This window comes from Metarhizium album (genome assembly GCF_000804445.1).
Source record: "Metarhizium album ARSEF 1941 chromosome Unknown scaffold_4, whole genome shotgun sequence".
In the NCBI taxonomy this organism is placed as follows: Eukaryota; Fungi; Ascomycota; class Sordariomycetes; order Hypocreales; family Clavicipitaceae; genus Metarhizium; species Metarhizium album.
Genome location: NW_024467578.1, coordinates 1,249,658 through 1,312,857, shown reverse-complemented (window position 1 = coordinate 1,312,857; position 63,200 = coordinate 1,249,658). Strand labels below are relative to the sequence as shown.

At 54.9% G+C, this 63,200-nt stretch overlaps 20 protein-coding genes across 20 annotated transcripts; 8 read left to right on the top strand and 12 right to left on the bottom strand.

The window, feature by feature from the left end:
* Nucleotides 1-2,571: 2,571 nt before the first annotated feature.
* MAM_02675 (uncharacterized protein) lies at nt 2,572-4,432 on the bottom strand (the record flags this gene model as incomplete). Its single annotated transcript, XM_040821474.1, has 4 exons — nt 2,572-3,552; nt 3,614-4,040; nt 4,098-4,254; nt 4,393-4,432. The coding sequence occupies 4 exons, from the start codon at nt 4,430-4,432 to the stop codon at nt 2,572-2,574; spliced, it is 1,605 nt and encodes a 534-aa protein (XP_040680888.1).
* A 3,086-nt stretch (nt 4,433-7,518) lies between these two features.
* On the bottom strand, nt 7,519-14,839 carry MAM_02674 (tho2 protein; the record flags this gene model as incomplete). Its single annotated transcript, XM_040821473.1, has 3 exons — nt 7,519-9,889; nt 9,946-10,031; nt 10,085-14,839. The coding sequence occupies 3 exons, from the start codon at nt 14,837-14,839 to the stop codon at nt 7,519-7,521; spliced, it is 7,212 nt and encodes a 2,403-aa protein (XP_040680887.1).
* Nucleotides 14,840-15,740: 901 nt separating this feature from the next.
* Nucleotides 15,741-17,461, top strand: MAM_02673 (homoserine-O-acetyltransferase; the record flags this gene model as incomplete). The annotated part of the gene is made up of 3 exons (XM_040821472.1): nt 15,741-15,786; nt 15,931-16,321; nt 16,432-17,461. The coding sequence occupies 3 exons, from the start codon at nt 15,741-15,743 to the stop codon at nt 17,459-17,461; spliced, it is 1,467 nt and encodes a 488-aa protein (XP_040680886.1).
* A 705-nt stretch (nt 17,462-18,166) lies between these two features.
* On the top strand, nt 18,167-19,090 carry MAM_02672 (uncharacterized protein; the record flags this gene model as incomplete). The annotated part of the gene is made up of 3 exons (XM_040821471.1): nt 18,167-18,533; nt 18,740-18,773; nt 18,934-19,090. 3 exons carry the CDS (start codon nt 18,167-18,169, stop codon nt 19,088-19,090), a joined length of 558 nt encoding a protein of 185 aa, XP_040680885.1.
* A 4,539-nt stretch (nt 19,091-23,629) lies between these two features.
* Nucleotides 23,630-26,047, top strand: MAM_02671 (phosphate permease; the record flags this gene model as incomplete). The annotated part of the gene is made up of 6 exons (XM_040821470.1): nt 23,630-23,792; nt 23,869-24,100; nt 24,151-24,283; nt 24,350-24,399; nt 24,448-24,934; nt 24,986-26,047. 6 exons carry the CDS (start codon nt 23,630-23,632, stop codon nt 26,045-26,047), a joined length of 2,127 nt encoding a protein of 708 aa, XP_040680884.1.
* Nucleotides 26,048-26,735: 688 nt separating this feature from the next.
* On the bottom strand, nt 26,736-28,376 carry MAM_02670 (uncharacterized protein; the record flags this gene model as incomplete). Its single annotated transcript, XM_040821469.1, has 1 exon — nt 26,736-28,376. One exon carries the CDS (start codon nt 28,374-28,376, stop codon nt 26,736-26,738), a length of 1,641 nt encoding a protein of 546 aa, XP_040680883.1.
* Nucleotides 28,377-29,635: 1,259 nt separating this feature from the next.
* Nucleotides 29,636-30,541, bottom strand: MAM_02669 (HD domain protein; the record flags this gene model as incomplete). Its single annotated transcript, XM_040821468.1, has 3 exons — nt 29,636-30,212; nt 30,264-30,441; nt 30,493-30,541. The coding sequence occupies 3 exons, from the start codon at nt 30,539-30,541 to the stop codon at nt 29,636-29,638; spliced, it is 804 nt and encodes a 267-aa protein (XP_040680882.1).
* Nucleotides 30,542-32,320: 1,779 nt separating this feature from the next.
* MAM_02668 (Rhodanese-like protein) lies at nt 32,321-33,077 on the bottom strand (the record flags this gene model as incomplete). Its single annotated transcript, XM_040821467.1, has 2 exons — nt 32,321-32,646; nt 32,747-33,077. 2 exons carry the CDS (start codon nt 33,075-33,077, stop codon nt 32,321-32,323), a joined length of 657 nt encoding a protein of 218 aa, XP_040680881.1.
* Nucleotides 33,078-33,352: 275 nt separating this feature from the next.
* MAM_02667 (transcriptional adaptor-like protein) lies at nt 33,353-35,017 on the bottom strand (the record flags this gene model as incomplete). Its single annotated transcript, XM_040821466.1, has 2 exons — nt 33,353-34,822; nt 34,928-35,017. The coding sequence occupies 2 exons, from the start codon at nt 35,015-35,017 to the stop codon at nt 33,353-33,355; spliced, it is 1,560 nt and encodes a 519-aa protein (XP_040680880.1).
* Nucleotides 35,018-35,660: 643 nt separating this feature from the next.
* MAM_02666 (Galactose-1-phosphate uridylyltransferase) lies at nt 35,661-36,975 on the top strand (the record flags this gene model as incomplete). Its single annotated transcript, XM_040821465.1, has 4 exons — nt 35,661-35,761; nt 35,820-35,871; nt 35,925-36,060; nt 36,113-36,975. The coding sequence occupies 4 exons, from the start codon at nt 35,661-35,663 to the stop codon at nt 36,973-36,975; spliced, it is 1,152 nt and encodes a 383-aa protein (XP_040680879.1).
* A 153-nt stretch (nt 36,976-37,128) lies between these two features.
* MAM_02665 (transmembrane domain-containing protein) lies at nt 37,129-37,710 on the bottom strand (the record flags this gene model as incomplete). The annotated part of the gene is made up of 2 exons (XM_040821464.1): nt 37,129-37,578; nt 37,648-37,710. 2 exons carry the CDS (start codon nt 37,708-37,710, stop codon nt 37,129-37,131), a joined length of 513 nt encoding a protein of 170 aa, XP_040680878.1.
* A 746-nt stretch (nt 37,711-38,456) lies between these two features.
* On the top strand, nt 38,457-39,562 carry MAM_02664 (3-ketoacyl-CoA reductase; the record flags this gene model as incomplete). Its single annotated transcript, XM_040821463.1, has 2 exons — nt 38,457-38,636; nt 38,702-39,562. The coding sequence occupies 2 exons, from the start codon at nt 38,457-38,459 to the stop codon at nt 39,560-39,562; spliced, it is 1,041 nt and encodes a 346-aa protein (XP_040680877.1).
* Nucleotides 39,563-40,265: 703 nt separating this feature from the next.
* On the top strand, nt 40,266-41,861 carry MAM_02663 (histidyl-tRNA synthetase; the record flags this gene model as incomplete). Its single annotated transcript, XM_040821462.1, has 3 exons — nt 40,266-40,375; nt 40,456-40,541; nt 40,603-41,861. The coding sequence occupies 3 exons, from the start codon at nt 40,266-40,268 to the stop codon at nt 41,859-41,861; spliced, it is 1,455 nt and encodes a 484-aa protein (XP_040680876.1).
* A 706-nt stretch (nt 41,862-42,567) lies between these two features.
* Nucleotides 42,568-46,937, top strand: MAM_02662 (nucleoporin Nup157/170; the record flags this gene model as incomplete). Its single annotated transcript, XM_040821461.1, has 3 exons — nt 42,568-42,961; nt 43,016-46,176; nt 46,230-46,937. 3 exons carry the CDS (start codon nt 42,568-42,570, stop codon nt 46,935-46,937), a joined length of 4,263 nt encoding a protein of 1,420 aa, XP_040680875.1.
* A 586-nt stretch (nt 46,938-47,523) lies between these two features.
* On the bottom strand, nt 47,524-48,432 carry MAM_02661 (Cadmium resistance transporter; the record flags this gene model as incomplete). Its single annotated transcript, XM_040821460.1, has 1 exon — nt 47,524-48,432. The coding sequence occupies one exon, from the start codon at nt 48,430-48,432 to the stop codon at nt 47,524-47,526; it is 909 nt and encodes a 302-aa protein (XP_040680874.1).
* Nucleotides 48,433-49,017: 585 nt separating this feature from the next.
* Nucleotides 49,018-49,433, bottom strand: MAM_02660 (uncharacterized protein; the record flags this gene model as incomplete). Its single annotated transcript, XM_040821459.1, has 2 exons — nt 49,018-49,127; nt 49,193-49,433. The coding sequence occupies 2 exons, from the start codon at nt 49,431-49,433 to the stop codon at nt 49,018-49,020; spliced, it is 351 nt and encodes a 116-aa protein (XP_040680873.1).
* A 1,546-nt stretch (nt 49,434-50,979) lies between these two features.
* MAM_02659 (uncharacterized protein) lies at nt 50,980-51,955 on the top strand (the record flags this gene model as incomplete). Its single annotated transcript, XM_040821458.1, has 2 exons — nt 50,980-51,122; nt 51,208-51,955. 2 exons carry the CDS (start codon nt 50,980-50,982, stop codon nt 51,953-51,955), a joined length of 891 nt encoding a protein of 296 aa, XP_040680872.1.
* Nucleotides 51,956-52,264: 309 nt separating this feature from the next.
* On the bottom strand, nt 52,265-52,922 carry MAM_02658 (uncharacterized protein; the record flags this gene model as incomplete). The annotated part of the gene is made up of 3 exons (XM_040821457.1): nt 52,265-52,335; nt 52,398-52,784; nt 52,856-52,922. The coding sequence occupies 3 exons, from the start codon at nt 52,920-52,922 to the stop codon at nt 52,265-52,267; spliced, it is 525 nt and encodes a 174-aa protein (XP_040680871.1).
* A 2,462-nt stretch (nt 52,923-55,384) lies between these two features.
* Nucleotides 55,385-56,554, bottom strand: MAM_02657 (Esterase-like protein; the record flags this gene model as incomplete). The annotated part of the gene is made up of 2 exons (XM_040821456.1): nt 55,385-56,130; nt 56,287-56,554. 2 exons carry the CDS (start codon nt 56,552-56,554, stop codon nt 55,385-55,387), a joined length of 1,014 nt encoding a protein of 337 aa, XP_040680870.1.
* A 1,757-nt stretch (nt 56,555-58,311) lies between these two features.
* On the bottom strand, nt 58,312-60,012 carry MAM_02656 (bZIP transcription factor, bZIP-1; the record flags this gene model as incomplete). Its single annotated transcript, XM_040821455.1, has 3 exons — nt 58,312-59,015; nt 59,086-59,649; nt 59,820-60,012. The coding sequence occupies 3 exons, from the start codon at nt 60,010-60,012 to the stop codon at nt 58,312-58,314; spliced, it is 1,461 nt and encodes a 486-aa protein (XP_040680869.1).
* Nucleotides 60,013-63,200: the final 3,188 nt, after the last annotated feature.

Genomic DNA, 63,200 nt, shown 5'->3' with positions numbered 1-63,200 from the left:
GGCCGGGGGGGGGGGGGCTGGATCTCATATCATCTCACATCTCGGCAGCAGATCTGGATCTAATCTTAATCTGGATCTGGGATCTGGGATCTGGCGGACAGAAGCGGCCCCACTCTTCGGCGACTGGCGGCGCCGTCCGGGCCGGGTGCCGAGCCTGTGGACCTGGCACACCGGCAGCCCGTTTTGTGCATGATGTGTATTCAATGCTTGGGCTTGGTCCCCACACCACACGCACCCATGGAGTCGGTGCCGGGAAAAGAAACTTGTCCAGCCTCGGGCAGCGGCTGGCTGCATCAGCGAGGGCGTGAGACCTGGAGGGGATCTTGCCTGCGGCCCAAAGCATGCATGAAGCGTGTGTTGCCCTACGGCGCCACCGCACGTGGCTTGCAGCAAAAATGTCGCTGCAACGGGTCTCTCCCCGCCCCCCAAACGGGTCCAACGAGGTCCAACGGGCATCACTTGGGACCAGCGATGGCTCGGGGGCTGTGTATGCCGAGTCTGTAGTCGTACCATGGCGTAGCCTGCCGGGCCCGTGGCAGGGCTGCCGAGACGGGGTACGGCGTCGGGCCGTCCTCCCATTGCCGCGTGCCGTGTCTGGGGTCCCTGTCTCGCCATACGCCCCTCGCACACCCCTCTCTGGGTCCCATCTGGCCGGCGGACATGTTTGCTTGGGCGGGAGGACGGGCTCTGGGGGCCGAGTGGTGCCCTTTGCCCGTCTGCCAAGCCTGGCTGGGCGCGGGATGCGTACGAGGCTCTGGGTTCGGGCTCGTGCGGCCCTCGTTGAGCCATGCAGGCGAGCCGTCCCCCGCTGGCGCCGTGGCTCGGGGTCTGGACATGTGGTGTCGTGTCGTATGCGGAACGGCTGCATGTCTGGACCTCGGCCCCTGGTATGCCCAGACTGCCCATGCCGAGGGGCAAGGAAGTACAGCCGCCGACGCTGGAGGACAAGAGGCCGAGCGCGGGGTGTCTTTTTTGGGCCTGTTTGTGGTTGGAGGCTGGCGGCGGTGTGTGCTGTGCTGTGCTGTGCTGTGCTCTCTGGAGGAGGAAAAAGCAACGAGGTTGGGTTGACAAATCTTTGGGTCTTCCCCTTCCTCGGTTCGCCTTTTGGCCCTCTCCTTCCTTTTTCTCCTGGAGTGACGTCGTACGGAGTAGGACAAACCGGTAGAGTGTCTTGCATTCAGCCCCGGGGACTCGCAAGTCAGCCATCCGTCCGGATTTCGAAGTGCTTTCGAATTTCGAACCGCCACCGGGCTGCTGCTTACGGCGCGCAACGTCCGTTGCGTCGGTGGGCAGGGCTTCCCTCCCTGCCTGGCACCCTGCGCCGCTGCATCGGCAAGGTTGTTGTTTGCCACTTGCGCGGGTGTAACGGATCGACATGCGTGGGCGCTTGCTTCCCAGCCCGGCTCGTCCGTCTCGACGTCATGGACGCGGTGAGCGGCGCCGGCCTGCCGCACGGTCAGCGGCCACGTCAAGAGGCTGGCGACGCCTCGCACTGTGTCCGTGTCGCCTGCTGTCTGTCGTCCTTTTGTCGTGGAGGGCTCGGGGCGCCCGGGGAAGCTGGCGGCCCAGCACGAGGCTGCGTCTTTCTGGAATGCGGCCCGGCTACAGAGCTGCCCAGGAGGAGCCACACATGTGCTGTTCTCGCTCCGAGGCGCACCCGTGGTCTCCATCCACGTCGGACACGGGGGGGGGGGGGGGGGGGGGGGGGCGCCACGGGGCTCGGGCACCTCGGACACGAGTAAGCGGCGGCCACCACGGCGCAGGGGCAGGCCGCCGAATCCAAGCCTCCCGTCAGCGGTGGACACTTGGGGCGTCGACGACTCGAGGCCAGCACGAGGCCGTGGACAGACCTGAGTCGCGCCCTGGAGGGGACGGTGCGGACCTTGGTTGGTCGTCGGCACCCGGCGCCGGCAGCCACAACGGCTCTCTGGTGCCGGCGAAGCCGTCGGTGGCGCCTCGTGGCCACGGCCGAACGGGGCAACTGGCCCGCTTCGGGGTCCGGCGCTGCGCTCACCCGAGAGTCGAGCCAACGTCAGACGTCGAGCGTCCAAGATGCTAACAAGACACGAGCCCCGAAACGCGGCCGGGTCGCCGTGCGGGAGCAGAAAGCAGACGGCTCAACATGGTCGCCGACCACGGCCGGCGCGACCTCGACGCCCTAGACGACTGCCCCGAGGCGCGCCGAGGCCTTCGTCCGAGCCGCGGGCCGCCGACGCTTCGACGCCATGCCGGACTTTGGCCTCTGGCCAGACTTGATATCCGTGCCTGACTTGGCCGTGGACTACGCTACGCGCACACGCGGGACTGCACGTGGGCGGATTTCTGGATTCCAAGAATCTATTCAATAGCGGAATACTCCTAGCGACTGTGTCCGTTGCGCCCCGTGGTATCGTGACCGGCCATGTTTTCCGACTGTGCTTTCAAATCCTCAAAAGTCTTGTGCGTCCATCCTGTCCCTGGCTCAAAATGTAAACCTAGTCCAATCCCTTCCCTGTTGTCCAACGAAATAACTGCACACTTTATATTCCAACGCGGCCTCTCCACTCGCCTCGTGCATGGCCGAGGGCTGGCTCATGCTGGCTGCTTGGGGCCCCATAACGCTTGCCCTACAGCCGCCTGCGTGCCTGTTGGCGTCGCTTTCCTGCCGTCGGGGCCGTCGTACGGACTGTAGCGCCCTTGCGTTACGCCCGTCTGCTCGGGAGCGTGGTAATGCTGCAGCTCGCGGGGCGGCTTCGCTTGGTACGGTCTGTACGGCGACCTGTCTCTCTGCAGTTGTTGCGGAGGCGCCGTGGAGTAGCCGCGAATTTCCGGGTTGGGCTGGGCGTTGTCCATCAAGCCGGCCCTCTCTTCAACCCGAGCAGAGCGGTAGGCGTCCGCTCGTTGAGAGTGCCCATAGCCCTGCGGTGCAGAGCCGTCCTCGTCGTACTGAGCGGGAGGGGCGACCGCTGGTCGCACGTGGTCACGGGAGCCGCCGCCCTCTTTGTTCTCGGCAAGGTCGTCCATGTTGAGGCCGTCGCCATGATTCCGGCGGTAACTAATGTCCTCCTTGCGGCGCTTGACTCCGCAGAAGAGCCACCTCATGCCTCGGCCAAAGGCCTTGATGAAGTCCCATAGATTCATTGCGTCGTACACTGCCATGAGACCCATGAAACCGCCGGAGGGCGGCTGGCGTTCGTTTTCGGCAGACGGAGAGCCCTTGTCCGCGTCGGGGCTCGGATAATACGTTCGGGGTGCGCCGACGGTGTATGGCGCGTACGGGAAAGCCCACAGATGGAGTATCGCAAACAGGGCCATTTCGACGCAAAGGAGCAGGGCTGGGATGCCGACTTTGAGATCAGGATAGGCGATGACCTCGTTGGGGTGGACAATCCTAAGGGTCGATGTGCCGACCGAGATGGCTGATGCCTGCCAGAAAGACAAGAAGACGACTAGTTTAATGGCGACAATCTTGACGAATAGCTTGTGCTCGGCCAACGGCTCTTTAAGCTGGACGTAAAACTGAATCAGGCAGTACATGGCGATTGTGACTGCGATTGCGTTGAACACGATAATCTGTAAAGAGTCAGCGCACCAGCTCTCCACAGCAACGACACAGTCAAGGCATGCGACGTACCCAAATGTGGCCAAACACCGGGCTGTTGGAACTTTCGCAATAACGCTTGAAGTACTGGGATACGACTGCAGAAATAGTCATGGCGACACGAATAAAACAGTAGTGATACACACCGATCCAAATGATGTTGAACCACGTCAAACCGCTTTTTGGTAACCTCCAAATACCTCGCTGGCCGCCACAGCATTTGGCAAACCAATTGACTGGCATGACCCATTGCTTTATCGGGTGTAATTCGCGAAAGAAGACCTTCTGGCTGTGCAGGTCCGGTGCCACGTAGTGACATAGCAGGGCGAAGAAGGACGCAATAGCAAAGGCTTCGTAGCAGTCCGAGATGACTTGAAAGTAGATGGCATGCCAGTACCACTCGAGTTGCAGATATGAGGAGATGGCGTACACGGGAACCATGAAAAGAATACGGATGATGCTAACAGTGGCTCGTGGTTAGAGCAGGACGGCAGAAATTGTCGGTTCAATGACTCACTATCGCTGCTCACGAGGCTGGGTATAATGCAGAGCATGCATCCAAACAAGGTACAAGCTGAAGGCCGTGGCAATGAGCGTGCATGACGCCGCAATGATTCGCGCAAGGTCGTGGAAGTTGAGGTGCCCGACGAGAATGCGCTCCGAGCCGGGAGATACTGCGTCCAACGGCGTCAGCGTTTAGGAGCGCGAACAGTGCAGTCGTGGCCTCGACGAAGTAAAGGCATCAGGCAGAGTCGTCCGTCTGGTCCAAAGCGCACGGTACATGCATCGGAGGGCCGGCAGGGACGACTTACTTTTCATATCCTCCAATGTAGTGTTGCATGTTAGATTCATGGTCGTGGGTGCGGCTCACGGCTGTGGCGTCGTCTCGGGTGCGGTCGTGGTCTTGGCCTCGGCCCTCCAGGGGCAACGCGTATCCAATCTCGGCCAGCTGTCGAGATGGGCAATGGTGTTGAAAAGTCGAGTCAAGTCTCGGATCTAAACGCTGAGCTTCGGACGTACGTTCCCGACATTGAAGGCCGGCCGAGAAAATCATGCGCCCAAGAGATTGGGGGCGCTCGAGTCGCAAAGAAACAACCGACGTTGCTGACGGCGGCAGGATCTTGGAAGTTGCAGCTACGCAATAGGCTCGCACACGCGAATATCTCTGCTCGCGTATTTATTTGATTATGTTGGTTGGTCGCAGCCGGCTCTGTTGAAAGGTTCGCCGTTTGAGCTCTCCGAGGGGCTGCGCTTGCTTGCTTCGAACGCCTGTCGGAGCGGCGCAGAGTCGTCTCGGTCGGGACGAGCACAGGTGAAAAACGAGGGGAAGAGGGCTAAAAGAGGCCTTAAAAAGATACGCAGACAAAGCGACTGAAACCGTGGATGAGCACTCGTAGATGCAACAATTCATGAACAAAGTGCATGGGGCATGCAAGAAGATGAAGGCCGTCGCAATAACCAGGGGTTGGGTTGGGTCCCTCGGAAGGGCGACGGAATGCTGGCGGGGAAGGCAGGTGCCGGGGCGAGACGTCACTCGCTCCTGCTCCCATTCCCTTATTCCCTTCTTGTCTGCGGCTTTTGTCGTCCGGTCGTACCTGCCAAGCCCGCGGCGCGGCCTCTTGCCCTACACCTCCGTTCTAGTCATCTCACGCAACCAACTTAGCAATTTCATCATTCTCGCCGTTGCTGGCAGAACAAATCTGCCTCGCTCTCCGCCCCCCGGGGCCCCTACAACCAACCCAACTCGCACTTGCTGGGCCCGGCGTGCGACCCTTGTCCCGGCGGTTCAGTTCGATGCGGAGTGAAAACAGAAGGCGGCATGTGCTACCAAGGGAATGGATCTGCCGGTCTCACCTCGCCAGCACAGCCTCTTCCACCAGGCCCCTCCCCTCGCAACTCCCAGCCCGCCATCACAAATTCATTCATTACGAGAGGGTAGCCGGTAGTCTATCACTCGCTCGTCTCCAACTAAATCCGTGGCCATTTTAGCGCGTTTCATCAAGCCTCTTTCGCATGACATTGGCAGGTTTCAACGGGGTCGAAGCACAGGGCCCCTCGACTGCCTCCCCGAGCCATCGCACCGCAGATTCAGTAAAATAAGCCTCTGCCGCGACACTTTCTGTCCCAAGTTTGTGCTACCACCCACGATGCAAACAATGCTGTTTGTTGGACATTTCAACGTGATCGTTCTCAAGTCATACGTGGCAGTGCGCGGGGTGGTGCAGATCCCATCCTATCCTCATGTCGTACGGAAAAAGTAGTTACCAGGGCATTTAAATTGCCGTCCGGCTCAGGCTCGTCTTGCCCCGTCTTGGCGTCAGGTTCGCCGAGCACGGATCCGAAAGCTGGAGAAGGAGCAGAGTACTCCGCAAGCTGCTAGTATTTCGTGCGGACAATTTTCAGGGGTGGACTCCGCCAGAGCCCGAGAAACCTGTTGGCAACAAGTCTCTGGGTGCGGCTCGGGACCGAACGCGCCAAATGACGGCGGAGGAGGCTTTCTGCGCCTTTCAAATCTTACGTGGGCATGTCACTTTGCGGTCGTGACCGGCCAATAGGCGCGGACCATCTTTGTTGCCCTTTGTTCAGCCTCACCGAGGGGAACAACTGACGAATAATGCCGGTGACGGCCACACCTCCACGGTCCTCGCCCAGGGAGAGATCCCCCGTAGCTGTCCCCAATCTTTGAGACGAGCCATCGAATCTGCCGCCCCGTCTTCTTTGGCATCGATAGACGGTCACAAGTCGCAACTGCATGATGGTGTATAGTGCCGTTTGCCCCCGTTGGCCTCACCAGGTGGCAGTTTCTCGGCTCGTCCCCCGCGTCTACATAAGCAGCGATGCCCGCCCGCCGAGTGTGGCTTTTGCTTCATCAACGTACGTCTACGAGGGCGGTTGACGTCCCAGACTAGATTTGCCGAACCAGCGCCACCATGTCTCATTGCACACGAGACGTCGTGCAAAGCACACTCGCCAGCAACACCCTGTACCAGAGACGTCGTGCTGTCTTCGCGCTCGCCAAAGGGCTTTCCATAACGCATGCGCCCACGCTCAACACTGCCGCCGAGACATCAAGCTGCAGACATTGTGGCTCGGTAAAGCTACGCTCCAGTTCGCAGAGGAGACGGCCACTTCTAGTGGCCAGATATGCGGTATTCCCACTGTACACGTGCCATCGTCCACGGACCACCGAGGACATGATCAAATATATCCTCCAGATACTCCGTACTTGGTTGCAACAAACAGACCATGACTGCCAAGACCCGTCTTCATCAAAAGCACATACGCCCGTCCAGACTGTCAATCTCCCAACTCCGCGCCCATGCTATCCCAACAACACAAATGCCCGACATTTCCGTCAGTGCTACTCTTACATCCAGGCTTCTATTTATCCTCCCCCTGTAACCAACTCATTATTTTTTTATGCAAACACTACAAACACAAAAATGACTTCACATTGAATCATACAGTGATGCGTTGCCGTCAAGGCAAGCCATCGACGATAGCCAGGGTAATGGCTCAGTCTGCCAAAAATCAGCCTGAGACAATCAGCTCCTGTTGCGGCGTAAAATCTCCTGCGGCACCTTTCGCAGAGTACTGAGTATAAGCCGACTAAAAATAAAAAAAAAAGGCCAGTTGAAGCTGAATGCAGTTGTTTTGTAATGGTAGCAATCGTAAATAAACAAAATAGTAATGCGATGTCATGTCGACCAAATGAACGCCCAAACTCGTGACACATCGGCTCAAGATTTTGCCGCCACTTCCGTCCTTGTCTTTGCTTTTTTGGCGCACAGCGCTGCGCTGACCGTTGAATACATGGTGCAAAAGAGTTCTCCGCTGTTTCATTCACGTCTGAGCTTGTTCGCCAAACATGAGCTTTGGAAACCACATCAATTGTCCACCGTTGAAGTACTTGAGCATTCCCCGTGACACCCCACGTCTTATCGCCGGGGCCGCTTTTCGCGCTCGCTCGTCAAGTTGCCTACGCCCTCCTCGCTTCGTCTCTTGCGTCCATGGTCGTCTCGATAATCTCTCCTGTTGACAAGCTGATTTCCACCGTCTCGCGGCCATGTTCCTCGGCTGGTGCCGCTTGAGGTCCTATGACCGCTCCGGTTTTCACCCCAGTTACCTCCGCCAGGCTGACCATCGTTTCGGTACCGGCTGTCACGTCCGCTGGCCGATGAAGGTGGGCCCATCGAGTTCCTTGGTTGACGACGAGATTCGCGCTCCTCCCTGTTGTCGCCAGAATCTGGACCGCCCCCGGATCGTCTTTCCCTGCCTTCGATAGGATCCACGCCTTCTCGATCACGTTCGCGACTGTTTCGGCGTGACGTGCGGTTAGATCTATCAGACCGTCCATCGCGATCAGTCCTGGACCTGTCGTAATCCCGTCGCGCTTGGTTGTCACCTCCGTTGGAGGACATCCACAATGTGTCATGCCGCTCTTGGCCAAGTGTTGATGTTGATGAGCCACCAGCGAGAACCTGAATGTCAGAATTGCCTAGCATTTGCCGCGGCTGGTTCATGCGGAGCCCGCTTGTGCGAGGCGGTTCTGGTACCTTTGCCTGTGCCTGTTGGAGAGTACTGTTGATTCCTGCAAGTTGTCTCCTGCCTCCGCCCCGTCCTGGACGATCTGCCATAGCCGGTCCAGTTGGCGTCTCAACGTCAAATCCAGAGGCGCCTCTCGGGCTAGGTTGTTGCCAATCAGGAGTATTGATTACTTGGCCGTGGTGGCGCTGATTTCCTTGAGGTCCAGAAGGTGGGCCAGTACCAAGCTGGGCGAGGCGTTCTGGATGCACAACAGGCGTCGGTGTTGCGTTTACATTTGCTAGTACAGGCTTCTCGCCGCTCTGATTGAAGTTCCTAGCTCGCCCTGAGGCTTCTGCCGGAGTACCAGCCGGCGTCTGCGGTCCGCTGCCAGGTTCATAACCGCGACGGTATCGACCTGAAGACGGACCAGTTGGTGGACCAGTTGGTGGACCAGACCTTTCGGGGGATGGCGGGCGTGGCGTCTCTGGAGGAGCAAATCGGTTTTCAGGTCGACCCGGCAACGTCGGCTGTCCGTGTCCGCCTCGGCTTGTGTTTCTACCTCTGCCTCGCGGACCTGACGGAATATCAGAATTGGAAGCATGTGGGACGGGATTGAGTCGTCCATAATTCTGGTCTTGGTATGACTTGCGACTTTCGGCCTCCTGTGGACGGCCTACTGATCGGTGAAATCCAGAGCTGTCACGCATCGTATCTGGGTGTAGTCTGTCGTCTTCCCAATCCATCGGCCATTTTCCTTTGAAAGCTCCTGGCGGTGGTGAGCGATCTCGTGCTTCACGACCACTAAAACGTTGATCTTGAGAAGCATTACGAGCCTGACGATCTTCCCAACCCCCAAGCGCAGAGCTTTGCTCATTGCTATTCCGAGTGCTACGTCGTGGAGACTGGCCCATTCCAGCGCTTTCGTGGCCGTCATCACGGTTAAGCCTGCCGGGAGTGTTATGAGTGTCGTTGCCTCTGTCGGCGATCAGAGCAGCACGCTCAAGATTGATGTCATCAGTCGTGGCACTGCCGCCCGGTCGGCGACCTCTTGATGAGCGGTCAGGGTTTGGTCCACGAGACGGCCGCTCTGGTGTATCTTGGGCAAAAAGTGCTGCTCGTTCAGGATTCATGACAGGCTCGCGCGCTTCCGGGAGCACGGTGGGCTCTGATGTAGCGCTTTCAGGGGGACGATCGTGCGCTTGAGTATTAACCCGATGCTCGCGATGTGGTCGTTCGCGCTCTGACTGTATTGGTCGTGGGGGCAATTCGGTACGGCCAAGATCTTCTTGAAAGTCGGCTGCACGACGTTCTGCAAAGTCACGACCCCGTCCAAGGCGCTCTGAATCAGACTGTCGAGATTCCCTGTAGTCTTGAACATCGCGGGCGTCTCTTGTGTCCCTATCCCAGCCTTCTCGGACATCTCGTACATCTCGATGGCCGCGAGATTCTCTACCATCGCGGCGATCGTGACCCCGCGACTGACCGAAGCGCTCAGATGTAAAGTGTCCGGGGATGGGTACATCTGGGCGACTGGGAAGATTGTGAGAGGGTCGATCTGGCAGCTTGTGGCCTCGTGGCTCAGTCTTCGCAACCGCAGGTTTTGGGGTCGAAGACCTTGACTGTCCAGGTGTCTCACCTGGCTTAGTCGAGTCTCGAGCATTTCCGGCGAGTTTGGGGGGCACAGGCTCTTGGGGCGTGCTTCCACCTTTTTCTCGGGTACCCTCTCTGTCCTGTACCTCCCCGTCTTCCTTCTCAACGGCAGCATTCTTTGTGATAGAGGTTCTACAGTCTGTGGTCAACGTTCGGCCTGGCAACATTGAGCAACAATCCGAACATACTTATCGCCGTGCGGTTTGAAATCAGGGGCGGTTGGTCGAAAAGCAGGGCCGGATGATTTATTACTTTCTTGCCGAGATCCAGGATCCTAGTCACAAATTAGTTTGACTCCAAGACATAGAGTTATGACAACCAACGTACAGCGTTTTGGCGGAACGCTTGTACCATGACCCATTTCGACTTTCGTCGTTGCAGCTCCGACATTGCACCTTGCGCCGCAACTGACAAGTCAACACGCCCACCCTCTTCGCAGTCAGGCGAAATCTTCGCCGTGGCCTCCCGCTTTGTGATGTTCTGCAGCTGAGTGATAAATTGAGTTGCCATGAAGTCTATGGCCGGAAAGAAGTCCAAGACAGTTTTGAGCACCGTAATACCGTTTCGAATGTGCATCCATTCAGAGCCCCCAAGGCAATTTTTAAGTGCCATGTTCAAGTTCTTGTGCCACCTAAACAACAGATCCCTAAATTGGGCATGCCCAACGAAGGTTTCCGGTTTGCCGTCGTGGTTCACCGTAAGAGAAAATCCAAAGTGCGGCTGTTCGGTAAGGCCTTTGCCTTCTTTGTCATATGTTCCAAGCGTCGGAATATCCTTTGCACCCTTGTTGTCCCTATCTCCCACAATTGGGTCATTCTTGTGCCAACGCGATAGGTCTTCCAAGATGAGTTTCAAAAAACGGCCGAAGTACTCGGCCTCTCGCACGGTACATGTGAATATGAGCGACCTCAGCCGATTTGCGTTGAAGAGTCGATCGTAAAGAGACATGAGTTTGAACGCAGGAGCATTCCACTCGTGGAGAGCTTTGATGAAGCGAAATGTGTATTCAGCGTCGGCTGGCGACATGAGAACACGAGGAAGTAGACATTGTTCTAGCAGGACGTCGGAGATAGTGTCCGCTTTTGCAGTGAGGTCCGGGAAAGACGTTTGAAACTGCTTGGTTAAGTAATACTTCCACTTAGCTTTACGGAGACCATGCTCGCTGAGTTCGTCCAGTAGATAGCCTTGCAGGTCCATAAGATCTTTCCGTTTCTCGTTCCTCCGGTCAACAGCTTTTCGGCTCATATCCGATCTGTCACTTGAGAGCATCTGCCAGTCACTCATGATCCGTTGGCGCTCACGAACATATGTTTCTTCCGGGAAGCAGACATCTCCCAACTGCAACGCCCAGAAAGTGGTGTACAGTTCGGGAGAAATTTTCTGCCAAACTTCAGGTCGAATGTGGGATCGAACCGACTCGATGATAGGGTGCAACGCGTCTACGGTTGTTCGAGTGAGGGATACGTCTTCCGACTTCTGCTCACAGTTAGCTGCCATCCATGAAATACCGCTGAGATGACGAAATATCATGCATACCTGCTCTTCGTTTCCCGCGATTCCTTGGGTTTCCGACTCCTTGGGTTCCTCGCTCTGAGCGTTGGCCTCTGCCATATCCACATCGCATTCCTTGTCAGTGACAGATTTTGCGACCTTTTTGCCTTTTCCTTCTTTCCAGGGGAAGATGCGATGGCCAAGGCTTGTTCTGCCGATGAGGAAAGCCAAACTAGTATCGAGACCATACGTGGCTATTAGTTCAGAAATAGACGGAACAATTGCATCAAATGTACCGGGGTCGAGGTTACTCCAGAGAAGATCAAGATATTGGATCAAGGTTTGGTGAGAGTCATCGACGACAGAAGATAGGTATTTGATGTGTGCCTCGTCTTCCGGTACTTGGAAAATTGCAGCCTGCCGATACTGGGCTAGATTGAGTAGAAGGTTGGCTGCCAACTTGGAGTCTACAAGAGCTTGTATGAGGCGCTTCGAGCTCTTGACGTTGTCAAATCGTCGATCCTGGGCCCGAATCAGAGTATGTCTTCTCAAACATGCGCCCCCTGCCATTGACAGCACCTGGTAGTCGGTAAAGTCCACAGAATCGACAATGCCGCCCATTGACGAGACGAATTCTTTGAGGATAATTAAGTCGGTAGCATTGCCACGGAAAAGCTGGTCATTGACGTATTGCAGGATGGGGGTCGGACTTAAGACTGGATATCGGCGGAAGACTTTGCCTGAAAATCGCGACAAAGCCTGCAGCCACTTACTGGTCGTAAGCGCGTGCTCAGCCTGAGTTCGACTTCGTGACTTGCCCAATGAACTTAATAATGACCAAATCAGTACATCATACGACAGATCCGTGAAATACTTGGCGCACTCGACAAATGCCTCAATCAAGTTTGGATATGATTCCAGTTGTTCGAAAGCGACGCGGAAGACAATGCCCGGAGATGAGTAGCTGGTTTTGGCGAGTTGCTTAGCCATTTCGCTGAGATTTGTCAAAGAAACACGTTTCATCGTGCCTCTAGTTTCGGACGTGGCCCGAGCAAAGGCGGATTTCATGGCAGGTAGTCTGGATGTTTGTCCCTCAAACCACTCAGCGTACGCCGAGTATCGTGTTGTCAAGGGATAATGTTTGAGAAGACCCCAAATGGCGTTGACAACGGACGCGTTGGCCTTGGTGTGGCTCAACGCCGGCAGCATTAATCGTCGCAGAAGATCGTACCAACGATTAAGATTCGAGTCCGACTTGTCATCTGCAAGACTCTTGCTGCCAATGCCGGCCAGTTTGGCCAGTAGAGCCTCGTCCCTGCCTATGTTGACACCAGAAATGTTCAAGAAGGTATTACAAAGCGTGAAGACGTCATCGACTGTCTGGCATACCGGGATGTTGTCGGCCCACTCGTCCCAATAGAATCGATAGTTTTGGTTCTCGTTGACGTCAAATTTCTCCGGGAATGGCCACCGCCATTGTTTCTTTGGCGCCTGTGTGACGAGTCTAACACTGCCCTTTGGTATGCCTGTTTGATCGAGATCCGGGAGCTGCTTGCTGGGGCAGTCCATCGTTGACATTGCCACGGGCCGAGTGTCAGTATAAACCTTTTCGAGGCTGACATGAAGAATGCGATGTATTCTTTGAAGCACCTCGGGAAAGATCTCAGGAATCCAAGGGAATCGACCGAGAATGAACAACGATTCGGGTATAGCACCGATTGTCAGAAGCTGCGTTAAGAGTGACACCTTCTGTTCCAGTGGCTCGGGAAGCTTGTTTTTCGCGTCGTTTTCTTCTTTTACCGCCTGCTTCGTCTCCGTATCAACCTTTTTTGGTGCCTCCCTTTTCGGTATAGTCGATACATTAGGGTTGTCATCATCCCCTTGTGGCAGGACCCCTGCCATCAGTAGTGCGTTCATTTGTCCTCCACCGCGAGCCGCGCGTTCCTCCTTTTCCAATTTCTCTGCTTCCTCCTCACGAACTTTCTCCATATCGTCGTCAGGTGGGGACAGATGTAAATAGAGGTCCGTGAGAGATAGGAATCCAACTTTGATCAGAAGGGCAGTAAGGTAGAGTAAGTTAGCGGGAAGGACATCGGTTTTGTCGCGTACTTTCGAGTTATAAAATGATAATTTGAAACCAAGAAGCTGTGCGGCAACACGGTTTCCGGGAGGGGGTCGGGTATTTGTTTCTTCAATCCATTGTTGTTCAAAATCGGCTGTCTCTTCTATTCCTCTACCGTCGGCCGCTTTGACTTGTTGAAAATCCAGATCGCTGACTCGTCTACCGCCCAGTTCGAAGAAGGCACCGAGGTGTATCTCTCTAGCACGTTCCCAGAAGGTTACGTCCCTTGCCAACTTTTGTTTGGCGATTTGAGCTTCGTCCTCAGCGGTCACTGTCCATTGCGAGTATCCTGGATTGGCCCATAGTGGCAAGCCTCCGTTATATGCATCATCGTATTTGAAGTGAGATCGTGGCCACCACGAGCTCACTCTCAGAAACTTGACAAAGAACTTGTATTGCTTGATCAGGACAGCGGCAGCGACGTCGAGCGTAACATCAAGCACACGCCCAACATCCAAGTCGAAGGTGCCTATGAGACCCTTCATTCTTTCGAATGTCTGCTCAGCTAGCTCGGGAGGCGGTGGTGTCATGCTATTGGTTGAGAAGAGCTCTGTGATAAGCTTTGAATAGCCTTCAGTCTCTTCGCGGAGAAGATTGTAATTTGCTTGCCGATACAGAAAATTCGTGGCCTGACGGACACGTAGTTTACCAAAATTATCTCGAACCAATCCCATTTGTTGTAAGATTGGAGCATCCAGGACTAGACGCATCAAAGTAGGCGAAACGCCTGTGGCAATCAAGAAATCCCGAAGTGTCGGTCGATACAGCCCGGGGTCGTTCTCCATAATGGTAGCAAAAGAATCGAGGAATAGAGTGTGAGGCGCAAAGGCATCGGCGTCCTGGGCGGCATCTGCATTGTCCTCCCCCAAGATCTCCTTGATAGATGCTCCAGCATCAGCAGCGTCAATTCTGCTCTCAATGACGGCTTGGATGAACTCTTGAAAGAGCATTGACAGTTCAGTGGTATCAACGTCTTCCCGGGCTTGCAAGCCATGCTGTACTATATCGCGACGGCCTCGTTCTTCCCAAGCTTGTACTATGTCGTCTGTGAGGCTCTCGTACTGATAATTTGGACTCGCGGGAGAATCAGGCCGTGGTACTTGCTCAGATGGTGGCTTCGTCAGAGCGGGAGAAATTGGCTGCCTTGGAGGCTGTGACTGGACGGAACCAGGTGATTGTTTGGTGGGCGATGGAGGTTCTGCTTGGCCTTGGTTTCCAGGTTGATTGTGCACGCTGTGCTGTTGACCATGGTGTTGACTGCCTGCTCGTCCATATCCCTGAGATGAGTCTCGACGATTGAAACCCCCGCGTTGGCCGTGTGCGAAATGGCCTCCGCGAGTTCCTCGTCCTCTGGAGGCACCATCATGATGGCCATCGTGCTGGGCAAGGTTCGCATCCCCGGGCCTGTGAGGAGATGGTCGGCCCCCATCGCCAGCTGGCCGGTCGGGCCTCTTTCGCTTCGGAGGCATTTGTTGTTCTTTAGCTACTTCGTCGGCGGCAAAGCATTCGATAGCCCATTTGCGCTGGGTACAGATATGAAGAGAAAATACGACAAGAATAACGGTGAAAACCACGTCAACACCGGCAGATGCGGGCAGCCAACGCTTAACAACGTCAGGCCCGTGGCCCGAGCAAGACGGTGTGACTAAATATGGCACAGCGTGTAAAGGAGTGAGGGCCGAACGCTGGAACAAAGAAAGGCTCGAGAGGTCCGTCGGGAAAATGAAAGAGACTTTGCACGAATCTGTCAGCGGTGAAGCGGCAATAAACGCAGAAGCAAGTAATTACCCCTTAGACGGCACGCCGCTGTTTCTCAGCCGACTGCTTGTCAACAAAAGCTGGACGGGTTGGCGTCGAGCAACAGTGCATTCACGATGCCGAACGAAGGGGAGGTTCAGACAAAAGTAACAGCCTTGCACCCAGGTGGGCCATTTGACAGCTAGCGCGCCCAGAGCCGACGTCGCGAGGTCACATGATGTTCCCCGTGACTACGACCATAGGGCGGCAAGTCGCGATCGCAAACTCTGCGACTTGATTGGCCTAACTGGGGTCTCAGCTACCCGTCACTAAGTTCTTTCTCCCGAGAAGCTGTTAGCAGTTGCACCATCAACTGAGTGGTGGCGGAAACAACGTCTTCCTAGACGATTTATTGTTACTCCCAAATCTCAGCTCGCTATCTCAGCTCCCTATCTCCTAGAATGTTGTTGCATTAATCAATCGACGACATTCTCAGGGAAAATCCACTCTTCGAAACATCGTTCTCTAAGTCGTTGGATGCGGCAATCAGGCCCGGCGGATGCACTCGCGGTCTTGAATTCCGCCGTTGTCGGAGGTCCGACAAAACGGTGTCGCATTCAGATTGAAGCCACGATGGAGGAAGGACAGGATGCCAACAAGGACTCAAGAAGACAATACGGTTGGTGATTTCTTGATTTCTCCGTTCATTTTGATAATCACATCCATTCTCTGCGTGTCGTTGGCAGACGCCGTAACGTGTCGCTGCGCTGCCCTCTCCCCCTGTCCTTCTTGCTTTATAAAGTAATTGCTGAATAACTGGAAGGAAGGACGCAGTCACAACCCGAGAACCCATTCGCTATCTTAATTCCCGATCAGGAAATAGCAATTGTTCCGGAGTTTACATTGGAGTCTGGTATTGCACTCCGAAATGTTCCAGTGGCCTACACGACGCGAGGCAAGCTCAACGACGCTGGTGACAATGCCATGGTTATATGTCACGCTCTCACCGGCAGTGCTGACGTGAGTGACTGGTGGGGTCCATTACTTGGCGGTCCAGGACGAGCGTTCGATACTTCAAGATTCTTCATCGTTTGTATGAACAGTCTGGGCAGTCCATACGGCACTGCCAGTCCGGTCACGGCAAAGCATGGCGATGTATCAAAGGGCAACTATGGGCCGGAGTTCCCGCTGACCACTATCCGTGATGACGTTAAGTAAGTGAACACCACCTGCGTCAATCACTTGCATCCTTCTGCCTTGTAGGTCGGGACGACGTTGCTCGACGACAAATCCGAACATCACGGCAATGCTGACTCGCCTTTAGCCTCCACAAACTTCTCCTAGATGATTTGGGGGTGAATCAGGTTGCTGCTGTCATCGGGGGATCGTTGGGTGGCATGTTCGTTCTGGAATGGGCGTACTTTGGCAAAGACTATATTCGGTGCATTGTCCCCATCGCCACGTCAAGCCGACACAGTGCATGGGGCATCAGTTGGGGTGAAGCCCAACGGCAAAGCATCTACGCCGACCCAAAATATGACGACGGATACTATCCATTTGATGACCCGCCAGCAACCGGGCTCGGCGCCGCTCGTATGGCTGCCTTGCTCACGTATCGAAGCCGCAACTCTTTCGAATCTCGATTCGGCCGCAACATTCCTGATCCGTCCAAAGTCCAAACAATCCGTGAACGGCCGCGGCTTAGCACGCCTTCGGAGGCACACTTCCATATCCACAATGATGGACATAACATCAAGCGCAAAAGTTCCTCTCGTCAAGGCAGTGGATCGCCCACTCCTCCTCTGGCAAATGCCCCAGACCCGCAGTTTCGCGGGCCTCGGAAAACAGAGAGCGTCAATGGCGAGAGCTTGGCTGGAGGCGAGAACCTTCCACAGTCTCAGTATTTCTCGGCACAGTCGTACCTACGGTACCAAGGCACCAAATTCGTCAAGCGTTTTGACAGTAATTGCTACATCGCAATGACCCGCAAGCTAGATACGCACGACGTGTCACGAGGACGGGCAGAGACCATCGGCGGTGCCCTGGCTATGATTGAGCAGCCCACTTTGGTGCTTGGCATCGAAAGCGATGGGCTCTTCACATTCGCGGAGCAAGAAGAAATTGCTGAGCACGTCAAAAACGCCCGACTTGAAAGGATTGAGAGCCCCGAAGGTCACGATGCTTTCCTACTCCAGTTCGAGCAGGTCAATGGCTACATCTTGGAATTTCTCAAAGAGGTGCTGCCTGACATCATGAACAAGGAGGGCGGAGCACCAGAGGAAACCGGCGTGGGTAAGCTGACAAAGTCCAGCACCTTTGGAGAGGCAGAAGTCGAAGACATTACGGCATGGTAGGTGGCACACATTGTCAAACAGCAACCTCATCTGCATATCAACAGGCGCGGATTAACTTGATGTATATTGCTTGACGAAACGGGGACTCAACCAACAGTGTATAGTATTTGGAGCTGTGCATACAAATGCCTTCCAACAAGGATTTTTGGATTATATTCTCACGCATATACGTAGCATAAATAGAAACATTTCCCCCGGGGCCCCGTACTCAATGCAGCATATTCTACGTTCCACTCGCAAGCAACGGCCAGTTATGGGAAAACAATCCCTCTAGCCAGCTCCAACGCTTCCAATCGCAATCACGTCCGTTTTCCCTCGGCACCTCGTTGCTACGTAAGCCAACTCGCGGCTCCGGCTCCACAGCTTCCGTGTTCCTCTGGTGGTTACTGCCCCTCAGGTAGGCCAAAGACACTCTAATTGCATGTCAGTGCGAATCGTGCCTCGATTTCGGCGGAGAGCTCTTACTTGTAGTAGTAGTAGTAATGGAGTCCCTTCTCACCGTCGTTGGTGTCACACTAAAAAATGGGCGTGGCCAACGCCACATATTTTTATGGTAGGTCCTCTTATATATGCTATGCGACAGTTGGCCGCGCCAAATCACTGTCGCAGCTCCGCGCCTACAACACCACCCCCTTTTGAAGGAACATTTCGAAGACGCTTTCTCCTCGCAACTCGAAAACGCCTGTGAATCGTGACGCGTCTTCGATGTCCTCCGAAAAGCCCATGGTCAAGCCCCAGGCCATCAATGAGAAGATTGCCCAGCGCCACGCCGTCGGCCTCTCCCCTTGCAAGAAAGTCAAGCACGGAGATTGCGTCACGCCACACCACTCCGTCGTGCGTTATGACACACGAAGACGGTTGGACAGATGCCAAGAAGCTTATGGAATCGGAGTCCTCGAGGCCCACTATGATGGACAGGTTGTCTTGAGCTTGAATCGTAATCTTAGCAACGAATCTGAATCGAATTTCCAAAATACCGTCTTCTTGAAGAGCTTGCCCACAGGCATGGCTTCTTCTTTCCTGGGAAAGGACAAGCAACGGGCCATGGGCGAGTCCTTCAGGAAGGATTTGCGTGCCCGGGCGGGAGCAGTCTGTCGCTAGTCACAGTCAAGAACGGCAGCGTAGCAAGTCTCCACTACTGGTGTCCTGCCGGTAGGCGTTTCTGACAAAAGGTATAATTTTTGAATTTTGGATCTGATTCGTTGAGGTGAAGCCATGCTGTATACATGCTGACTGCGGGCGCTCAGCCACTGTATCGAGTTTGCTGACTCCGAGCAGACCTTGGCAAGTATGCCAATCCTACCGTCTTTGCGTGAGCAACATGACCACGGGACGGGGAGCACTAAGTGCTAGAAACAAGCGTTTCCCTGTAGGCTGCATCAGCCCCCGAGCTTCATGTATTGGCAGAGCCGCCATGGTTTCCCGGGCCGGTATCAGAACCCTTAAGGCGTATTAAAAGTAATCATTGGTAGGGCAGTGGCGATCATTGTGGTTGATCAGACTTGCTTTTTAGATGCCCTTGACGAGCTTAACAATGCTGTGGAGAGCGTGAGTGCTGGCTTCCCCGGACAAGGTAGCGGAGGAGGCGATCTCTGCGATGACGAGAACATCAACATTGATGGTATCTAGGGGAGATGGCTGAGATATGTATGGATAGCTACGTTTGTGAGTTTCAACAACTGCAAAGACGGGCGATATTTCGGAGAGTGGCTTCAATTTTGGTTGTGGCAGCTCCCCCAAGCCAGCCGCGACTGTCACATTAGCCAAGCAGATCCCTATTGTCATTGCGAGCAGCTTTAGCAACGTTTTCAGCCGGAACGAGACCACTGATGCTGTTAAGTATTGAGGTGCCGGATTTAGTGCGGCATTTTCGTGAAACTTTGAAGCACGATCCTGGTAAGCGCCTGACTCGCCGCACTGACTGGAAGCGCCTCGAGGACGTCCGCCGCTCTACGGGTCGTTGTCACTAAAAGAACAGATTGATATGGGAACAACAGGTTGGTGCGGTGCCACCTAATGTCTAGGAAACAGCAAAGGGCGGTCTGCAACGTCGGGTTAAAGAGAAGAGTAAGGCTCAGCAATGGCCGAGTGATGAAATTGTGTCTTGTTTGTGTAGCATTGTCCTGTTTGTTATACGGAGTAGATGTAAATGAATTGGCCGGCTCAGTCGCGACGGTTCAACTATGCATCGCAGTGGTGCGGTTTCCATGTGCCTCATGAAGACGAGTCGTGATGGAGTAAGTAATGCGGGGGATGCATGACGGGGAACGAGATCCCGAGACTCACGGTGGATGTTTCATCTGCAACTTGAGCAAATTCCAGCGGACAACCTGAATCAACGGTATACGACCAGCATTAGGCGGATGCATCTTGAAACATCCCGCTGATTCAAGGAAACTTCTTAACATGGTCCAAGTCAGTAGCGCCTGTGTGTGCTACATCGCTCTGCGACTTGGCGCGCGGTCATGCGGTCACTTTTCGAACACGTTGAGGGAGAAACAGTCCTTGCCCGTGTCTAGCTTGCCATTTTCATGTAGGCCCATCCCGACCTTGTATGCTAAAGTCGGTCCATTTGGGGTTCAATGGCGGCGTTGATTAACACGTCGCCTGATGTTCGTGCGATAATCGGTATGCAGCATCATAAGGACCGGTTCAGGCTTGCTGCCCTCGGAAATATTCAACATGCATTGGCTTACAACGTTGTAGCTGTGTCGAACACGCCCAACGATTCCAAGCCGCAAATGACTTGATCCCGTCTTTCGCTATATCGCTTCTCGGTCACGGCGCTCCAGCACTCGGGAATTGTACGTGGGAAAGGGGCTTCAATAGAGCGTTTTGGATCGTGTGAATGTTTAAAAGCATCCTGGCCGGTGACAAACCGTCAAGTTCTTTGCAGCGCCGGGTATGCAGCTTTTTGCGTGTCCGGCAAAGTCTCCTCGCACGTAAAGCGTCAGGCTGTCTGTTGTCGAGGGTTTCGGAAAGTCGATGCTACACTGACGGTCGCACTCCCATCACAGGTCAGTCGACTCAAGGTTCCAAGACAGGTGACGGGTGCTCGGTAGTAAAAGGACTGAGCGCACTGAGGAATTCATCCGATGGCACGCATACGTCTGACATTTCCGCACTCCACCTCCACTGCAGTATGCGACTTGCCCGAATGAGCGATTTCCTCGGCCATCCGGGCTTGGCTCAAGGAGCATTGATACGCAGCTCCCGACAAGTCGAGGTTGCATAAATCTGAGGATGCGAAGGTCACAGTGTTCTGGGCCGTTTCCTGATTGTCCTCACGGTGGTTTATTGGCAGAACCACCAGTACTCGGGTATATGACGTGTGTGGCAAGGCCAAGAGATGATTATTGAAGCAAGGTACCCGATGACGCAGTATGCATACTGCGTACATCTAAATTTATATCGTCGACTGCTTGTGGACTGAAACAACGGCCTTCGCGACAAGTGCGTACCAGTAAGCGGCTGCGAACAAGAAGGATACGTTCCTGCACATTGGGTCGGAAACATGATTGCTCGTCGTCCTTCGTGAAGAATTCACAACGACCCGCCCCAAGGACCGGCTTGACCCCTCTTTGGCTGCGGGTTCATAATCAATCACGGTCGTGGCCGTACACGACTCGTGCCGGTCCATCAGCATCAATGGAAGGCCGAAATATCGGTAGCCGAGGAATGGAGAAGCCGTATTCGCACCCTTGCAGAAACGGCGAGGCATAATTTTTGATAGTAGAGTGTACTGAGGGGGGTCAAAACGAATCCCTGACAGGAAACTTGCTCCCGATGAATAAGATGCCGTGTTTGTTCCGGCGGCTGATGGCGATGGTGATGGCGTCAAGCCATGTGATCGAGTTGTCAGACGGCACTCTGTCCACAAAAACCAGCTTGTTGTAGATTCTGGCTTCTGCGTTCTGCAAGGAATTTTGACACGAGACGACGACGCTGCCACCGCCACGGCGTTTGGTGCGCTTGCAGAGAAAGAGCAAAAACTCCGCTCTTGCCGTTGGGGCTTTTCACAGTCATTGACCATGGCTCGCCCGCCCCACGGCATGATTCAACGAGTGCCAGATGTTCTGGAAGGCTGCCCGAAGCTACTATATTTCAATGTTATCCTTGCCAAAGTGCCAAGCTAGCGTCAGCCACAACGGCACCAACCAAACCAAACAGCCGAGGCCGGGCCCCATCCCCCCCGGTAGTGCCACGGTGTGAGTTGCGTGACGACTTTATAGGGAATAGCGGCCTTCTGCGTCTTCTGTCGACCTTCCACTTCCCATGCTTGGGCGCTCGGGCGCTCGCGGCAAACCGTCAAGGTGGAGTTGAGCAGCCGCGTATGCATGTGCGAATAATACTTATACAGTGCATACGTAGCCAGCCGCTGGGTCAGGGATCAATCAAGCAAGATACGGAACAAGTTACACACACTCCGAAGTACCACCATCGTCTGCTTATGCACCAGCGTCAGAAAGTGGCCGCCCGTCCCGGTTCTCCCGTATGTCTGCTCATTTGCGCACATGGGAAATGCTCCATATGAACGGTTGCCTTGTGCTTCAATGTTCTGTTGCACAAAGCCTCCGAGGTCCCGTCGCGCCTTCCTGGAAATGCGACGGAAGGGCGGAAGGTGGGAAGCAACGATAAAGGTTGGTAGGTGCTCCGCCCGCACTGTACGGCATGTACTGTGGGTGGGCGGCCTTTTGAAACACGTCCTGTCAGGGACACGGCCCACGGAAAAGTCTCTTGGCCCGAGACTCTGCATCCTTCCCTGTTCGAGTCTCTCCTGTCCAGTCGACGATGAACGTTCAAATCTTCCCCACCATCCCCATCCCTGCTGGGAGCGCACCCCCTTCCCAGCATCCATGGACCATGGACATCCCATTGCCCAAGTTCCCCTCCTTGCGTTTGAACCGTCACTCTCTGCCGTTTTCTATTGCACCACCAGTACTCCGTACGGAGACGAACACCGAGTACTCCAAGCAGGAAACAGAAACAACTTCCTTGCTAGCACCACGTTTCCTCGGGCCAAGCTCCAAGTCGGGTTCCAGGTTATCACGGGCACAACGGCACACGGCCAACTCCAACGTATAATCCCTTCGGTGTAAACGCCTGGTTCCCAGTCGGAGCCAAAATAGGAACTGCTGCTGACCTCTTCCAAATCGCTTTGGACGAGCCGTCTTCTACTTGCTCTCTCACCCTGTCAAGCCAGCCGACGTAAGCCACCCCGACCTTTCCGACAAAGTTGCTGGCAAGTGTCATCCACATGGGGCACGGGGAGCCTAGGACATAATAGTGGACATAACTAACGAGTAGTGTCTCATTGTGTGCCTGGCCAAGCAAAAGACGCCCTGCTGCTAGTCATTGTGTGTTCGTTTACCTGTCGCGAAGCGGGGCCTGACTTTTGGAATGACTAGGGTATTCCCACTCTCATGACTACGACATACAGTCTACAACCGAGCGCGCAAGCAATGCCAGAGTCTCCCATAGCTGCTCTGCATTTATTACGAGATACTCTCCACTACGGAGTCGTCGCCACAAGCGGAGTCTGCGCCGTCGGACTGGTGACCCGAAACATCTTTCACGCAATCCGTTTGCTCCCCTCTCCTCTTCCAGTATCGTCCTTGGCGGTTGTCGGCAGAGCACCTTTGTCTCGTGCATAATAATATATCATGTCCTTTTGAGCCACGGCCCGAGCTCCATCAACACCCTGCACAAAAAGAAAAGGAGAAAAAAAAGAGAGAAAGGCGACGTACATCAGACTTCACATTTCTGACCGTGACGGACGGATCAAAGTCCGCACTAGTCAAAGGACAATCACGGCGGCCATGGTCCACGCTGCCTGTCGGAGACATTAGCTATTCAACTCGCAGAGACAGCGGATCCAACTCGGCGCTATTCGCTCAATGGCATCACTGTTTGAAAACAGTTGGGATCAACCGTCCTCTCTCTGCATCGCTTCCACAAATCCTGCAAGTGTGTATTGCGGCAAATACTCGCATCAAGTCGAGCCGAGAAGCGATTCCCATATAACTAGTCCTCGATCGTCCATCACCGCATCGTCTTACTCGATTATTCTGGTCTGATACCTCATGCATTCTCTGTTGTCGAAGCATAGCAGCTCTCGTCGTTGATTCGTCTTCGGCCTGCCAAAAGATGGCTACGTCCGTCGACGAGATGCTACCTCCTCCCCTGGCCCCTATTAGTGGTCACTCGCGCACGTACGGCGGCAATCGGGCATTTCACAACTTTTACAATGATTATTCTCATATATCCGATCCTAATCTGCGCCGGCGACTAGCACTGTCTGAGATTGACAAGGTCCCTTTCGGATTGTACCGTACGTAGTGGCACCTGTACAAGTTGGATACTGTTGAATCGCGACGGAATGCATGGGAAACTAACCTTGGTGTCAGATGTCAGAGCAATCTTGGTTGCTGGTGTTGGCTTTCTTGTCGATTCATACGACATATTTTCCATCAACCTCATTACTACCCTCCTGGGCATGGTCTTTTGGAGCGGCAAAGATTCCATCAACGGCTTTGGTGGCAACCATGGCATCTTACCTGAGACCATTAGCCAGGCTTTGAAAGCTGCCACCAGCGCTGGTATTGTCATTGGAATGGTTGCGTTTGGATGGCTGGCAGAGTAGGTTATTTTGTCCCGCTCGGTAGAATCAATACTGACCACGAGCCCAGTGCTTTAGGTCGCCGACGCATGTACGGAGTCGAGTTGGCAATTATCATCTTTGGAACTTTCAGCTGCGCTCTGGTTTCGAGCAGCCCATCCATCCACTCGGCCGGCCTCCTGCTGTTCTGGCGGGTTCTTATGGTACGTGCGCGCACGTCTGATATTTGCAGGCCCGGGGACGCTGGTCTAACATGTGTTTTTGCGTAGGGCATTGGCATTGGTGGTGACTATCCTCTTTCATCCGTCATTACGTCCGAGTATGTGTCTATTGCCCTTCTCGAGACGCCGTCCTAATCAGCCGCCAGATTCGCGCCCACTCGATGGCGGGGTGCCATGATTTCTGCCGTCTTCTCAATGCAAGGCGTTGGCCAACTCATGTCTGCCATCGTGGCGCTCATTACAACCGTAGCCTTCAAGTCGTCCCTGGTCAACATTCCTGACGAGAAACACTGCGATGCGGGGTGTCAAGTGGCTGCTGATCGTGCCTGGAGGATCACTGTCGGGGTTGGCGCCATCCCAGCGTGTCTGGCGCTCTACTATCGAATCACCATTCCTGAAACCCCGCGGTATACTTTTGATATCCAGCACGACGTTGAAAAGGCCGATGCCGATATCAAGGCCTACGTATCCAGAAAATCGAACAGTGACTATGATACTCGGCACTCTCGGTCAAGGATTTCCCAGAATTCGCTCGATCTTCCGCGTGCTTCGTGGGCAGATGTTTTTGCGTACTTTGGGGCGTGGAAGAATTTCAAGGTATTGCTTGGTACAACCATGTCATGGTTCTTTCTGGTACGTCCGATTTCTGCATTGTGTTGATTCGGCTTCACTGACAGACTTTAGGACTTGGCGTTTTACGGCCTCGGCCTGAATCAAAACATTGTGCTCCACGCCATTGGATATTGGAGGGGAAGCAGTATGTACGACAAGCTGTATAATCAGGCCATGGGCACAATCATCTTGACGGCTGCTGGCTCCTTGCCTGGATTTTGGACCGCCATCTTCGCCATCGACACCGTTGGCCGCAAGCCCTTGCAAGTCGGCGGGTTCCTTATGCTCACCATCGTCTTTAGTGTCCTTGGTTTCCGGCTTCATCACCTAAGCGAGGGCGCAATGTTGGCTCTATACATCATCGGACAATTTCTCTTTAATGCCGGGCCAAACACGACCACATTCGTTGTACCAGGCGAATGCTTCCCGACCCGATACCGATCAACTGGGCACGGCATTTCCGCGGCCATGGGGAAAATCGGGGCCATTGTCGCCCAGGCCATCAGCATCCCATTGTTGAGGAATAGCCAAGTTGATGGATGCGTTGGGAACGCCTGCTCTCCTTACCTTGACCGTTTGCTCAAACTTTTTGCGCTCTTTATGCTCCTCGGCACCATGGTGTCGTTCCTCATCCCCGAGACGAAAGGGCTCACCTTGGAAGAACTATCCGGCGAATCCAGGACGAGCTACAACGCTGGCTGTAACGGCAGTATCAGCCTGGGTTCGCCGCGACTGCGAGCATGGAATCCGTTTCACGGCGGTCAACCCGCAGGCTTTGCGTACCCGCGAGCCCACGGTGGCCACTTTGGCAAGCACCAACGACCTTCGCGGGACGACACCATGGCCTCGCCAGAGGTGGTGGCGGAGAACATGCGCCAGAAGCGACACCGATTCTGGCAGAGAAACCGGAAGGCACGCATGTCCAGCGACGGGTCCAACGAGATTGCCCTGCGGAACCGGACGTCGGGCACCACGGCCGGCTCCTCGGACGCGGAACACTTGACACAGGCCGGTCTCCCGCAGCAACAATTGCCTACATGGGGAGCCGGATGGGGCAGAATAGACCGTGGTTCACCGCCCACGGGGAACAGTGTGCAACTCAATGACGTGGGGATGCTGTTGAGGCCAGCCTGATGAGGGATGCCCGGGACGACGCTGTGGCATTGTGATGACCATGATGATAGTTTTTGCTTCGTTTGAGGCTGGGCGTTTTGGGCTGCGTGCAATAGACAAGATACCTGTGCTGGAAAGCACTGTATGCATAGAAATAGCGTGTATTTTATAATACCTCGGCGTCTTGCACCGGATCCGTCGAGTCCTGTGGTTGCGCCCGTGTTTGTCCAGCACAGCAACGGAGTAACTACTCTGCTCGCAAACACGTGCCCATTGTCAATCTCGTGCGTCTGTGAATCTGCGCTCGTACTGCCTGCCTCCTACCCCCCACTGCGTCAACAAAACCAACGCCATGACAAGTAACTAGAGGACATCAACGACGGGAAGAAGCCCCCGTCAGGCCGCCCACGTCAAACCTCGTTCCGTTTCACTTCGTCGCGACCCAAGCTCCCGCCCATCCAGGAGACCGGTTCCTCGGAGACGCCGGCCAGGAAAAGAAGCCAGAAGCCCGAGGCGTCGTGTCCGTACCGATGAAACGAGTTGAAAGCCAAAGAGTCCGCTCGACTGTCTTGCCGATTCCGCCCCAACCATCCGGGTATCGTGGCCACAGTGTGGCCCAAAACAATGGCGGGAGAGAATGGAGACCCCCCACACCAGAAAAGGAAACAGAAAAGAGAGACAAAGGAAACAGAGCAGACGGCGGGCTGTACTAGTAATCTTCCCACCCGCCATCATCGCCATCTACTTCTATCGTCGTGCCCAGCGCTTCCTTCCCCTGACGAATCATATCCTGCAGCTGTTTGTTCAAGGCTGCGATGCGGACGTCCGTGTCGCGTTCTTCGCGTTGTCGCCGAGCAGCGAGGTGCCTGGCTTCCGCGTCGAGGCGCGGACTGTTGTCCAGGTCGTCTGCGGCTCCGCGACCGGATGCCGTGGACGCGCCGCTGTGCGTGCGGCTGTGTGTAAACGGAGAAGCGTGGTTGGAGGCCGACATGACTGATCGCCGCCGTCCCTGGGCTCGGCCTGTGTGTGGCGTGGGTGAGGCCGCGACGCTGGGTGCCGCGCTGGCCAGTTTCGTCGGCGACGGGGAGCGGGGAGAGGCAAACGACGCGGATGACGCGGGCCGAGCAGGCTCGAGAGCGGCCTGGGGCGACATGTTGAAGCCGTTCCAGGGCGCGGCACTGGCACGATGCGGTGCCGGGCTGGCTGCCCTGGCGGAGACGCGGCGGTTGTGTGGTGTGCTGATCCGACGTCCAGTGGCAGGTGAAGGGCCTTGGTTGCGGTTTCTGGGAGACGGCCTATGGGCGGCCAGGGTCCGCCTCGACCTGCTGTCCGCACCGCCGGCCCGGTCCTTGACCATGACCCAATTCCTGCCCAACTCATCAGTCGGCGCCGTCTGACGTCTTTTCGCAGCGGGCGCAGAGGGCGTCGAGGCGCCGCTGGGTATAGGCGTGTCCTCGGCGGCCTCCTCGTCGTAACACGCATCTCCTTGCGGAAAATGCCCTGGTATCCGGTGGTGTTGCTCGTCGCCCTCGGCGCCGTGCTGCCAGGCTGGGTCTGGTATCGATACATCCGGAACGACGCCATGGCCGGGCTGCATCTCGAAGCCTCTTCCCCCACCAGCGTAAAACCCTTTGAACGCGCCTGCTTTGCAAAACTCCCACACCTTTCCCACGACGCCGCCTATGGTACTGAAAGCCAGCGAGCCCCATCCTGGAGGTTGAGAGGGGTGCGTGGGGAGGTTGAATAAGCGAGTATGTCCCGTTGTGTCGGTCAAATCATGGTCGTGTCGCGAGCGCCTGGAGCCAAGGGCTTTCCTGTAATCCGCATCCGAGTATGTGCTGTCGCCCAGAGTCCCGCTTTCCCCAGGCCCGCTGGCGGGTGTGTCGAGCTGCCCGGCGAGCGTGTAGGCCCTGCCATTGTGGGCAGCACGTCTCCCGGCGGGTGTTATCAGGACCGTGCTGGCGTTGGTGCCGGCGTCGTCGCAGAAGCCCTCTTGCTGTTCTTCTGGTTGATGTTGGGCATGGTCGAAATGTCTGGCATCGGCGCGAATGCGCTTGCGCTTGCAAGTAGGTCCCTCGACAGACGGTCGGCTCTGAGATAGATATCCGGAGCTGGACGCTGGAGACACCGGGGGGCGGAAGAGGCCCTGGTGGATTCCGTCGGCGTGAAAGCCCCCGGGCATGTGGAAGCCAGAGGAGAAGGTCATGACTTCTGCCGGGCTGAGAGAGACTGGACGAGAATGCCCAGCAGCTTCAGGCGGTGCGTCGTCTTCGAGAAGAGCCAGCAGCCGGACCGTGACCCAGGCGGCCAGCCGAGATCGAGCCTGTGACAGAGCCTCGAAGCTTAGCATGCAACAAGACGCATGACAGCGAGTGTCGTCGGCCTGGCTGGAGTGATTTTTTCTTTTGATTTTTTTTTCTTTTCGAAACTTCGACCTGCAGGGATCAGAAGCGGCGGGTGGGAGGCGTTGGGATGCCGGAGCGGCACTGTAGCCGTGAAGGCGTCGCGTCGATGACCTCGGGCTGAGGGAGGTCAGTCACGGTGGCGGCGGTGCGTATGCACTGTGCCGCGTCGTGGTGCTCGTGACCTCGAGGCTCGAGCAAACGGGCAGCAAGGCAGGACGATGGTGCCCTCCGTAGCGGCAGCGAAGTCCCTGGTAGTGAATGGTATTGTTTGTTAAATCACGCATCGGCGTATTTCGAAAACGTGGCCTGTCTGTACAAGCGCGAGCTACTTGTGACGTCGCCCCCGTACTCCGTACCGTGCGCATCAACGGGGCAATGACCGGTGTAGCAGTACTGCTTGCTCTCTGCCCCTAGATTCCGGGTTAATCTTAAAGCGGTGAGGACCAGGGAATAAAACGCCGCGGAAGCGGGGCCGACAAACGGCAGAGGTGGACGTTGGCGCCCTCTGCATATGGAGTACGGGGGAAAAGACGGTGTAATAAGAGGTGATGCTTTGCTTGTTCATCAGACACGCTGTGAAGAAAATCAATACTACTACTTTTAAGCACTTGGTTCGTAAACCGAAGATTCCTTGGTGGGTACCAGACCCTGCGCCTGCCTAGGTACTCAACCACGTAGGTACCCGGTACTTGCCAGTCTAGTCGTCGCCGTTGCCCGGGGTGATTGATGGTCTCAATCCGTCAACAAGGACCAGGACTCCGTCCGTACAGGTTTTCTGGTTTGCCCGCCATTGCCCAACAGGAACCGCATTCACCGGGCGTCAAGTCGAGACTCGCAGTGCTGCCACTTCTTTTCGCCCGCAGCGTCGAGTTCCCAGATGTCATGTGTCGTCATTTCTAGCGCAAGACACGGCAGCCGCTGCTTTTGCTAACCCTCATGTCTCACCAGTGACCAAAGGCTGGGGCCAGGGCATTCCACTTCCACTTCTATTCCCCAGCACTAAACCGTACACACTGTCTAAGCCAGTATCATTAAAATTAGCATGTCGGCCCGTGTCGTCACCGTACCAGCCGGGAATATATGCTTGCGCAATCCATCTATCTCCGATCCAACGATAGCATCTCATCACCGCCCGTGACTGATCAGGGAAGGAGGGGGGAAAGAAGATGACCATCATAGCATTCGCATTCGTCCGCACAACCCGTCACCCCCTCGAGTAGTACTCATCCTGCATCTTGACCTTCTCTTCTGTGACTCCCCCCGCCACACCCTTAAGCCCGTCAACGTGGTCCTGGGTCCCCCAAAACCTGTCCCTCTCTTCTAGGAGCTCTTTGGCCCAGGCCCTGGTCTCGTCGAGCGTCATCTGGCCCGATACGTAAGCAAACTCACCCAGGTCGAGGGCGCGCTCGGCACGTTTCTCGTACTCCATCATTTGCAGCAGCAGTTCCATCTTGTCAATGTCGTGGACGTACTGACTCTCCAGCGTCTTGGAATCCTCGTACTCGTCCCAGATGGCCCGAATCTCCTCACCGACCGCAGCGTCGTCCTTGTTGCCCAACAGGTTCTTGGTGAGGTAGCTCATGGTCAGGCTCTCGCGTCGACTCTTCTCGGGCTTGGGAACGCCGTCTACGGGGGTGATGTCGCCGACGAGGAGTTCGGCCATGTCGTGGATCAGGCACATCTTGATGCATTTGTGGAGGTCGATGCGCTGCGCAAGCGAAGGAGGGGCGAACATGGAGATGATGGACATGCGGTACATGTGGTCGGCGATGGACTCGCCTCTGCGACTTGTTAGCATCCGCCCGCGGGAACAGGCCAAGGTCGGTTCGTACCTCTCGATGCCGAACCGTCTCCAGCCTTCACGCTTCGTCGTCTTGAGTCGCTCGATCATGTGGAAAAAGGCAAGAGGAGATTGGCCTCCCGACTTGGGAACGTCCCCGGGAATCGCATCCACCACCTTTTCCACTTCCCACTGTCCAGAGACTTTGATCATCGGCGTGAAGCCCAGGTCTAGCCTCGTCAGCCGCGCCGTTTCTTGGAGCTGTCGACTTCAACGCTTACTAGAAATATCGGGCTTGCCGCTGCTCGTCCGTCCCGCTTGTGACCCCATCTTTGCGAGTGGTTGAGGCGATGTGTTTGTCTGGTGGGACTTGCTTTCCGTCGCCCTCTTTTCTCTCTTCAGTCTTCTGTTGTCCCAATCGACGAGTCTTTTCCACGGTGGAAAGGCGTGGCAGGCTCGGAGACTCGACGACCTACTCAACCGGTGAAGCAGTAGGTTACAGGAAACAGGTTTCAGACATGTGCCAAGCACGAACATTGCTGCAGCGACCACTTGGTCAGGGCCCGAGTGACCAATGCGGGTCAGCCGGATTGCAGGGCACCCCGCCGCACCGCACCGCCTTCCAAACGCAGGCGTTGCTGGATCCACCCGCACCGACAACACTCCTTGGGTTTATTTTATAACTACTTTTTTACCTTGCGGTGTGGTCACTGGTTATTAAAACTCTACTGGCTCCGGAGCTGGGTGATCAAAGTCCTTCCAATACACACATCACAAAGCACTCTTCTTTCACGTTTCCTCGGGCACACATCACATGAGGCACATGGCCAACAGCGCCACGAAAGCTCCACGTCGCAAGATAGGTTTTCAACATGGAATACCTGGCTCCCGAGTCCCGGCGACAACTCCCCAGTTACATCGAGTCCGCCAACCTGCGTGAACTCTCGAGGCGGCGAGGCCGAAGCGGGTAGATGAAATATTCAACCTCCTTTGTCGTTCATGGACCTGCCAGTACGAAACAGTCCAAATATGCCCCCCCCCCCCTGGGCTAGTTTGTCTTCGTGGTTCAAGACCTTGGTTCCACCGCAGACGACGCTTCTCTTTAAGCATCCGTGAAACAATCACGATTGTACACGTACAGACACACATTTCCGTTCCCTTCCCCCTTGCCTTGGTCCCTGAATCCCTGAATCCAAGAAAGACCTGTAGTCCATGAATGAGCTGTTATGCGTTTCAATCACCTGGACCCTGGGAGCCTCGTTCGTACACGTCCGAGTGGGCTACACGCCGCCTCCCGCTTGAGGTTTCCTTACTCCCCTGTTTGCTTGCATTGCCTGTGATTCGGTGTACGACGGAGGCAAAGGCGCTGGTCCAGACAGGCCCTGCTGCGGCACTTGCCGATTCGGTTGGCGCCTGATTTTCGCACATAGACGATTGAGAAACATAGTCGACCCAGCAGCCACCATGATGAGTGCAGCGATGACAGTTATTACAATCCAATCTCGATCGTGATTAGGTCCGGCGGCTTTGTCCTCTTCTTTCGACCTGACGAAGCGGAGTACAGACATATTGAGCGTAGGCGCTTGTTCGCACAACTGTACGTAGATCGGTGCTGTGATGTCTGTCAGCGTCCAGGAGGAAAAAGGCCAAGACGACCGTGCACGTTGGACATTACCTGTTGTGTAGCAGTTTGTTGTTTTGACGGGCAAGGGCTCCGGCAGGGACCGGATAAGGAAGCAGAGGATTTCCAAGCTTCTGCACTTGTGACTTGTGACCAAAGATGTCGCCGCAGAAGCACAGGATTTATAGATTTCTCTTCAGCCGTCCAAGTGCCGGTAAACAAACGTTTGGGGGTCCTCGCCTTGTGCTCGTGGCCCCAGCGTCCCATGTGCTTTCAACAGCCATGGGCGGCGGGCATTGCACATGGACGTCATGAGGATTTCCCAAAATGTCCACGCCGAAACCGCCCGCAAGGAAACACAAGTCATTCGTGCCCCTTGATTCCTATGGTTTGTCGTACGCGAGCCATCCTCACACACGCACACACACACACACACCCTGCAAAGAAAGAAAGAAAAACGACAAAGACACGCCGCAGCGCGGGCAAAATCAGCAACTCTCCCAAATGTCTTTCACATACCCTTCCGTCAGCCGCTCGTCGCTCCCATAAGCCTGCTGCCAGCCGACGAACCCCCGGTCCAGCACATACACCTCCTGCTGTGTGCCAATCTTCTTCCCGCCACCCGGGCTCCCGAGCAGCCCGTCCCTTTCCCTGAGATACTTGAGTGCGGCGCTCGGGCCACGCTGCTGACTGAGGGCGCAGTGGAAAATGACCGTCTTTTTGTCCTGCAGCTTGCGCACGAGGGTGGGCATCATGGCTTCGAGTTGGCCGCTGGGAATGTTGGCGGAACCCTTGATGTGGCCGCCTACGTGGTCTGCAACGATGGTCATTGACATGAACTTTGACAGACGTATTGATGGCCAGTGTAGCCGGGGACCTGTGATGCACCTGGTGTTCCTCGAGGGCTTACATACCGTCATCGCGCACGTCGATAATGGCGTACGACGTATCGGCCGTGTCCTTCTCGGCCAGAATCTTTTCAGAGAGAGACTTCGCGGACATGCGCTGCAGACTGGACATCGTGGTCATGGTACGGACGAGGGAGAGCGAGTGCTTCTGTACGGCGAGCCTGGACAGTATCATCAAATTTTGGCGGACAAAAAAAGAGTGAGCGCAGCTTGAGATGGCAAGAGAAGGGTTCAAATGGGCATCGGGGATGTCGAGGGTGTCGAGGGTGTCGAGGCGGGGGGTCCACTTCGGCCGAGGTGAGTTTCGGAAGCATCCAGAGGGACCAGGACGGGGCATCGTGATAGGCTACTACTTGGGTTGCCATTGCCGATTCTGTTTCTGCGATTCACACCATTCACTGGCCAGCCAGTCTATTGCACTGACCACAGTCTTTTACGCAAAGCGAACAATTCTAAATCTTCGTTTCTCGGAAATGGATATCATGCGCTCTTCCAAACTCCACAAATGCAACCCGACTCCAAATGACACAGGCAACCTACCCAAGGAGTGTCATATGTTACAACATACAACGCCCTGCAACCGTACCAAAGACGTAACCAACGATTAAAGTTTCAGGCCTTTCCTAACCATCCCGCATTGATGAAGAAATCGAATATTCTGGCTCCTTTTTGTGAGTCAAGTCGGCATATTTCCTTGGCTTGCTTCTTCTTAAGCGTCCCGTTGGTCTTGAGCGCCTCCTTCAGTATCTGCTCTTTGATCATCAAGTAGGGCTTGGGCTGTAGTCGAATAATCTCGCACAGCTTGGCTTCGTCAGGCGTGAGCAGGTGCAGGTCCGCTGCAGTGTCTTGGTTCAGTTGAAGAGGTTGCACACCGGAAATAGGCTGCGGTGTGTATCTTTGTCTGGCCGGCGCCTGGCCATGAATACCGTCAACCCCGTTCATCCCATTAGCATGCCCGTTGACTAGGGGTTTGCTCTCGCCATTGATGGTCTCGCCATTCGTCTGAGCAGGACGAATGGCGAGTTCCGGGGCAACGAGAAGCGACGCGCCGCTGGGTGCTTCAGGCGCAGCTTGCTGTTTTGATCGTTGGTTGCTGGCAAGCCTCTCTCTGTCCATGGACCCCAAGGGAATAGCCTTTTGTATCCGAGCAGCCTTTTCTGTTTCGTACTTTTCGCCACTTCTCAAGTCCCCAATCTTCAAGCTGCGCCATTCTTGTAGCTGGGCGATGGCTTGGCGCAAATTCTGCTCATCGATAATTCCCTGGTTGAAGTCCTCGAAATCTTTGTGATTCATTATCCTGGCGAAAGGCTTGGCCTTTTGTAACATATCTTTCTCTTCCTTTGATCGCTTTTTCTCAATCTTGGTGTTTTCCCTGTATTCTAACAAATCGTGTTCAAAAATGACCTTTTTGCGATCCACACGTTGCGTCAGCCGACAGTTGTAAATATCCATGACGGTGAGCTTGAGCTCCATCTCCGGTTCGAGTTCACCAGTGCGCGGGTTCATGCCATCGCCAGGATCAAATTGCATGTGCTGAACGGCCTCTTCTGCCTCGTTGGCATATTCAGTTTCGAATTCAAGACGACCCGGCATGAAGCCCTGGATTTCGTGACAGCTGGGCACGCTGGCGGTGGGTTTGGTTTTGGGCTGCAACGCTGGCGCGCTTTTGGACTTTTCTCGCCGCTCCTCGATCCGCCTCTTCTTTTGCGCCTGGAACTCTTCTCGGGGCACTTCGTTTGCGAGCTCACAATCGTGCAGCCTGCATCGTTTCGGCAGCGGAAAATTCGGGGAGTTGACGTAAGTTTCAAGATAGTGGTCGCGAACCTCGTCCTTCTCGCGAAACCCGCCAATGTGGTCGGCAATATCCGCCCATGACCCAAGACCGTACGTTTCGGCGCCCTCCAAAAGCAAGAGTTCTTCGTCCGCACCCCATTCGCGTTCGAAAATGGGGAACGAGTTCTGCTCAATTACCCGGAACTCATGGTTGGCGGGGTCGTGATTATTGCGAGACTCCCCTTTGGCGAAGCAGGAGACGCATAAGTCGAAATCGGAACATGATTGGTCTGCACACCTAATGCGAACCTATTTAAAGCAGAAGTAAACAATTTAGTGGGCAGGACCTCCCGTGAAAGTCGCAAAGATTGATCTTGTATGACACTTGGCTAACTCGGTGTGGAAATCACGTACCGTTGATGTGATGTCCGATGAGCAAACGTCGCAAACATATTTCACACCACCCTCACCCCTCGTGACCGTCTTCTTACGAATGACACCCATTTGTCACCGTGAATATAGCGCTTTCAAAAGGCCCTCCGATGCGCCTGCTCCCAACCATGGGTTTGTCTCCGCAGCAAATACCGGTCGGCGGAGGGCACTGGTGAGGCTATAAACGAAGGTTGGCGGTTATGAAGTGCCAATTTTCCTGATAAGATGTGTATTATGATAAAATCTGTTTCGACGCGCGACTGCTTTGATGAAATCGTGGAGGCAAGCTGCCGGAGTGAGGTCGGATATTGGATGGATGTCGCGATGCGACGTGGATCCCTACAATTGCGCCGAGCCAGTCGTTGGTGGGGAAGCATGGGCAGGACTGGCAGCATTGGAAATACGTAGCATCATCACGTGATTCCACATTCATACAGTCGTCTACCCCACATGCAACGATCATCCAATGGCGCCGCCTTGAAGTGGAGTAATCGGCCCAGAAGCCGCCACGATTGGCCGAAACCTCCGCCCGCATAACTTTGGCGCGCCGACCCGTTGGTTATTCTATCCGTTGAATAACAGTTGTAACGTCACAACAGGTGTATGATGTCTGGTCCACATTCCCTCTCTCCCTATTTCTTATTTTGAGGGCTGTGCTAATTCCAGGGCGCTCTGTTGTCTCTCAAACACCCTTCCCCCTTCCTCCGTCGTCATCATGCCCGACAAGATACTTGACGACATTTCCCACAGGAGATACAATCCTCTTACCGACAGTTGGCTACTTGTCTCGCCGCATCGGACCAAGCGACCCTGGCAGTAAGTATGAATCCCAGTATGCTGCCTGGCGGGTCGTCTGACGCCTGCCGTTTTGCAGAGGAGCCCAAGAAGCTGCAGTTGCCAATACTTTGCCCGAATATGATCCCAAGGTTTGCAAATTCCACCACTTGTCGAGCGAAACGGTAGGTAACACAATCTACAGTGCTATCTGTGTCCTGGAAATACTCGTGCTTCAGGTGACACAAATCCCAACTACGGCAAGACGTTCGCCTTCGTCAATGATTACAGCGCCGTGAAAGAGCAACAGCCAGACTATGTGCCTGACACTAAACCCAACGGTATGCCAAAGCACGATTCGTCTGACAAGAACTATTATTTACTCTTCTGCAGATCTGGAGTCGATGCTCTTGAGAGCCCAGGGCGTCAAGGGCGTCTGCTATGTTCTCACCTTCTCGCCAAAACACCACCTCACTCTAGCAGACATGCCTGCCCCAGACATTCTGCCCGTCATCGAGCACTGGACCCGCATTTACGGCAACCACATTGCCTCCTCGAACCCCTTGGCAAAGCTTGCCGAAAAGCTGGAAATATCCTTGTCAAGGGATGAAGCACCCATCCCCAAAGATGAGTACCGTTACATGCAGATCTTCGAGAACAAGGGCTCTGCCATGGGTTGTTCAAATCCCCATCCCCATTGCCAAGTGTGGGCGACAAACACCATGCCCGAGGAGCCTGCAAAAGAGCTCGCCCATATGACCAAATACCGTGCGAACAATGGCGGTCGACACTTGCTGGAAGATTATGTTCAGTTGGAGCTTGTCAAGGAGGAGCGCGTCCTCTGGCAAAACAAGTCGTTTGTAGTGGTATGCCCCTGGTGGGCGGTCTGGCCATTCGAGACACTCATCCTTCCCAAGAGACATATACGATCCTTGGTGGACTTTGAGGCCGAGGAGAGGCTGCAGTTTGTCGAAGCCATACACGAGGTCACAAGGCGTTATGATAATCTCTTCGAGTGCAGTTTCCCGTACAGTTCGGGAATTCACCAGGCGCCGCTTCAGGGAACAAAGGAGGAGATTGAAAATTCGTACTTTCACATGCACTTCTACCCGCCCCTGCTGCGTTCTGCAACGGTCAAAAAATTCCTCGTTGGATACGAGCTCATGGCTGAGCCGCAAAGAGACATCACTCCCGAACAGGCGACGGCTCGTCTGCGAGATTGCGGCGGGGATTTATACAGGAAAAGCTTAGCGTGAAGTAAACGATTAAACATAAATGAACTTATACCTATCGGCCGCCTCGCTGGCCACGAGAGCTATTCGCGACAATCATCCACCCGTTTCATCCGTTGCGTTCCATTGTCTTATCGATCAGGTGAGCGCTCACTGACAAGGGGGCGCCCATATGATTTAGTTGATCTCAACATAGTGCTCGCGAACAAGAGGCATCCAAATCAAGGCGCAGGTTGCGAGCGCAAAGGGAAACGCCTGAGGAAGGCCAAAGGTCATGCTTTTAAACACAAACTTCTCGCTGGCGAAATGGCCCAACGCCACGATATACGTCCAGTAGGCAATGTTGTACACAGGACCAATGTGCAGGTTGTAAGCTGCATAGCAGCGGACAATAGAGGTGATGAGGGTCCATGTGCCAAAGAGTCGACCGGCCAGTGGGGTTACCTGGTCAGTTGCTTTCGGGTCATTCTGGGCGGACACGAGCTTGTCGACGGAGTCTTCGGGGCTGAAGGTCGCTGTTGCGGGAGGCAGTCTAGGGTTTCGGATGAAGCGACCATTATACACGCGCCTCGTGAAGTGGAGGGTTGTGTATGTCTGTAGGCAGTTGCCAATAGAGACAATGGAGAGCTGTAGACGACGGTTGATAAGCTTGGCCTTTCAGGTGGTTCGTACGCGTCCGCGCGCGGTGCAACGTACGACGAGCATGTAGTAGGGTAAAACACCCTGTGCCTCTGGGAGGAGAGACTTGACGAAGTCCATTGCAAAACAGGACCTTGGGAGAGTATCAAATCGTTGACGGCGAGCGGGAGCCTTGCGAGATGTCTAGGATGGAGGTAAAATTTCACCATACTGGACAAAGGCTCCAGTGGACCCTAGCGGCTGGCCCCACCAGTGGTAGTACAGACGAATAGTTAATTCAAATCAGATTAATAAGGCGTCATCATAAAACACTACCCTACAGTAGAGGGTTGAACGTTTCAAGGTCAAGACGAGGCGCAACTGAATAGCAACACATCCATAAAGTCAGACCTCGTCGACATGGCGTTCAACTACTTAAGTGAGTACCTCGGTGAATGGGCGTATTGGGGGTGGGGTGGAGGATGGATACCCCTAGCTCAACAAATTCCTGCGAGCAAATGCTTTTATTACTCGCGGCTCTGCCGGACCCCTTGTAGATGCAGACAGACTTGGAAGAAATCGTCACTCTCTAATACCAGTCAAGTAGATTGGCTTTCTCCATGGTGCAATCCCTTTTTTTCGATGCAATCATTGACGCGGAGTTGCGCCTCCTCCGTCTTGCCTGGAGATAGATAGAGATCTCTGTTTGGCCAGGTACAGCTGCCAGGCGCTAGACTCGAAAGGGCTGCCACCGCGCTCCAGACTGCTGTTGAGCCTCCATATTTCGAAACTCGATACATGCATGCTGCCCCATCCCCCATCACGTTGGCCTCCCACTGACACAATTTCTCTCCGACTCCAAGCATTGTCTCGACCATTTGCTCATCATGGATAAGGTGCTAGAGAGTTCCTACGTAGGGAGCATCAAGTCGCATGTAGCGCAACTCGGCCCGATTCCACAGCCGGTGCTAGTTGCCTTCGCTGGCATTGGCGCACTCTGGCTGGGAAGCAAGCTCCTTAGCTATCTCCAGCTTGTCATGAGTGCATTCGTCTACTCCGGACATAATGTAAGTTCCCCAGTCGAGCTCTGGAATTTTCTAGCCACGTGACTCATGTATTTCTATCATCGTAGCTTCGCAAGTATGGCCGCGCCGGATCGTGGGCCGTCGTCACCGGCGCGTCGGATGGCCTTGGTAAAGAGTACGCCTCCCAACTCGCTGCCAAGGGCTTCAACCTCGTCCTCGTTTCGCGAACCAAATCCAAGCTCGAGTCGCTCGCCACGGAGTTGGAAGAGAAATATCATGACAAAGACATTGAAATCAAGATCCACGCCATGGATTTCGCCAAGGACGACGATGTCGATTACGAGAAGCTCGCCGATATTGTTCGTGGCCTCGACGTTGCTATTCTGATCAACAACGTCGGACAAAGTCATAGCATACCCGTTCCTTTCCTTGAGACGCCCAAGGAAGAGCTTCAGGATATTGTTACTATCAACTGTTTGGGAACGCTGAAGATTACCCAAATTGTTGCTCCTATTCTCAAGCAGCGCAAGCATGGACTAATTCTGACCATGGGCTCTTTTGGCGGCTGGACTCCTACCCCATACCTGGCCACCTACTCTGGCAGCAAAGCCTTCCTCCAGCAATGGAGCAATGCCCTTTCGTCTGAGCTTGCTGATGATCACGTTGACGTTTATCTGGTTCTTAGCCACCTGGTTACCACTGCCATGAGTAAGGTCCGCCGCCCGAGTCTCCTGATTCCCAATGCCCGTAATTTTGTCCAGGCTGCTCTTGGCAAGGTTGGTCTTGGTGGTTATCAGACAGCTCCCAACACTTACACTCCTTGGTGGAGTCACTCTTTCATGCTGTGGTTGATTGAGAACGTTCCTGGCGTTAACAGCCCTGTCACCATCTGGTATAACAAGAAGATGCACTTGGATATTCGGAGGCGGGCCCTTCGCAAGCAGGCTCGTGAAGCCAAGAAGCAGTAGATAATGTGGCGTTGGCCTTGAAGTTTGCAAAATCGCCAGCTTTGAAGATCCTGGAACAAAGGGCGGCGTCCATGGGAGGCACATTCATATAGTATCGAGCCTCCAAGTAATGTCGTGGCGGACAGGGGCGAGGGATGTCGAGCATTATGATCTCATGGAACATCATTATTCGGTTGGCGGTATGGACACGTGCTTGAAGTTGGCTGCAGGTACTTGTGTCAATTTATTCTACAATGACCCTGATTATTCATACAGTAACCAGATTGAGTAATTGAGTTCAGTCAAGTGTTATTGCCTTCATGTTGTAATCCTTTTCTTTGCTGAGGAGCTTGGGTTTTTGATGCGAGTGCTGACTCCGGATTAACCGTGGGGCCGGCTTCGCGGATGCCGCAGGTTAAAATAACAAAAAAAAAAAAACCTGCCTGCGGTGCACTTTTCTGCCACGACCCGACTGCCACCCCCACTCATGCGGCGTACAGCTGCAGATAGATGAGTCAAGGAGCCACAACCCACGCACTAGACATGCTATTCTCTCTTATATAAGTGTGTTGGCTCCGGCATGCTATCTGCGTTGAACAGACGCCTATACCCAATACCAGTTGCGCGAACGGGTCATTCACTTGGTATACTGTTCCGTCGCCGTTTGACGGCCCCATCTCTTCCACGACAACTTGCCGCAACCCTTGCGTACCAAGAAGACAACATGGCGACCCCAGACAGTAAGACGCCAAAAGGCCCAACGGTTACGCTGAAAACCCCCAAGGGAACGCGGGACTGGAGCGGACAGGACATGTTGCTGCGCGAGGAAGTCTTGTACGTGCTGTCGCGAGGACCTGTGCTGCCCCTGACGGGGAGAATTTGTATGAGGCGAGACGGCTAACCGAGCGCTTCAGCCAAATGATCACCGATGTATTCAAACGGCATGGTGGCACCCCTCTTGATACCCCTGTGTTTGAGTTGAAAGAGATTCTTGCAGGAAGTGAGTTGCGCTGGAGCGTGTGCGCTGCACAATTGAGATCGTCTCGTCTAACTCCTAGTAGAATATGGGGAAGATTCCAAGCTCATCTACGACCTGCAAGACCAGGGCGGCGAGCTCTGCTCTCTTCGATACGATTTAACAGTTCCCTTTGCCCGTTGGCTCGCCATGAACAACATACAAGCTGTAAAGCGTTACCACATTGCCAAAGTCTACCGAAGAGACCAACCGGCCATTGCCCGTGGACGATATCGCGAGTTTCACCAGTGCGATTTCGACATTGCTGGCGTGTACGATCCTATGATTCCTGATGCTGAAGTCTTGCGAATTATAGTTGAGGTGTTTGAGGCCTTACAGCTTGGAGTCACCATCAAGCTCAACCATAGACAAGTTCTTGACGGCATGTTCGCCGTGGCAGGCGTCGCCCCCGAGAAGATCAGGACGATTAGTTCGGCCGTTGATAAGCTGGACAAGATGTCCTGGGAAGATGTCAAGAAGGAGATGGTTGAAGAGAAGGGCCTTGCTAGCGAGGTGGCTGACCGAATTGGCGAATATGTTCGTCATGCGGGAACTATTTCCGAGACGTTGCAGCTTCTCAACTCCAGGGAGGAGCTCGTCGCAAACGAACAAGTCAAGCGCGGACTTGATGACATGGCCTTGCTTTCTTCATACGTTGAGGCCTTCGGCATTGCCGACAAGATATCCTTTGATCTCTCTCTTGCTCGAGGTCTCGATTATTACACTGGCTTGATTTACGAAGTCATCAACCTACCCCCCAAGCCTGAAGAGGGCCAGGACTCCGGCAAGAGATCAAAGAAGGACGATCCCGCCAGCCAAGTAGGCAGTATTGCTGCTGGCGGCCGTTACGACAACCTGGTAGGAATGTACGGCAAGCGGCAGATTCCTTGCGTAGGTATTTCCTTTGGTGTTGACCGCATTTTCACCATCTTGGAGGCACGACGCAAAAAAGAAGGGCTCGAGCAAAGACGAGGCGTGGACGTGTATGTCATGGCTTTTGGCGATAAGACGTTCAATGGTCTTCTTCCGGAACGCATGGCAGTTGCCCAGAGGTTGTGGAGCGCCGGTATCCGCGCAGAGTTTTCTCCGAAGGTCAAGCCTAAGCTGCCCCAGCAATTCAAGGCTGCCGAAGGTGTGCCGTTAGGAGTCATTTTGGGTCAGTCGGAGCTCGACGCCGGCCAGGTCAGACTCAAGAGACTGGGACAAGGAGAGAACAAGGGAGATGACAAGCCTGCGGAGAAGGACGATGGAAAATTAGTTCCATTGGACAACTTGGCTGATGAAGTCAAAAAGCTACTTATCTAGCGGACTCCATGAATTAGAATGGGCAAAGTCAATTAGGTAAAAAAATATAAACAATAGACGTACGAGGCAGAAGGTACAATATGTCTCTGACAAGCTGCGTGCTTTACATTGGGCACCGTCCTGCCCATGCAGATTGGAAAGTTGGAAACGATTAAAACAAGTCATGATTGGCAGCGCCTAGAGTCGAGAATAATTTACACACCAACCAGCGGCTTATTACGAACAAGACTATTTACAAAAGAAATCGGGCATGAATCTGCCAGTGTTGCCATCAGAGCTGTGCTGTGGCTGGCCTGCAACCTCATTGGGCCTAGCGCCAAAATCACCCTTGTCACGAAAATTCCCAAGCTTCAATTGCCAGCCTCCGCAGCTCAGCTCTGCCTTCCGTCGCTTCTCGAAACTCTTCGTTGCCGCCTGACACATAACGCATTATTTCTTCTTTTCTAATCGCGAGAGATTGCTGGGCTTGAAGCTCGATCGCTGGGCTACAGAAATCCTGAGTCGACGCAGCTGCGACGCGACAACCCACCAGACGGTGGCGCGGACCGAGTCTGTCGACGTTTTTGAATGGCCCAATATCGCGTCGAGCCGATCTTCTTGCATCGCTCTCTAGCCCAGCCGAACCAACACTGGGCGATTGGCGGAGCCTTCTCGCTGGCCTTGCGCGGGATTCAGCTCATGGTGAAGCTGTTGATTGTTGCTCGACATGTCGTTCCCTCAGACCACGCCTCTGCGGCCCTTGCCAGGCGCGTTCTTGAACACGCCTGCGGTGGCTTCGAGATTTCAGTCTGGCTCTGACCCCGTGCGACGACAGCTATTTCCGCCCCCTTCTAGTCATCAACCTGGCGGCCAGGCTGGTGGAAATTTGGCCTCTGGCGGGTTATGCGCAACGGCGACAAATGGCGGTGGTTTAGTTTCGTCGAGGTCCTCAACGGCTCTGACGCCGGCGAATGCTGCTGGAGATGCTGGCTTGGCTGCTTCCAATCCGCCGCCGACGCCGCGGTTTGAAAATGTGCCCCCAGTCGTGAAGGCTGCAAAGGCTATTAATGCCTTTTTACAAGCGGACGAGAGTTTCCCGGACCTGGATTCGTATTGCAGGCGTAAGGCACTAAGCAGACCTCGTGGATAAAGACATGCTAATTGAGAGGACTCAGAGGGTGCTTCTTCCGATTATGAGCTCCCGAGATCCGAATCGTCTTGGGCCCCTTTCCACAAGACGCAAATGTATCCGATTCCGAACCAAGTATTCGATCATTACAATGCGGGAGAACTTCAAACCTTGATGGGGTTGTTTGCCGAGATTAACCACGCCTGGGTTGTTATTGACAATTCCTTGTACCTGTGGGATTACACTCACGCCGACCCTGAGCTGATCGGATTCGAAGAACAAACGCATACTATCCACGCAGTCGCACTGGTACCTCCGAAGCCGGGCATTTTTGTCAAGACAATTACACATATTCTTGTCGTCGCTACGTCATCGGAGATGATCCTACTTGGTCTATCAGCTACAGAAACGCCTGCTGGTACCAAGTCTGTCGCGCTATATCAGACCAAGATGAACCTACCTCTGCGTGGCAATGATGTTCGCGTAATTTCGGGATCAGCCGATGGCCGGATCTTCTTTGGCGGTAGCAGCGACATCGATATCAACGAGGTTTACTACCAATCTGAGGAAAAGTGGTTCTCAAATAGATGCGGCAGAATCAATCACACAAACCCGGGATGGGCATCAGTAGTCTCGTTGCAGGCCAGTTTCTGGTCTCACAAAGAGCCTGAACACCTGGTCGACATTGTTGTCGATGACTCAAGAAAGCTTGTCTATACGCTGTCAAGCAGATCGACCATTCGAACGTATCACATGGATGCGCCTGACCGCTTGAACAAGGTCATTGAGAAGGAGAAAATCCACTGTCTGCGCGACATTGCCCACATGATTACACAATCCAAATTGCTTACCGACAAGTTAAGAATAGTATCCATAAGCCCAATTACGAAGCAGGAGGCGTCCAAACTTCATCTCATGGCGCTGACTGACTCCGGCTGCCGACTTTTCTTCAGCGCTACAAATGCGTCATCGTACCTCTACGGATCACAATCCAACCTGGCGCCTCAAAGTATGCAGGTGCAATTTATCAAATTTCCGCCCAGCCAGAACGCTAGACGGTCGGGACAGTTTGCCCCGACTGGCCAGGCTGGAGAGTCAGTGGTCGATCTGGAATCGACCATGCTCACGGCCAGCCGGCAAGGTATTCGTTTTGCTCCTGGTTTCTTCTTGGACTTTGTGAGTAGCGGAAGCGATGCCAATATAGACACCTTATTTGTGTCTGCACCGGAGACGGGACGAATCAAGCGCGTATCGCCTACTACACCTCTACGATACTTTGAGCAGGGGTGCTGGATTAACATTGGTAGCAGAGCGGAAGCCGTTGGGCTCATCACCAAGCCCTTTGCTGCGGCCGCGCAGCCGCTCGGATTCGGCAATGAACTTGCAGTACAATTCGACGAGCCCCCAAGCGAGTTTGCCGTTTTGACCAACACAGGAATTCACGTCATTCGTCGACGGCGTCTCGTTGACACCTTTGCTGCTGCAATCCGCGACGCTCCCGGCGATGAAGTTTTGGACACCATTACACGCCGGTTGATTCAGTTGTATGGCCGGGTTGAGACCATCTCAACGGCCCTTGCTATTGCCTGCGGCCACGGCGGAGATGGAAGGCCAGGCGCTACGAGGGCTATCGATCAGGCGACGGAGGACAGAGCCCGCGCCCTGTTTGTCGACTTTGGCGGCCAACCTACCATGGCCGAGACCGACGGTACAGCGCTGACCACGGAATCTGTCAAACTGTCTTCCCGCCATGATGCCCTGGCTCTCTATCTATCCCGTCTCATCCGCAAGTTATGGAAGGCACCCGTTGTCAGAACCGGAGTTTCGCCTACCGGTGGCATGACAATTGATTCTGCGATTCCCTTGTCCAAACTTGGCACCACTCAAGAAAATTTGGAGAGGCTCCGGAGGTTCATCGAGACCAACCGCGGTCTGATACAGGGAATGTCTGGCCCATCTGATCTCCAAAGGGTTTCTACGAGACAAGAGGAGGTTGCGCTACAGGCCGAACACCAAGCGTTGCATGCTCTCCAGAAGATGATGGAGAGCATTTCAGAAGGCATTTCCTTTGTGCTGATGCTTTTCGATGAGCGAGTTGCCGACATCTTCACCAGACTAGATGAAGTCTCGCGGCAACAACTGAGAGAGCTCAGCTACGAGAAGCTATTCTCACAGGACGATGGGAGGGATCTCGCCAAGCTTCTGGTCAAGGCAATTGTTAACAGAAATATCGAGAGTGGCTCTAATGTCGAGACCGTAGCCGATGCCTTGCGAAGACGGTGCGGCAGCTTTTGCAGCCCCGACGACGTCGTCATCTTCAAGGCCCAGGAGCAACTCAAGCGAGCTTCAGAGCAGCCTGTCAACACTAACCAATTCCGAAATCTTCTACACGAGAGTTTGAAGCTTTTCGAAAAGGTTGCTGGCAGCCTGGCGCTTGCCAACTTGCAAGCTGCGGTCACGCAGTATGTCGACATGAAATATTACGCTGGAGCTGTTCAGTTATGTCTTGTTGTTGCTCGTGAAAAGGATCGCGGTAACTCGGCTCTCGCTTGGGTCAATGACGGCAAGCCACCAGGAGACCCCCGTGCAAATGCGTTCAACGACCGAAAGCGGTGCTACGATATGATTCATGACGTGCTTGGCCATTTGGATGCCGCGTCAAGTATTGAGCCAGAAATGATTGACGGCAAGCTCACTCTGATCGCCACCAAGAGACGAGAGGCATATGATGTGGTGAACGGGTCGGATGATGAAGTGTTTCACTTTGATCTATACGAGTGGTACATTCAACAAGGATGGACGGACCGCATCTTGGCTATTGACTCCCCTCATGTCATTACATTTTTGGAGCGTCTGGCCGGTACCAATGTCGAGCATGCTGATCTCCTCTGTCGCTTCTACACCAACCGCAGCCGTTTCTTTGACGCCGCAGAAGTTCAAGCCCAGCTGGCCAACTCTGATTTCCCCATCGGCATCAAGGAACGCATCAGGCTGCTGTCCCTTGCCAAGGCTAATGCCAACGTCGCGACGGTTGGTGTGAGCCGACAGCAGCAGCAGCAGGTCAACCACCAAGTTACCGACCTCCTCGACGTGGCCAACATCCAGGACGACTTACTGCAGCGGCTCAAGGCGGACGATAGGATTGACCCCGAGCGAAAGGCCGAGATTGAACTTGCTCTCGACGGTAAAATTCAGGGGCTCTCAGAGGTACGTACCGTCATTGCCGCAAACGTGCCGATCGTTGGATTAACAAACGGCAGCTGTTCAATGACTATGCGGATCAAGCAGGCTATTACGATTTATGCCTGCTGATCTACCACGCAGCCAACTACCGCAACCCTACCACCATCGCGGGAACGTGGAGCAATCTGATCCAGCAGACACACGACGAAGTCATGGCGAGACAGGAGAAGCCCGAACCGGGCATGCCTACCCCCCCCTTGCCATACGAGGCAGTCTCCAGCAAGATCCAGAACATTGCGCACCACACCTCCCTCGACAGCTTTGTGTTCCCCATCCAGACACTACTTCCGGAGCTGTGTCGCTATGCAGTGGCCTACCAGCAGGACGCCACGATTGGCGCCGATCCGACATGGCCTGTACAGCTATTCCTCACCCTCGGCGTATCCCACGATATGATTGTGAGAGTGCTCGAGAACATCTTCGACACCCAGGACTACGGCTTCAGCGGCATGGCTCGAAACCGCATCATCGAGATCATAGCGTACGTCGTCAACGACTGGGTTGCAGACGTGCGTCGACGCGGCGGTGCCGGCAAGGGCGGATCTATCGGACCCCCCGTCGCCGACCTCGTTGGCCGATGCGAATCTGCTCTCCCTCCACCAGGGCAGGGCAACAACAACGGAGGCGCGGATCTGGCAGACGTCAGACGGGTGTTGAGGTCGCTGAGGAGGGAAATCTCAGGATTGATCGAGAGAGTCCCCACCGGGAGCTTGAGGTTCATGTGATTCAACGGGACGGGCGCACGCAAACAAGGCGGCATTGCGGTGTTGTCGAACTTGATAAACTTGATGGTTAATTGGGAAGCAGCAGTCGTTGCTTGGAGGGCGAGGGGGCTCAAGCGACAGTCTCATAGCGTTGGTTGTACGAGAACATTTCCAACCATGTAGCATAATTTCCTTCTTCTTATTACGCGGGATGATAGATTAGTTCCTTGGTAAGAATGACAAAGCGTATGAGTGGCAGGAACCGTGCCGCATGTGTACATGCTTGTCGAACCATCAGGGTTGTGAGTCTTGAAGCTAAACGTGCCGCAGGGCCAGCCAGACAGTTGACTGGCATGCCTGGTAGCTTTTTGTGAAGATGTCTGGTCTACGGACTGCCCTGATGGAGGCGGCCTACGGGGGAAAGGAAGGGAATTTGTCTGGGGTACGCGAACGACGTGTTGAGAATGGGCGTGACTGGCCTGAGGTCCAGCCCAAGACAGGCAGAGGACAGGGACTTGGAACAAGGTGGTGACAGGCTGTGCATTGTAAGTGCCTGACGAGAAGTACAGGGAGACGATGGCCGCTCTCTATATAGAATCTACATCACCTACGCCTCCATGGGGGCCGAGGCCTCTGCCTGCGGCGCATCATGTTGCCGTCGCACGTTCGGCGCCGCGCCGCCCTTGTCGTCCCCAGCCGCGTCTGCACCTGTCGACCGGCGCGCCGAGGCGGGCGGCACCTCGTCCAGCACGGCGCCCGGCTCGGCCGTGGCGACGGACGGCCTCCTCTCCTTGCGCATCCTCGCCCAGAGCATGCCCGCGACGCACACCAGCAGCAGGCCCGTTGTCACGACGGCCACGACGACCCGCCCCGGATGCCCTTCGCTCCGGGCGTCGATGCGCCGCACGGTCCACGGGTAGCAGTCCGACTTGACGGCGATGTAGATGCCCAGCCCGACGTACAGGACGGGCACGGCGTAGCGGGCGTACTTTTCGGCCACGGCCAGCACGTGCCTCTGCCTCATGACGAGGAAGGCGACGAGGCACCACGCCCCGACGAGGACGTAGTAGACGAGGACGTAGACGGCGACTTCTGCCCCGCGCGTCTGCGAAAACAGCGGCACGTAGGTGCTGATGTTGTCGCCGCCATTGACGACCGTCACGAGGGCTACCTTGACGACGCTCCTGGCGCCCGCGAGCCGCGAGGCGTCGTCGTCCGGGTCTTGCTCCTGGCGGGGGAAGAAGAGGCCGGTGATGCTCCACAGCCCCAGGAGGATGGGGAACAGGCCGAGGAACCCGATGGGCTGCGAGGGGAGCACGAGCGAGACGCCGAAGCCGACCATGCTGACGGCGACGATGACGGTGAAGCCGAGATACTGGCCGAGGGCGACCTTGAGAGGGGTCAGGGTCTTGGTGGTGGACGCCTCGGCCATGAAGGTGACGAGGACGAAGATGTCGTCGATGTTGGTGATGGCAAAGGAGCTGCACGCCGTGCCGATGGCCTTGCCGAAGCGCATCGTGCTTGCTCGGCGGTTTGGTCTGACGAGGTCGTCGAGTTTTCTCGGGGGACGAAGTCTGCGCGGGCCGGGTCAGCACTGGGCCTCCTGAGCCCGACAGCCCGACAGCCCGACCCCGGAAGGCAGAACAGGCTGTCCACGATGGCCTCGGCCGGCGGGAGTTGGTTGCGTCGAGGGATGCGAGACGTGAGGATGGGACGGGTCGTGCCGAGCGGCGGGTTGTGGCGGTGCGCGTGCGCCTCGGGGGTCGGGAGTCACGGGACTTGGTGCTGGAACTGGAACGACGTGTCTGAGAGCAGCCGGCGCCGATGGCCGGGTACGCAGTTAAACCAAGGCTCCGGCGGACTAAACAGGCACAGACGGACACGGTTGGAATTCGACATCAACCGCCTCGAAACCACGGCGGCTCGGCACGTAGGCAGCCCCGGGCATTGTGTCTAGTCTCGACTCGGACTGATACAAAAAAAGCCCCCAGTTCACGCCTCCGACTCTAAACCGCTTCGCAGCACCCCGTATCACGCACTGCACCGCGACGGTCCCCGGCTCAGCCACGATCCGGGCCTCGTCTCCGAGAGCCGTGTCCAACTAGCACGCTATTTTCCATGACCTCCAAAATGGAGCACCGTGGTAGCACTCATATTCCTTGGCATCTTCTTGCTCGCCCATGGTGCAATCTTCATCCGTGTACAGGTAGACTGTTGCCACGTGGTCAGCGCGCGTCTCTGCGGCGTGGCGAAAATCGCCCCGGGGCCAAGCTTACGCGTGCAATGCGCGCTCAGCCGAGTAACAAAGAGAGACTGGATCGGGATGCCGGTAAACCTTTGGCATTCACGGTGCCACGGGTCATCAAAAGCCATCAAGGTCCCGGTGGTTCCCGCTGAGCAATTCTTGACCGTGTGGAGACGGAACTCGCCCAGGACCTGGTTTTGACGGCGAGCGGCGAGCGCAACGGAAGTTGGGACGAGGGCGGCCAGGGCCACGGCGACGAGGCTGGCACGCATGACGGGACGTGAGGCGGGATATACGGCTACGGCTTCGTTGCTGGCCGTTGGTGTCGCGTATCTGGGGACAGCACAGCGGAGGGGGCGCTCGACGTCTTATATATATATACGTGGCAGCTTGCTGTCGTGCTGCTCGCCCTCGACGCACGCAGGAAGGACCCTGGTTGATCGAGAAGCAGAGCACCTGCTTCCGTGGCAGGAGACCGAGCTGTATGTACGCTGCGACGTGGAAGCCGCTAGGATTCCGACTTTTGTTCCTAGAGGAGCACATGTATGTTGCAGTTCAGACGCTGGGAGTCGAGCCGGGAGTGGCATGGCAAGGGGGGCCAAAGCCAATAGGAGGTCGTATTTTTTTTTTTTTTTTGCAGCCAGCATATAACTAGGGCAGAACAGGACCTTGACTTTCCGACCAAGTCTCTTGTTGGGATACGTCTGCGATTGCTTCCACGTCACTTGACCCATGTTGTGGTTGACACGTACGGAGCACTACGAAATAAAATGGTTGCAGTGAACATCAATATAACCCCCACAAACTTCCTTGTCTGGTCACTTATGGCTAAACTTGCGAGGGTTTGACTGTACGTGGGGAGATGCCATGGCTGTGGCACGGCACTGCTGTGCCAGTTGGCCCGTTATTAACACGTCGAGTTGCAAAGGCCTCAGTAGTACTCCGTACATGTCCATGTATGATGCGGCATTCATGCAGGTAGACGGGAGGACTTGATCAAGTTGCCGTCCGTGGAGGACATTTGCATCGGGTCTGGAGTCTGGAGTCTGGAGTCTGGACCATGATACAAGGCACCATGTCTCCTCCTCGGGAACTATGGTGGAGAGAGAATCCTCGTCCAAGTTGTTGCAAATGAAGACGGGATGAAGAATTTCAAAGTCAAGAAATTGTGCACTGTATCGGCATACCGTCCTCGAGACGCTCTGGATTCCTTGGTCTGGGTGGAAGTGACGCAATGGAACCGACCGGGACGTGTGTCGGACGAGGCAGAGCGGGACAAGGCCGTCTCCGGAGAAGAGTCGGGAGAACCGGTGATTGTCATGGATGAGCGACGACAACATGATGAGACAGACGGCTGACAACCGTTGACGGGAAACTAGACGAAACAGAATGTGATTGTATTTATCTTGTCTTTTTTTTATTGAAATTACTCAGTAAGCAACGGAATAAAGATCAATACACACTAACATGGCTCTGACATGAGGCCTATTTCCACATGCTCGTGGCGCTAGGCCCAGAAAAAAACAGAAATGTGGTCCCCCCCCTTAATGTGCAATCGGTAGTTATCTGCGACCTGGACATCTCAGCAACCGCCTCACCTGATTGGCCAATGATGACGAGCAGGTTTCGACATGGCCACGAAACTCTCTTCAACCTTCTCGCACCGGAAAAGCTGCGTATGCCTTGGCCCCCTTCTCGCGGCCGAGCGACTGTGTGCGAGGCCGGCTCCATCTCAACAACCGCAGGCGAGCGGCGGGCATACCGAACAAGAGCCTGCTGCGCATGCTATGTTGCCTCTGCACTCGGACTACAGCCGAGATGCCTGCCCTGCCAGTTGCGCTGCTCGGCGCAATCGCCTTCACCAGCGTCGTCGCCGGCGCCGCCACCAAGGAACACGTCGACGGACTCCCGGCGTATCATTACAATGCGCCCATCAAGGTCGAGTGCATGAACCGAAGCTCGTGAGTTTCTTTGCCCCGGGCTGCGCAGCCGTGCTGGATGGAGGAGAAGCAAGGCCGGTGCTGACCATGGCGTGGCGTGCCGCAGAGAAACCGGCGAGCACATTGAGAAGAACAACGAGATACAATGGGTCCCGTTCCCCGTGTGCAACGAGACGGGGAAGCCGCTCGAGTTCCACTACGGCTACGAGGGCGAGCTCAACTGCACGCTCGACTTCATCTCGGACCCCTTCTTCCACCTCCTCGAGTTCTACATCCACAGCGACGCGCCCATGTCGTGTCGTCTCCCGGCCAGGCCGCCCGCCCACGTCGAGGTCGTGGGCGAGAAGCCCCCGGCGCAGGAGTACGTGCCGCTGGTGTTTGCGCTGGCGGGCACGCTGCAGATGAGCCACATGCACATCAGCACGCACATGAACGTGCTGCTGCACAGCATGCCCAAGCACCACCAGCGGCCGCACGACAGCGGCGTCCTCGACTCGGCCGTTGCCTACAGCACCAGCCCGCTGAGCCACATGGAGGGCACCGAGACGGCCCGCATCATGCCCGGGGAGCCGCTGCCCTTCAAGTTCTCGGTGCGCTGGTTCCCCACGCCGGCGCTGCCAAAGACGGAGGGACGCGTCGAGTGGAGAGGGCTCGGCGGCCACATCTACGCCACCACTGTGTTTTACAGCCTGGTCTCGTTTGGCGCCGGCGTAGTCGTCGCGGCCATGTACACCCTCGGCGTGGTTCTGCCGCGAAGATTGAAGGGGAGGTCCATGGGCGGCGCCACGCCGTTGGGATACGGGCTGAGCAGTGGCGGCCTTGGCAACGGCTGGGGATACACAAAGAAGGACTGAGCGGGAGGGTCAATATACTGAGCGGTTGTCCTCTCTTTTCTTTTCTTTTCTCTCTTCTTCTTCTCCCTGTTTCTGTTGTACATTCTGCATACGTGGCATGACATGACGGGTAGGATTGCCTGGCGTTCCTTGGCCGATTTGCATGATTCATCATGGGGAGTTGGGGCTGGCGACCTTGTGCCGAAGGACTCTTGTATCATGTCAACGGAGCTTTCTTTTTGAGCTGGCTTCTGTAGCCAAGGGTCAAATCAATACACGCGGCTTGACGGGCCAGGTACAGTGTCTGTGTATAACCACACGCCGTCTCATCTAGGGCCTCTTTGGATGGTCGTAGACCCTCGCCAGCAGTCTGAGGTACATGTCCACGGCCATCAGGGCGGCTAGAAGACATTAGCCTATCCAGCCCGGACCGGATACATCAACACATCAGAAGGGAACTTACGAATCACAGCAAAAGGCAGATATGTGCCCCAGAACAGCTGCGGTTTATGCTCGGCACGGAGCTTGTCGGCGCCCATGTACCAGATATCGTAGGCACAGGCCGTGGATCCCATGAAGGTCAGGCATGCGTAGACTAGCCCGGCCAGTTCGGTAGGTCCAGAGGTGGGCTTCATCGAGCCGAGCTTGTACGCGAGGTACAGCGTCAGCGGGAGCTGTATGAGCAGTTCGACGTAGAGGAAGGCCTCGAACCAGGGCTCACGGGTGGACGAGGCAAAGTAGGGGTCGCCCGAATGAGTTGTCCACCACTTGCGGAGGGAGACGATGGGATGAAGGGGGGCCGAAGGGGATTGCCAGAGGAGGCTGGGATAGAACGGGACGAGGTCGAGGGCTGGTGACGGCCGAGTCAGCTTGGTGTCGTCTTCATATTGTCTTGGCCGCGGAGGTTTGGTGGGTGCGTACTGAGCATGCCGACGAGCTGGGTGGCGACGACGGGCAGGTAGAGTTTGTCGCGAGTGCTAGACGACATTTTTGACGCGAGGGGACGACGGAAGAGAAAGTTTTGCTGATGACGATTTCTGGCCGGTTGAAGAGGTGCAAGTTGCAGGATGCAGGACGCAGGACGCAGGACGCAGGACGCAGGGATGCATGTTGCGCACGAGATTGCCGTTTCAGGAAGTCTCCAACCCTCGCGGGCGCTCTCCTCTCCTCAGGCGCCAAGTCGGAACCGAACCACATCATCATCATCACCATCATCATAAGTAATACCAGGCATTCCGCTCTCCCTTTTCTGCTCAATAGCATACTGTTGCAACCAGCTCTTCCGTCTCGTCAACACTTCTTACTATCGCAGCACACCAAGCTAAACGTCACAGCATTGTGGCTCCCACACTCCCCATGTCGAGATCTGCCCATGAATAAAAGCCTCGACGACCTGGTTGCCATGCTGGAGCTCATCAAAGGCCAGAAAAGCAGCTTTGTACCGGGACAGCTGCCATGAGAGCAGTCAAAGCCTTTGGCACTTCGGCCTGACAACTTACAAGCACCGTCTACCGTGCCAGACACAGGGTAACGACATCTGTAATCATGCACTTTCCGCTGCATGGCGTGGCCTCCACAAGCATTCCACCCCGGGCTTCAGTGTGAATCATGCAGAAAACAATACGAGTCCGCCTTGTGATGAGTCTCCTCAGTACACTATCCGAGATGGCATCCAGGCTCGGGCCCTGCGACGCGGCCCCAGATGGCATCAATTGCAAGCCAGCAACCGATGTACGCGCACATGTCGGGCCGGAGAATACATCCTCTCAAATCGCAAGCCACAAGGCCAAACCAGCGAACACAAAACGATACACCCCAACCAGGCCTTGTCATCTACTGAAACGTGGCGTTCTTGTACGCGCTGAGAAAAATCTCCAGCCGGAAACATGGCCGCATGACAGCCCTCTGTTCATCTGGGACATTGGAGAGCCTGTCCTTCATGAAGAAACAAGTAACTTAAACAAAGCCGCCACTAGCGAGACCCCGTCTTCCTTCATGCCCATCCACAGTGGAAGCGGACGGCCGCGCAAGACAGTCTCACACGTCAGTTCGAATCAGGTCACCCCCTTTTCTCCGAGCACTCGTCCAGATTGTGATTCGAAACGTGTGCGCTGCTCCCGCCCGCTCCGTCACATGTCACGAAAGAAAGAAAAGCTGTTCGACGCTGTGTAACGACCTTTTCCCTCCCGCCCTACGGAGTACGTATCAAACCAAACGTCTGCGATGGTTGAAACCGACGTCGAGGCCCGTCATCGCGTACATACGCAGGGTAGCCAGCTCGGCTGCCAAAAACATGGTCGCCTGCAATTGACACGCCGTCACCCGACACACACACACACACACCCAGAAAGAGAGAGAGAGAGAGAGACCGTGGTCATCTCCAGCCCCTGGTTCCCGGCGACTACACAGTCGTTCTGTACATTACCGCCACATGTCCTCTAGACCAAGTACAAGGCACGCGGTGGAAAAGACTGAAGACTGGATATCCAGGTGACGCCGTCGGCCGACGCTCCGTCCGTACGTGACTAGCACTCGCGACCATCTTCGGGGTGTGCCGTGCAACCCCAAGGGCTCCAGGCAGCCTGTGGCTTTCGAGCCGGCCGGGACTCCTCCATACTCCGTACTTGTCCGATATTTGCCTTCTGCTGCGACCTGATCTGTCATACGTGGTCGTGGCCACGGTGGCGTGGGGCGACAGAAACACCTACGGAGTACTCCGTACCTTGCCTGCTGCACTCGATGTCACACTTCAGAAGCATGCGTGATATGGAGCCATGTCTCTGGTGCATGACTTTTGGCGCAACATTACGCTTGGGCTCTCCGGCCCGCCAGGACCTACCTCCCCGCGAGAGAGACGAAAAGAGGCCCGTGGGCTGAGGGCCATGGAGCCGGGATAGCGATAGATGGATGGATGATGTGCTTCAGACAGAGGCAGATGACGTGCTGCGCCGCGCTGGCTTTGCTCTGGGGCATGCAGCTCAGCGGCATCTGGCTGTTTATTCGGGTTATTAGGCGATATAGACTTCCAGGCATAGCAAATGGGAAGTACTAGTAGTTACCATCCCGTCAAATGTGAGAAGAGCGGAGTTTGCACGGACGTATGAAGGATACATCCCCCAACGCGGCCAAGCACGACAATGGGTATGCGAGCAAGGCTGGCATGAGAAGTTACACATCAGGGAGGCATGGGGTGATTGCCGAGATGCACCAGGCCTGTCGACGGCACGATAGGCACATCTCTGGGCGGACGCAATCGATAGCTCGGCCGAGATGCTCTGCGCTGAACGGGCCAGCGTTGCGAGTGGCAAGGGTTAGGGCTTGTTGACTGTTTGAGAATGAGGCCCGCTTCATATGCAGGTGTATCTCGTCTACTGGTACGTAATACTCCAAGAAAGAAGTTCTATCGCCCTGGTGCTTGTCAAGTCTCTATATATCCCCGTACGCCCCCAACTAGGCCCCTTGGGCGCGCTTCGTTGCCGCCTCATTCAAGGCATCCAAAACATCGAGCGCCGTCACCAGCTGTGCCGTCACAGTTTCCAACCCCGTAGTGTTCGTCCGATCAAAGAGGTTGTAATGGTCCGCGTCGACATCAATGACCGCCTTGATAAAGTCGGGATGCCGCGCTTCCCATCCAAGCAGCTTCTCATCCCGGAAGAGATCGACCAGACACGGCGGCGCGGCGGCAACTTCACTGCGGCCATTGCTTCCATTGCTCTGTTTCGGTTTGGCACGTTTGATGCAGCGCATCAGCACGGCTGGCGGTGGGCTACCTCCCGCACCGGTACGCCATGTGTCAAGTTGCGCGTCCCCGACATAGGTTTGCACAGAAATCGTTTGCCACTTGTCATCGTGGACATCGGAGCCGACGGGCTTGTGCAAAACCTCCCCTTTTCGGACGGCGAATGCCTCACCCGCCACGGTGAACTTGGCTTCTGCGCCGGCGTCACTGGGTGACGCTTCCCACGGCGGCAGGTCCCAGTGTTGAAGCATGTCATCGCAGTTACTGAACGACTTCTGCACCCTTGGCGGCAAGCCGGCCAACTCGGGCTTGGACGTCGGCACAGTGATCTTGCTCCTCGCAACATGATACGGTGAGTCGATGATGAGAAGGCCAGCCACGGAAAAAGGATACGTCCCTGGGCTGGTGGCAATCACTCGTGCCACAGCCAGCGAAAGATAACCTCCGAGGGACCATCCTGTTGGCAACAACAAATATTAGCATTCATTTCCTTTCCCGTAACCCGTACTCACCCCTCTAAGGCCCGACTACTAGGCTGTACCAAAAGGACTTGGAAGGGTGGGCTAGGAGAGGAAAAAAAAACATTAAGGGGGAAGAAGAAAAAAAAACTCACCACCCAACATTACCGGGCCACTCAACTCCCCCGCAATGAGATGGGCATACTTCTCTGCCATTTCGTCCATACCTCCTTCCCACGGCAATCCTTCAAAGTAGTTGGGATTGTGGACGGCCCATACATCGCGACCTAAACTCCCCAGGACGAAGTAACTAAAGGTCGTCCCGCCGCCATCGTGAATCAAGACCAGCGGGAGAGGGGGGTTGTGAGCCTTGCCAGGGGGTACGAACTGCACTTGCGTCGGGTTAGGGCCACCCGGAAACATTGTTCGAGATGGGCGATGGGCCCCTTGCTTGGTCAACGCTCGGAAACAAATCGTAGGTTCGTGACTAAGATTCTTGAAGCGGGAAAAGAGGGTGGACGAAGACCAGGGGGGGTCCGATGTCCAGAAATGACGGGGCAAGACCGAGATAGGAGTCTCGTTTACCAAATTCGCCCCTGGTAACTACGTACTCGATGCTCCGGATACAAAGAGATGCAGGATCTGTCGCAAGAGCCAACAGCAAGATCTGTGCTTTATACCGTGGCAACGTTGTTCATCGGTGGCGTGTCGTTGCTTGATGGCCACGCCGCGTGTAGTCGAGGACAAAGGATGGCTCAACGGTGAACACAATGCCCGCACAGCATCTGGGTGTTGAGAGACGTAACGTGGCCCGTCGTTTTCAGCGATCTGGGATGATGCAAAGGCAAGAGATTAACCACAGGCGGGAGACAGGGGGAGAGGGGAGTCCAAAGGTCCGATTCGGGCAGCCCTGTTACTGCACGCCCATCCGTGGGCCGCGATGCATGGCACAAGGGGCAGACAACCAGATGTTCGAGTACCGAGATTCAATTGTCGAGTGTCGAATATGGGTTTGTATGTGGAAGCCTTCGTCGGTTGCCCGGCCCCTCACTTCCCAACAATGAAGGTGTACTTGAGGAGGTACTCAAGTACTTCGTAGGATGGTAGTTACTCCGTGCCGAACCTTACAGCCCCCACAGTCTTTCTTTCTTTTTCTTTCCTTCTTTCTTTTTTTTTATTCAGTCAATCAGACATTGAGTCAATCAACAGCGAGGAACTTTCAAGCTCCTCCCCTTTTGCTTCCTCACTTCATCCCACATGTGCTTTTGCTCATGTGAGTTGCTCAGCCAGCCCGCTGGCCTCGTACATCCGAGTACTCCGTAGTACATCCAATTTCTTGCTCTGTCCCTGCTACCAATGCTCTTCTCATGTAAGTGCATCGGACTCCTACGATGTAGTACGCACGCCGTTGGAGCGTGACAAGCTTTCGAGACTAATTGAACAAGTTGTCAACAAGTAGCTCAAAGCTCTTCAGTGTCACAATTTGTACTTGCAACAGAGAGCTTGGCGGTCCCATCTCCAGGCCGCCTGCCTGCCATACCGTCAGCTCTTATTGCCGCCATCGTCAGAATGACACCGCCGCCGACCCAGGCCCTGCGAACAAGTGTTGGCAATAGCCGCTGAGGCGACGGCCAGTATCCCACGCGATTTGGGTACACAACTGACGGAGTACATGACGACCCGGTGTAATGCCCTGCCGGTCCTGTCTGCCAGAGGCCAACAACCCCTTGACTCACCCTCCCCACTCGCATGAAAGCTCAGACGATAAATAAATATCCCAATCAGAAATGAACCGGATTCGCCGCATAAGAGCAGCTCCAATGACCGCCGCCGTTAACTCCCCTGTCCCTCCTAAAAGCAGAAGCCAAAGCTCAAATGAAATACCGGGCCGGAACATGCAAGGCGTAGCCAGCGTCCATCCCTGACCCTTGTCGCCATTGCCATCCCCTTGAAGACACTTTGGACAACAAGCGCTGCTTCAAACATCATCCTTCACAGGCAAGCTTCAACCAACTGCATTAGTTTATCCTTTGGTAGCCTTCCAACAAACTGCTGAAGCAACGTAGTTGCTAGGGCAATATCCGACGGGCTGCTGTCCCATCTGGACCCCGTCCCGTTGGCAAGAGTCATGTGCAGCGCCCAGCTGTTGGGCATCTAACCGCACCGAAAGCGGTTAGCGACTAATTCCATGGCTCGTCGGTGTCGTATTCATGCTTGCTTACCCCATGCTTGATCAAGTTCTTCACAGACTCCAGAGACTCTGCTTTGTTTATGTTCTGGGCATCGATCGTCTCGACCAGGGAGCGAATCTGAGAGAGGAGCGCATCGTCCACTGCTGGTAGCTCTGACGTGACCATTGACTCTGCAACTCTGAGTATCCCGTCATGGAAATCGCGGCGCTCCCAATATGTCCAGTCGTCAGCTGTCTGTGAAACGTCGAATATCACTTTTGATAGCCGTTTGTTTCCGCTGATGTTCTGTCCTGCTGCCATTGGAGTCGTGTCGCTGAACGTCCTGCTGTAATAAGCCGTGGCCAAGTCGTCGAAGCTCTGAAAGCCATTTGACTGCATATGCCTTATTACGCTTTCCATTCGCTCATCCATGGATGCGTTGCGAGCCGGGACCGGTCCGCTTCCTGTTGGCCCTCGAGGGGGGCTGTTGCTGTGCTGGGTATTTGAACTCATTTCGGTCTCGATTCGGGACGCTGTTGCCTCCAACATTGGAGAATAGCTCATCGATCCGGTTGAACAAGGTTGGGGAAGCCTGTGGGGAAGCCCGTCGGCTTTCCACACATCGTTTGCACTCTCTAGAGCGAATTCCACGCTCTCAGTGTGGGCTGGGGTAAAAGTCCCCATGCAGGCAGTTGGATCCTGGCTAATACCATCTATCAAATACCTTATCAGCACGAAAATGAACAAGCCGCCTGTGTCCAATAGCTTCAGGTATGAACGTACATTGTGGAAGTCCATCAGCACTGTAAGGGCCCTGACCCGGACAGCCAGAGTCTTGTTCGAGGCTATTCAGTCTGTTCAAGAGCTGCGTTTGAAAATGGAGACAGTCAAGGACAAAATCTTGAGATACCCTGTTCGATCTCTCAGATTCTGGCCTCCCGGGAGGAGATGGTAGTCCGTTGTTGTTCTGGGGCGACGGGTGAGAGTTTGGGGGGCTGTTCAAGAATTGGGTGTTGTGTGAGAAAAACGAAGGACCTGATTCTTCTGCAACGTGGTTGAAAATGTTGGTCTGAAGCATCGACAAGCTGGGTGGATGCTGGTCACTGCTCAAATGCGACTTGGAGGAGCCTCCGACGTGAGAAGGCTTCAGAACCGAATTGATGCTCGCGAGGCCATTGATGTTTGGGTGGCTATTTGAGGTGAGAGCATTGGGATTGAACGCAACGGGCCCGCCATTCACCCCTTGGGCTATCTCATTACCACCGTGGGCAACTGCGTGGATTCTCTGCCTCTCGTGGCTATCCAATCGGGCTTGAAGCTCTCCAAGCCTTGCTTTCATTCGATGACCTGTACCAGTTCGGAGATTAGCAACCTGACCTTGTGGGAAAGACTCAGTCAACATCAGACTCCAAATTGCGTCCTGGGCGCATAAATCAGGGAACCGACACCATGGCCACTATTGGATAGTTGACACTATGAAAGCCAAGTCTGGTAGCCATCCATGATGACTGACTTACGATATGTCCTCTGCGCCACCCGATTCTGTATTCTTTTCTTTTCCTTTGGATCCTTCACTCTGGTCCAATCATCCTCGATACTAAGCTCCTTGGGGTTTGGCAACGATGATGAGGTAGGACGCATCCTAGAAGTATTTCGGCGATGTCCATCGCGGTGGATGGGCGGGTGTGGCATGCCGGTATCGGTAGTCATGAAGGAGGCTGGTGGAGGAAGTGAAACTGAGGGAGGAGACATTGAACTAGGCGAAACTGGGAGAGGTATCGATGTAAATTCCATCGTGTTCACGGCGAGAGTTCCGCAGCCGTAGTTCCAGCACGTTTCTGTCAATACGGACATTGTTCTGTGCGGAACAACGCAACGTGAGTGACGAATTGGAGGTCGCAGAGGGAGATCAGGGAGGCCAAAGAACCAGTCCACGGCACGTTCTTGATATCCGCCGCTTCAACTCGTCAATCGTGCTAGACGACGGACGGGTGAATTGGCGAAGCACCGTTTATACACCGAGTTTGACGATATCCAAGGATGGTGAAAATGAGAGAAAACGCATTGTTGGAAGTGCCTTTGTGTCCCACTCCATATGTATATGTCTGTCAACCGGTAGGAACCCTGGTACCAGGTAATGCCGAGCTGCTCGTAGTGGCATCGGACTACCCCAGCTTCTTGTTTGGTTAGTTACAACTCAAAGAAGTACCTCGGCAGCCTCTCGCCTGGGTATCGAATACGGTAAAGGGTACGGCGTGCTCTTGAGTAGTCTACTTGACCTGGCCCAAATGTACGGAGTACACCGACCATCGATTGTCGAACCGCGATTTTGAGAGTTCCTCCTCCCTTGGAGCTATCCACCCCTCTCCACCTGGCAAAGCGGTTGGGTCCGGGGAGTACACCGAACGAGAATCCTGTCCTCCTTGGAGGAATCGACCATGCTCAGCATTGGACTCTAAGCGGTTGTACCGTTCACTATGACTGGTTAGGTGTGTACAAGAGATCGCAGAGACATGCAGACAGAGTATTCAAAACGAGCGAGCTCAAGGGGGTTACTTGCAAGGGCACCCACCCAAGGGCACCCACCCCCGGGCCCCCGACCCGTCATCGTCAACCAGATCCCTGGATGACAGCCCGGCCAGTTTCTGGGCCAGATCAGCATGGAGGGGGTGCCATCACTGCGTTGCCAACCTTCATCGTTGGCACCCAGCTCTGTGTCTGCTCCATGTGGCTGTCAAACGAGACCGTCAGATTCTCAGCAGTGTGAGAAGGCGTCCAGCCAGTGCCTATGACAAGTCTCAGGCAAAACCTGGGCGCCTGGGTCTCTTCCAAATACGTGCTTCCAATGAGCAGCTCGGGTTGCACAAAGCTCTTGAACAATAACAGACCCAACGAGAGGCAGATAGATATGCTCACTGGCATGCTGGGAAAGCCTCCCAAACCGTGCATAGCAAGATGGATACTCCGTAGATGTCGCCTCCTTTTTTATGCACCCCAAGGCATCACCAGGCCCGAAAAGAGCACGTGTGCGACAGGCGAACTTGTTTTGGCAACAAACCACTGATACTCATGACTTCTGCATGTTTCTGAACGGGACTGTGCTCGCCTGCCGTCGTTATATGTGCTGTACTTTTTGCGACATGCATTGGCTTGTGAGATGCTGGCGGAGACAGAGGCGCGGGAAGGTCGAGACCGGGCAAAAAAAACAAAAGCCAATGTGCAACAACTACCGGCGCAAGCCAGTCTCGATCAGATTGGAATCTCCACTTCGGTGGTTTGACGACCAAGGGCAAGGGGCAGAGGCCAAAGTGACGGAGTATTTGAGGCCCTTACGGACATTACTTGACCATCGGAGGTGTTGGCCATCCATATGCCTATTCCTCTTCATCCCCCGTCGGCACGAGCTGTTTCTGTTCAATCTCCCCACCAGACCCCGACCTGGGCCGATTCCTGTGAAGCAGGGACCAGCTGCATCCAGGGTCTCCTCGCAAGCAATAATAAAGGTACGATCCACGAACGGCCCTCTCATCACTGAACCCAGGCGATATGGCAAGAGACGGAGGGGCCGTGGCCAGGTCATGAAGGCGTACTAGTGCGTTGTGCCTCGGCCTGGTATATCCCCAGCGCTAAGGAAGCCTGTTGCCTTGCCCCGCGATGAAGGTCAATCAAACGGAACCGAGACGTGAAAAGAGCTTTGCCTGAGCGCTTCCGAAGTAGCTGTGTGTCACTAGATGGTTCATGAGGTCTTTGCGATATGTTGTGGCGTCTCACAGCCCCACGGGCCGGTTCAGTTCTGTGACTGGACTCCGTATAATTCATGCTTTATTAATAATTAAGTCCGTTTGAGACACCGTATTTGGTTGGATGGGGTGTTTATTTCATCAAATGAAGACTTCCACGCCCTAGTCCTGGTCAGCATTCTGCATCCACTTGTCTGCTCACACGTTACCTTATTAACTTCCCTCTTCTGCAAAGAGTCCCATTCACAGAACCTCAGAGCAATGCGGACTGTAATTACAATCAAGGATTTCAACTCGCCAAGAATAGAGAAAGAACAAAGCCACAAAGAATTCGTGTAGGCGAGCAGATGTTCACATTTCTTATCCATTGGAATGGCATTTCACAAAAAACATCACCCCCTTCTCTCCACTCCCTATACACGTGCGCCTGCGGCTTATGCGACCCTTAGGATCTGGTGGCTGTCACTGGAGTGGACCGGTTTTGGTCCGCCGCGGCTCAGCTGAAGCTACGGAGTATAGTTGTGTGCTTGAATACTCCGTATCCCATTCGTCAATGTTATGACCAGTCACCGTGATTGTGCCGAAGCATCCCAAGACCGCCAATCCAAGAAACTTCAATAACGATAACTTGATGACGATGAAATGGGCATGTCGTCACCGCACCATTCCCGTACAAAGGCGGCGACAGGCTCCGTGTTTGAGAGTCTCGGATATTTCTTCACCTGCCTCAGGTATCCTCAGTGAACAATATTCTGGCTTTTGGATCCGACTCGTCCGAGCGTCCTTGTGGCGTTGCCCTCCCCACAGACTCGTTTGTTTTGTCAACCTCGAAAAGTCTCGCAGACTATTCACCAAGCGAGGCCTGGCCAATGTATCAACCAGACACCATTCTTGGAACGAACGTGATGACGAGTTGCTGACAGAGCAGCCGCGAATGTTCATAAGAGCTGGAGATACAATCAACTGGCTGAAGGCAGCAATCGCTCTTCTTTGTTTGCCAAAGAAGTTTGCCCGCAATCTCATTAGCTGTGCTTTGGCGGCCGCGGTCCCTTGACCAAGCGTTGAACAGAGATCCAGAAATGGCATCTCGACTGAGGGCTGGCAGCCCAATGGCCGCCTGCATGCCGACCGCTGGAAGGATCCATAGCCATGCGGGCT